General features: G+C 37.1%; 3 protein-coding genes, 1 long non-coding RNA gene and 2 pseudogenes across 4 annotated transcripts; 1 reads left to right on the top strand and 5 right to left on the bottom strand.

Moving 5' to 3' along the window:
- Window positions 1-2,008: 2,008 nt before the first annotated feature.
- On the bottom strand, window positions 2,009-3,067 carry LOC131799863 (somatostatin receptor type 1-like; annotated as a pseudogene).
- Window positions 3,068-15,372: 12,305 nt separating this feature from the next.
- On the bottom strand, window positions 15,373-16,451 carry LOC131774920 (histamine H2 receptor-like). The gene has a single exon (XM_059091014.2). The coding sequence runs from the start codon at window positions 16,449-16,451 to the stop codon at window positions 15,393-15,395; it is 1,059 nt and encodes a 352-aa protein (XP_058946997.2). The 3' UTR covers window positions 15,373-15,392.
- Window positions 16,452-26,426: 9,975 nt separating this feature from the next.
- LOC136281846 (peroxynitrite isomerase THAP4-like) lies at window positions 26,427-27,916 on the top strand. Its single transcript, XM_066168880.1, has 2 exons — window positions 26,427-26,758; window positions 27,508-27,916. Exons 1-2 carry the CDS (start codon window positions 26,427-26,429, stop codon window positions 27,914-27,916), a joined length of 741 nt encoding a protein of 246 aa, XP_066024977.1.
- Window positions 27,917-29,825: 1,909 nt separating this feature from the next.
- Window positions 29,826-30,507, bottom strand: LOC131778573 (uncharacterized). Its single transcript, XM_066169264.1, has 3 exons — window positions 30,279-30,507; window positions 29,947-30,073; window positions 29,826-29,865 (listed from the first exon to the last, which is right to left on the bottom strand). Exons 1-3 carry the CDS (start codon window positions 30,505-30,507, stop codon window positions 29,826-29,828), a joined length of 396 nt encoding a protein of 131 aa, XP_066025361.1.
- A 9,431-nt stretch (window positions 30,508-39,938) lies between these two features.
- LOC136281845 (somatostatin receptor type 1-like) lies at window positions 39,939-45,184 on the bottom strand (annotated as a pseudogene).
- A 2,914-nt stretch (window positions 45,185-48,098) lies between these two features.
- On the bottom strand, window positions 48,099-51,293 carry LOC136281763 (uncharacterized). Its single transcript, XR_010717959.1, has 2 exons — window positions 50,941-51,293; window positions 48,099-49,547 (listed from the first exon to the last, which is right to left on the bottom strand). It is a non-coding gene; the product is annotated as an uncharacterized lncRNA (long non-coding RNA).
- Window positions 51,294-58,097: the final 6,804 nt, after the last annotated feature.

Genomic DNA, 58,097 nt, shown 5'->3' with positions numbered 1-58,097 from the left:
TCCTGCGGGAGTATATTTTTAAGTCGTTTAATAATAACAGTCTATCTGAATCGATATCAAATTGGTTAAAACTATGCATGGTTTTACAAGTCAGATCGGCATACCTAGTTGATACTATTAAAGGTTAGAAGTGTGAATAATGAAGGTTTCTGAGTAATATCCCACAAATTCTGTCCTTAGCGTCTTTATTACTTTATCTCATAACAAAATTATTCATCAGAAAGAGAACGCTTTCTCAAAAACCATTACAGTGAAGCGACGCGTATGCAAACCTGTCTTTTTAAAAAACACTGCTTATTTCACTTCTTCAAACTAAACTAGTTGGCTAATAAGACACCAAAGTCACCAAAACAGACTGGCGAAAACATTTGAAAAAGCCAGAAAGTTTGAAATAATCGTACTTGTAATGAATGTGTTTTATGGAATATCAAAAACTGGAAACCTCCAAAGACTGAAAGTGAACTTAACCTAATCCAAAAGTTTTGGTAGCAACAAAAAACTTTGTCTTATCAATGCTCCCGTATAAAGACATTCGTCTCGTTTTCCCACTAAGATAAGAAAGTTCCTTTTATATATGTAAATATTGCTTTGCCGTTGGCCGAGAAAGTTTCCGCCAGAATCTAAAAGATGAGCTTCTTGCTCAAGCCATTTCAGAAACAAAATGCTATAATATTCATGCTTGTACAAGCTCACAGAAAAAACTGAGTTTCCTTTTTGCAACCTGTGATGTCCATATGCATGGGGAAAAAAAGGAACTGTTACCTAAATTTTTTTTTACAGTACTAATGAAGTATCCAGCAAAAATTGAAAATGAATTGAAAATGAACTGAAAATCTTTAATGTATTTACCAAATCTTTCTTAGTAATCTTAGCATTGATCTCACCTATGTAAATTATTGTACCTGCAATCTTTGGAACCGTAAGTGAAAAGGTAAATTTTCTTATGAACTCTCAAATTTGGAATTCACTTTTTGTATCAATGTGTCGAAAAACTAAAAATGAAGTATTTGTCTTAAACTATCTTTTTTATTTCATTTTAAAATTGAACAAAATACTTACCTATTCAAACCATGGGCATCTTCCATCCTAGATAAAATTGTCGTTGTACCCTGAAAATATGGCTTAGAACTTCCTGTTGCTTTTCCTAGACTTCCGTCAATCAAATATGTTAGCTAGAATTGCTAAAGGTTAAGTTGACACATTTCCCATTGAAAATAAATGGAGACTAACAAACCATCTCGCGCGTGTATTATACATGAAAGTCATGTATAAGTTCAACCACACAACTTCTCTTAATGGCGATAATCAATAAAGCAGCAAATTTGAACGCGACCTCGCTTTGAAGAGCCCTATATAAGAGGAGAGTGTTTCTTAAAAAGTTTTAATTGACCATCGAGGGTAATCCGGAACGGCTTTGGTTTTGTTTTAACGATTTTTTAACGAAAGGGCTCTATAGAGCTTAAAATTTAACCATTATTCGTAGCATACACTTTATATACGTGGTAACGATAAATTACAAATATTCTCATGATTAATTTTAACACGTTCATTTTGACACACGTCGTAAGGTACTTGAATCAGCAAACACCATAGGTATCTGAAGACACAATAGCAGCGTCAATACTTCATCGAATTATTAATCGCTTGATAATGATATTACACAAAATAAATGATGAAAATTTTGTGCTTGCTATTGATGAAGCTTGTTTTCACCGCGACAATTTCATCTCTTCAATGTGATTGGCCTAATAAACTTAAATATATTCAAACGACTCAGTCCAGCTTTTTTATTCGTTTGTGCTGTGTTTCTGGGCGAAAAACCTTTTACAATGCCTCTCTCTACTCTTGAGTATAAATGGAGACTAACAAACCGTCTCGCACGTGTATTATACATGAAGGTCATGCATAAGTTCAACCACACAACTGCTCTTAATGGCGATTCAGCAGTAACCCTTGACTTATAAATGAGGTACCAAGTCTGCGTTCTTCTTTCATTCCCTGTAAGCAGTTAAACACAACTTGTATGGAATGTCTCGTCACTAAAGGTCATGTTCCTATCGCGAATCATTCTTGGTTCTTGTCCTTCTTCTTCGAGAATCGTCAACCTTCTGTTGTTGATGCTTGATCTGGATCTTAATCGGCTCGTGAGATTAAGAGACCCCGTTTGACCTTTTTGAGAAGAAGAACGGACGTTTTCCTTGTTTTGCAACAGATTCTGAAAGGCGGACCAGAAGTCGCGTTTGAAAAAAGTGTAGAGAAGAGGGTTGGCCAAAGATGTGATATATCGAATGACCACAAAAGCTTCAATGACGCTAAGCAAATATTTTAATCCTATTTGGAATAATAGCATGACGATAAAATAAAGGAACCAACAGCAGGCAAATATGATCGCCATGGCTGCGAAAACCAAGATGCACTTCCTGTCACTTTCGCTTTTCTTCTGTTCCCGTGAGTTCTTATTCTGAATCAAAGGTGGTCGCTGCCTTTAAGTAATTGCACTGAACATGGCCATGTATGCATAAATCATAAATATGTACGGGAAAAGGGAAACTGCAACGAAGCAAACTGCAGTATAAGTAACGTCCCAACGCGTAGATACCTCAGCATCATACAGAACAAAAGGAATGATAGCAAAAGCAGTCGAAGTGATCCAAACGCCGAGCACAATTTTCAAAACCAAGCTCTTAGTCACCAAATAGTGTTTCAGTGGACTGACCGTTGCCATGTACTTGAGCCCAGTAATAAAGAGTATGTGATAAGCACCTGATGCAGCTAGTAATGTATGCGAGATGTGTACCCCAATACTTAATTGTAATGGCAAAATGCCAAAATTATAAACAATGAAGTATGGAATAGCGATAACGCCAGCACTGAAGTCACAAATTGCCAGGCCGAGAAGCACACAGTTACAAGAGGTGCGAAGACGACTACATCGGTAAAACAAGACAAACACGAGTCCATTAGCCAGAAATATTGCTATGGCAATTGGAAGAAGTTTGCTCAAGGTCTTGAGTCCATCGTCGGAGTGTTGTTTAGGTAACTTTAAGGTTGCATTGCTGTCGTTCATGATTAATTATGATGAACAACGAGGGTTGATGAAAACACTGAAAGAGAGCAAAAGTATAAAAATGAAACAATGTTAACGGAGGGTAGATGATTTCGCATCATGTGAATAAAAAGGGAATCAGATTGTCTGGAGTGCAAATAAACGCATATCATTACATTACTCAGATTGAGAAAAAACCGGTAGAAGTCCATGAAAATTTGGGTAGGCGAGATCAATGTGATCAATTCATGATTTAACTCAAAATAGCGATTGCTGCGTTTACTGTGAAGCCCTTTTTCGAATGCTGAATACAACAGTACTTTGGTTTTAAAAGATTTTTAACTATTTCAGTCCTTTCTTTTATGATCAAATATGAAAACGATCATGTAAATGTGTATCAAAAAGGCTTTGTTCTTTTTCTCGTACTTCTCATCTGTATTTCTCTTTCTTTGTTCTGTTGGTTTCGTTTTGTTTTTCCAGCGGCAAAATAAATATTTCCCTGAGCAAATGACAGAGTTGTTTTTACAGCACACCTTTGGAACTGATCGGTGAAACAATCCTTTTCTTATGAAAATGAGAACTGTCGCTAGTTCCGAGAAAATATAGCTCTATCAATGTGTTCGGTTCTAAGTACAAGCTCTGGCGAATAACAACTCATTGGATGTTTCCTCGTGTCAGTACCGCTACATCTACTTCATGGCGCTGAAATTCAAATCATTAATGTTTCTTTATTTTATCTCAAATCACTCTTCCCATCTTGACTTTAGTTTTCTTTAAAAACAAAGCACGAAATCGGCATTCAGTGGCAATGAAAGTTGGTTTTGAAGAGAATATTAATTTTTTGGTACTTCTTTCACCAGCTTAGAATAAAGAGAAAATTCTGGGTTCCCATGATGGATCAAAACTCAGATGCTCCACTACTGAGCTTCAAAAAACTCTATGTCGTGCGAGGTTATTGCTGCGTTCATGAATGACTTGGCGTCCCAGCTCATACTTTAAGGATCAGTGCTCTTAAAATCTTTTTGTGGCTATATGGAGTAGGAAAAATTGCAAATTTTGAGCTCAGTAAAAAAGTAAAGGCTTCGATGAAAAGTTTCCGGTTATACAGAATTAGTTTTATATCCGGATTTACAAGGCAAGGATGATAAAGCAAAGATTGAAGAAATATGCAGCGGTTGGACCACCAACTGTGCGTTTTGATTGTATGCATTCTTAACTCGAGAATTTTAATTTAACTTTCATTGTTAATGCTATTTGGGTGGGGTCTTGGGTGAGTGACTCCTTTAACCTCCAATGTCGTTGCTCTGAGGTATTTTGTGATACCTCTTGCAAAGATGTCTTACTTACTCACGAGATTCTGGGCCCTGGTTCATACCGTCCATAGCTTTCGAATAGCTTTCCTTAGTTACATTCTAATTCATTCATGTGACTTCTTTGAAAGAGGCGTGTGCTAGAGATAACGACGAAACACATCCCTGGTCATTTCAAAACCTATTACGTACGTTATTACAAAATGCCGCAACCGTTATTACAAAACCTATCGGTTACTATAAAATGTTTTGTTCTATGCAAAATTTTAATAAACTTCGGATATACCGCGCGTTGTTATTACCTGTTTATTGGGCTTTTTGGTTGTACGCATTACATGCTTCGCATTGCTGCCAATACGGATCAACCGTTCTTTTCATTTTGTAGTTAAAATATCCTTTAAACGTCAATGATGAATGCACCTTTTCGTTCTCTGACTCAAACTCTAAATCGAGATAAAACTGCATCAATGCAGGTATCATCTACATATTTGGCGCGGATCCATACTTCAAAGAGAATAACTTAGGAGGGCTTTTGAGTTTCAATTTTTGGCCAGACCGGAGTGACCCTTACAAAACCTCTTCGGTGTCAGTATCCAAGAACTCCTAAAGTGTTGCCTATGCAAGACAATTGCAGGTGTTTCAAACCTCTCAATATAATTATGTGATACACATATAAACTCTCACCTCTCCTGTCCTACCTATTTCAAGTTCCACACCGCGGAAGAAACAAGCTGAATCATTTATGGGCAAAAACAAGGAAAACTATTTTTGACTGTCTTCGTGTTTAGCGGATATGTGAAGAATACATACCATATTAATAGAACTGTAAAACTCTTTATTCAAACAAATACAGAACTATTTACCTAATTTGGCTATGAGGTGTTCTAATTTGTTTCTAAATTGATCAATTCCAAGAGATATGCATAATAAAATACATGAAATATACAATTTTCAATTATTTTCATTCTGTTGTTCGGTAGAATAAATGTTCGCAGAGCAGAAGCACAAGGCAGAGGTTTTCACCAAGATATACCACTTAAAACAATTAATTCAGGTCAATCAGAGATTAAAATCTGTCTAATGTGAGTGGAAACCGTAGCTAGTTTTGACCAAATACAGCTTCGCCACTTTATTTTATACTGATGGCAAACTAAGCTGAATAACTATTATTGAATTATCGGTTTTGGATATTACATTTCTGGTTTTCTGATCGGTTCAGCCAATTCCGGTTCATCGGTATCAGCCAATAGGCCGAACCAAGTTATATGGAAACTTATCCCCCAGGCGTTGTTGTGTCGATGAAAGCGTTGCGTGAAAATTTAACATAATATACATATATATATATATTTGGCCAAGCCTAAAAGCGGAGCCTTTTTAATTTATTTTCCAGCCCCTCCCTATAATAAAAAATGCAATAAAACTCTTCAGCACTAACTGTCGATGATTTTCTTCAAGGGGATTTAGGGACCAAGATTGATAGCGATCAAAACGCATGCGGTATTTTCGAGTAGCTAAGGACCTTCATTACTGTTCCTGATGTTTTGCGCATACTTTCGAAGATAAGGAATGTTTTCTTCTTCGGATGAAGTTTATGATGTCAGCATCAGTTGAAACTACTTTCAATTGAGCATGACTGATAATTTCTGTTTGGGAAAATGAGCCAAAATTGAAAGAAACGACGGTAAACTACTTCACGTTAAGACATCGCCGGTCGATTGAGGAGTGTGCAGGACCACCTTTTTCTGTAATTAAACTCGGTAACCCCTGTCGTAACTGCGTATAATAAAGGTGTCTTTAAGAACGTCCGTGATCTTTGCTACTTAAATACCAAATCTCTCTTAAAAGCTAATGTCAGCATGCATCAAACAAACAGCGGCAAGTCACCCAAATTTGTTTTCACGCCTACTTTTATATTTTGTAGCCCAATATGTTCTAATAATTGTGGTGTAGTTTTTTTGTAAAAAATTATTTGAGTTTTCGAGAAATAATTTTTTTCGTTCGACCGCTCAAATATGCAAATTTTCACCCTGAAATTACCCGAGTTGTGTGACCTCATGTAACGAATGTACAAGACCTACGGTAATTCTCTGAAAATAATCCTTTGTTTTATCATCTGGACTTAATCCCCTGTCGTTATTGAAGCTGGAAAAGAAATATTTATTTTTTGGTGAATATTTTTGTCCGAGATACTTTTCCTATGTCGAAAAGTAGCATCAAAACAAAGACAGTTTTAACAATGACCGATATGACAAAATTTACTGAGCTTCAGGCTTTTATAAGACAAAAGGATGGTTATAAAGTTTGTAAAAATTCCCTGGTGTATTTGTGTTGTTCTATCTTGAAACGAACTCAAAGTCCGGCAAAACTTACTTGATAGCGACTATGAAATATACATGGTTCGCCTACTTGTCGCCGCCGTTAACTGGCATAAATCACTACAGTTTGCAAAAAACCTAACATAACACTCTTACCTTGTTTATTTTTTAAGGCCCAGGTCGCACTACTGCCCAAACCAAAAATTAGGCAGCCAAAAAATTTTCGAAAAGTTGAAACCGCAACCGGAAGAGCCGATAAATGTGACACAATTTTTGAGTCGCACTACCGAAATACACAAATATGTCAAAATAAACACAGTTGATCAGATTTCATTTCTGGCGCGTATTGTGCGGTAATAAACATAAACCCAAATCGGGCATTTTGGTTTGCTTTTGCCCTTCTACTTCTACAAATTATCGACATGCAACATCTGCAAATGTTTCCCTTTTCATCCTGTATCAGAGATGTACGTAGAATTCGTGTTGCGCCTTACACATGGACCATTTCTCGCCCAGCCGAATTATGGTTTGGTATTCATTACTTGAGCCCTTTGCTCTTCTTGCGGCCATTTGTCGTATTGTTCTTTTTTTCTTTTTGTGGCAAACCTTCAGCTGACCTGAAGCTCCCTTACCACACTTGCTGGACTATCGGACTGATTAAGCAAAATTCCGCTTAGTCCCGCTTGATCTAAGCTCGGTCCAGCCAATGTATGGTGATGAACTGAAATAACGAACATTTTGGCTTGGAAATCCCGGCGCATAACAAAAAGGAAAACGTCCATCCATGCTAAAAGTTGGCAGGTGAATATCAAAAATTCCCGCCGATTGAATAGTTTAACTGCAGGTCATATGACTAGCGTTGACAGTTCCAGAAGGGGTGTCTTTTGTTTTTTTTTTTATCTTTCTCAAAATCTGCCTGTCCCACCCATACACTTCAGTGTCTTTGAAGTTTCTGCGGACTTTCCGAAATTTTAGAAATTTGTGAAACACCGGTCGCATAAGGAAACTCGCTGTGATAATAGACATTAATCCTTTTTTGACGGATTATTGATCAAAACTTCCCTAGTGCGACCCGGGCCTTAGCTAACTGATCTGTTTTATAAGCATCTCATCTTACATGCAAACATTTGCTGTTTAGTTAAATCGTTCGCTGGTGGAACTTGTGGGTTTAGTTATCGAGAAGACCGAGTCGTTCCCTTGCGTGATTGTTAAAAAGACATTTGAAGTCACTTGCGGAGTTGCAAGTCTTCAGATCAAGAAAATGCCGTTGTCCGAACGGATTTGGAGCCTCGGTCCAAATCCGCTAACGGATATGGACCCCCCCGGTCCAAATCCGCTAACGGCCCAATGACCCATAATGAAAAGATGGGCTTCTGTAAAGAGTTTTTGGTCTATTTCTTCATTTGATTTTCTGAGTTCAGCAGTGCATGGTTATTTTGATTCCGTTCTTAATATTTGTAAAATTCTCTCAAATTTGGATTAGTTGCGTTCTTCATGAGGCAGTAGGTAGTCCATCCCGTATAAACGATGTAAAGAAACGGACAACAGTTTCTTGGTGTACATTTATTAGGCCTCAACTAATGAAGGCTAATTCTCTAAGATTAAAATGTTAAAAAAACCTCAAAAGAAATAGAATTCAAAATGCTTTCGTCTAACCTGATGGCATTGTCGTAAGAGGTGCTGGAGCTGTTGTGGGGGTTGGAGGTGGAGTTCTATTTTCCAAAGTTTTAACTCTCTCCAACAGCTCTTCAATCACGGAGCAGGCTACCAAAGGACGGAAAAAACTTTTAAAAACGTCTCAGAGTTAATGTACGAAGTTTTCTTCCTCAACTTTACCCAAACAGCTTAAAAGTGCACAGAGAACATTACATGACCGCCCATGGATACAATTTTTTATCTACTAGTGTTGATACTATCTTTCACGAGTGAGCTTCTCTCACGGGGGACGCGTAAAGATAGACTCGAATCTAGAAGGAAGACATTTACTGTTCTGTTTATTATAAAAATACAATTTTTATCAAAATCAAAGACAAATTTAAAGCACAAATTAAGAGCAAAGAACGCATATAATGTATGCATGTAAACCACACCGGTTACGAAGCTACTTCAACCTCCGACATAAAAATGCAATTTGTAGGTTCTTATCCCAAGAATGTTGCCTCTCTTAGGAAAAGTTGAACTAAACCTTAGCATTGTTCGTCAATTAAAAAAAAACCCTTCGTGGAAACAAGACAATTGTTTAGATAAACTACGTTTCCATGCAAGACGACATTTTTATCTTTACTTATGGACGTGAATACATAAAAGTACGCTCACTGAAAGTACGTTGGCGCCAGTTATCTTTTGAAAAAAGGAGATATTTTTGTATCTTATCAATATCTACATGATAAAGTACTCTGTGATAGGTATTTCATCACCATCACATTGAATATGATAGATCAAGATTTGTTAGTATTATAAACATTCTACAACTTTCTACAAGTTTTAAATGTTAAGTTGGCACTCTTCCAATGCTTTTACCCTGGCTTTCAGCTGTTTCATTTTCTTTCCTCCACCCACGACAGGTTTGTTTAATTCCTTCTCTTAAAATGAATACAAGCAGCGAGGCAACAAAAGTAAATCTCATTTTGGACTGGACTTAAATCTGTGGAGTAGATACAGTAAGTCACAAGAACATTTTTATTCCCATGTCAGCTTCTCTCCTGACTTATTTTCTTTCACATCCTTTCTCGTTGAGGAAAAGAAGAGAAAAAAAAGCAACGAAAACATTTATGGGTACGTAATGACACATTTGGTATTTGCTCCAAAAAAGTTCTCTCATCATCTACCAAAGTTCTGAATTGATAAGGTTCGCACCTCATATACTAAAATCATTTTATTTTTTTGCTCGCTTAAGTTTCCTTCAAAAGCATTTTTCATTACAATTCGAATATGAATTCGCAGAGTATAAACAAGGTAAAGGAGCGATGCTTACGGAAGCAGCGGAAACAATGTGAATTCGCAGCTTGCCAGTAAAAATAAGATCGTCTCCAAGTAAACAAAAATTTATGATGACTTTTGCTTGAGCTTTCTTAAGATTGCAACTAATTTCTAATTTAAAAAAGAAACGAAATTGTTGCATCCCATTATGTTCTTGTTATGAACTGCTGAACGTTTAACCATTTGCACATCTGAATGCTCAAGCAAAGTCATTTGGTGAAACCTTCTCCGTAACATCTTACCATCTAAGAGATCTCCGTTCCTGAGAGGTGTGGTCAAAGTTCCTTAAACCTAATACGACTCTGATAGCAAAATTTGAACCAACTGCAGTTTGTGTAGATTACGTTTAGATGTGTTCTCCCACACTGAAGCACAATGAAACAGAAAACAAAGCTAGTAATAAAAGTGTTTTTATACCTAAAAGGTGTTTAATTCTACTTATCTTTACTAACTACTTCATACAACTAGAGGCTGTTTTAGTGATATTTATCTTTATAGGTAAGATATTGATCAGTGTATACCCCGAGATCCTCAGCAAACGAAACTGGTGAGATGGTTTTGCCTAACAGGGATGAGGAGGATATCCCTATCGTCTCTTTCTCCTACTTCTACTTTTACGATCTAATGGGGGTGGTGGGAAAACAACACCGCCTTTTTAGAAGTAGGGACACTCAGGTGCTAGGTCCAGAAACATAATGTTTGTTAATCCCTTTTCATGGTCACAAAATTTTTTAAGAAAAGCTACCAGAGATCGTCATCGCTGAGAATACCTTCGGTTCTCGAGATGTTTACTAGTAGTAGTTATAGATCTGAGCCCAGTTGTTCAAAGAGTGAATAACGCTATATAACGGATAAATTACTATCCAGTGGATAAATGTTAGAAAAACGTATTACGCTATCCACCAGGTAGCGATTTATCCGGTGGATAGCGTTCTCTAACCCTTGAACAACTGGGGCCTGTAGTACAAGCGGTGGAGCGTGTACTGGTTTTTGGTTTAGTCGAGCCTCAATTTTGTGTCTCTTCCTCCATACGGAATGTTGCTCTGTAGCTTGTTACCTTGTCAGAGCGGAGTTAGGAAACAAAGATATTGCAAGTTATTATTATCGCTAATATAATTATTATTGTTGAAATTTGGAATCAACAAACATTCTATGTCATTGCAAGCCTACTGACATTTTTACACGCCAAATTTTTTTTTCAGCTGAGGATTTGAATATTCAAAGAGCTCACACGCTCGATTTCTTAGAAAATGCCTCAAGCTTCTAGCCCTTAAAAACTCTCCCATCTATCAAATGTTAATCGATGCCACTTTTCCTTTGTGAAATATCTGGGTAAAAGTGAGATACAAAGTTTCGTTGTTCTCGCGAAAAAATTTCCACAAGACTAGTAAACTTACTCTCTTATTGTCACCAGGGTTGGTTTCGTTTTCATTGTAGCTAGGTGAGTGAGATATCAGCAAAATATTTGAAGGCTAAATGGTTCCCGTGCAGGTTCTCATTGTTTGCGTCAAATCTTTTTGGGCTTACAGAGTTCAGTTGATGCAGGAAACGTCAATTGCTTTGAACACTCTTTTGAACTCTGGATTGCCATCGCTTGACTCTTTTTTCGGAAATTATTACAGTAATTGGTTTCAACCCGGGAGTAACATGTAATAGTGTAGTCTGATCGTCCGGGTGTGTGCATTCCTGAGAAGGACTGTTGTTGGTAGTAGTGACTAACGTTTCGACAACCTTGGCCAAAGTCATCATCAGAGTCAATTGAATAGTTGTTGTCAGTCGAACGTTCTAAGTCCGGTTTGTGAAAACCGATTGGTCAGTTTTCCGTCAATGTTAATGGCTATGAGACTCTACTGGTGTTGGTCGGTCGTGATTCGTCGGTCTCAATCCGTCGGTAAAGTTGGGTCGCTCACTGTTCGGTTCGTTTGTTAAGAAATTATTAATCTTCGTTCTTAGATCTTGCTCGTTCGATTTCTCTTGGGAATAAGGGTAGCTTCATTCTTGGAATACAAGATACAATGTCAGCTTTGGTAGGATTTTGTTCGCTCAAGCCGATGTACCGTTTGTTTTGGCCAAAAACAAACAAACAAACAAAAAAAGGAAAAAAATTGCAAAAAGGGGATAAGTTTCTAAAGAAACTGTGGTGCTGCGTCACTGGGGAAGCATATCAAGAAAATTTGGTTATTATCAACTGAATTTATTATGAAAATTAGCCACCGTGAAGAGTTTCAAAGCTGAGGTTTCGAGCGTGAGCCCTTCGTCATTAGCTCTGACTTAGAGCTAACACTCGAAACGTCAGCTTTGAAACTCTTTACGGTGGCCAATGCACAATATCAACTCAGTTGAAACCCACAAGAATAAGGGAGAAATTGTAAAATTGAGATTTTCAACTATTTTGAAACGTTCTTTTACCTAAATATTGGCAAGGAGCTTCCATACGGAAAATTTATGCCCCCTGCACCCTCTTTAGAATCCTGGCTGGCCCAGGAATGGGAAAATTTCAGTAGGAGATATATGAAGGGGTCAATCCACTCTTTACTTTCTTGAAAGAATCCAACCTAGTATAGGTTTGTTCGAGAGTAACGACACGCGACCGTATTATCAACTGGAGTTAACTTGCATGCATGCCCTTGAGCATTGCAAAACAATAAGTGGGGTAAGTTTCTCAAGAAAATGTGGTACTTTATTTGAATCGATTCAAGATTTGAATTTAGATAAAAAATCCGTTGGAATTAAATATAAATTGATTTTCTCTTTGTCAAAAGGCCTTCAGATCAAGTGAAAGATCCTTTGTAGTTTGAGAAAACACATTACTTGTCATCGGACTAACGCTGTTTCTGAATTAAAGTTTGAACGCCAATTTTTTTAGCGATATTTTTCACTGCCATTTTTTCACCTGTAAGACCACCTTTACGCTCTAGGAGAACATGAATATTCCAATGAACAAAAAAAAGAAGGGTTAAAAACAGGGTCCATGTCTCGAAATTATGCGATAAACACGGTGTCCTGAATTAAGGCTTGAAAAGTGGTTGCTATTTCCCTGCTAGAAAGACATGTAAGGATCGGAGCTTATCGTGTGCGGATCATCTGCATCCAAAACCATAAACATCTGAGATAATTTAACTTTGAAATGTGCAAATACGTGTTATCCTTTATGACATATAAAGAATGCTCTCGATTTTCGCCTCAGGAATTAAAAAGTGATGAATTTCAAGTTGTAGACGATCGAATCAAGGACTTCTCACTTCGTGAGTAAGAAGCATTTACTTGTGAGCCAAGTGAAACAACCGAGTGATAAGTGTCTCAATTGGGTTAACTATTTGCCGTGAAAAGGTCAAAAACCTTTTTAACCGTTATTCGTAACGAAAGGTAACCGTAATGTTTCCTTTCTGGAATGTGTAAGTTTGTCTGATTTGGAGTTAACCACGGCTAGTCGTAAAATGGCCAATTTTTTTTCGTGAGCCGTAAAAGCCATCACCCACTGAGATCCTCTGATATTTCTGGAGTAATTACTCTATACGTCATCACAAACTATGGTTAAATTAGATTAAAATCAGACATTTGCAAACTCAGAAAGAAAAGTCTTGTTTTGCCAAAAACAATGGTCTAATTCGGTTATCACATGATATACATGCGATATTGATCAAGTGCGAGGTTGACATGGCTGAATATTGGCTGTAATGGTTTTTTGCATTTTGCCAAAAATTGAAAAGGCCAAAAACTGAAACTTGGCGCGACACGCCTTTTTGGCTATGAACCATCTCATGTTCAACGCACACTCTTCGAATAACTGTCAAATATAATGCTCAACCTTATCCAATAATTGCGTGTTATCAGCATCATCAATTATATTAATTTTATTGATACTACCATTTTACCTATTATTATGATTAAGTCATTAGAAAGGAAAATTAAACAACAGAAAGTGCTTTTTAAACAACTTTGCAGTTCTCTGTGTTAATCATTCCTACAATAAATTCGGTATGCTTTACAAAGGTCCAATTATCCAATACATATAAAGCATGCTACGTAAACTGGTTATAAGTAATTCATACAAATCTCATACAGCTCTGGTATCCCGACTAACTGTCCAGGTACTTTGCTTTCGTTTCAGTAAGATTATTCAAGAATAAATATATATTTTTAGACGTATTTGTGTGTAGTATCGCTAAGTAATTTCACGAGTTGTGCTTTTTTTTTTACTATTCCGCAGGGCGAGTCAAAATACAAAAAACGACTAAAATACTCAGTGATACTGCGCACCAAAACGTGTCATAAGATATTTATTATCCAACTGCTTTAATTTTTATGCAATTCTTATAAGGCGGGAAAAGCGAAACAAACAAAGGAGCGGTTTGTGACAGGTCTTGCCTAATGCTCGCGTCGGATTGGCCCATGAGACGTCAACTTGTCACGTAGGGTTTCAAAACGATTCAAAGTTGAATTTTATTTTCGATCGTTGTTCTCAACTCGTGCACATTTGAAAGTACTGCAAGAAGAAAAGTGTTCGTTTATCGATGAAAAGTGATGAATAATTTACCACAAGTAACAAAGCTTTGAATCTACCAGGAGACAAACTCTCAAAGACATGTATGAGCTCTAAGCCTACAAAAAGAGAATTTCCAAAACTACATCTCATTTTTATCGTCCGACTCAATCACATGCCGACGACGCTTCGCAACAATCACTGCCTTTACTTGAGGAGCTGAGGGCTATGAACCAAGAAAAATGGTACAGCTGTTAAATACGGCACCAGAGAAGGCAAGTCTACCAAACTTATCAAACAGTTTTTTTTTTTAAACAGTACAAAATAACTAATTGTCCAAGTAACCGTATAATATCGCGGAATATTTGTAATCTAATCGCGCGTTATATGTACTCTACTTTATGCAGTTGGAAAATAAAATTATTAGTTGCACACTACTCATCATAAAAAAAGGAGCAAAAAAAAGGTGAATTGGAAAGACCGTATTTTTCCGCTCCTTTTGTAAACAGTGGAAAAATTTACCACTCACCGCGTATTAGGTTTCTAAAGAAAAACTTGAGCTTTGGAAAAGAATTGTGCGCTCAAAAATGCCTAAAACTCGACGCCGCTATTTTTAAAAAAATTGGCCGAAAAAGAAAAACCAAAACGTCAGCTCACACATATACCCTGCTCTAGTTATCGTCAAAAACCATTCTTTGTATTGAGTTTCCATTTCCTAATTATTCAAACAAATCGCTAAGAGACGGGAAAATGCAGGGTCGGACTCATTTCCTCACAGTAAAGGGGGTAAGTTGTTAAACACGATTCAAAATGGCGCTGTCAATCGTCAAATTCTTTACCACCCATGAAAACAGTTCAAAACTTACCAGCATAAGAATACCTTTTTTAAATCTAATTTCAAACGATTACTATAACTTTTCACAAAACATGTAAAAGACTAAAATTAGCGAACCTATACCTATTAATAAAATGCTTTTGAGTTGTGGTGCAATACTTCATTAAATTCTGTATCACTTAAAGAAAATAATAATATACCAAACAAAAAAAGTAATGTTAAAAGAATGCTCTATCACTGGTAAATAAATTGTACGTGCTTTTGAGGTGCTACACCGGTCCTATTTTTGCAATGTGATTGGTTTAATGAGCTAAACTTAATCAAATACCCGCGGAGTGTTCAGCCCAACTTATCTATGACTTTGTGCTGTTTTCTTAGGCAAAAAAAAACCTTTCCCAGTGGAGTGTCCATCACCTGCAAGCAGTTAAACACGGCTTGTAAGAAATGTCTCTTCCCCAAAGGTCACGTTGCTATTGGGAATCATTCTCGGTTCTTGTCCTTCTCCTTCGAGCGTCGTTAACCTTCTGCTGTTGACGCTTGATCTGGATCTTAGTCGGCTCGTGAGACTAAGAGACCCTGTTTGACTTTTTTGAGAAGTAGAACTGACCTTTCCCTTGTTTTGCAACAGATTTTGAAAAGCGGACCAGAAGTCGCGTTTGAAAAACGTGTAGAGAAGAGGATTGGCCAAAGATGTGATATATCGAATGACGATAACAGCTTCAAAGACACTAAACAGAACTTTTAGTCTTATATTGACTAATAGCATGACGATAAAATAAGGGAACCAACAGCAGGCAAATATGGACGCCATGGCTGCGAAAACCAAGATACACTTCCTGTCACTTTTTTTTTTCTTCTGCTCCCGCGAGTTTTTATTCAGAATCAACGATGGTCGCTGCCTTTTAGTAATTGCACTGAACATGGCTATGTATGCATAAATCATAAATATGTACGGGAAAAGGAAAACCATAACAAGGCAAACTGCAGTATGAATAACGTCCCAACGTGCAGATGCTTCGGCAATATGCAAAACGACAGGAATGATGGCAAAAACAGTAGAAGTGATCCAAACGCCGAGCACAATTTTCAAAACCAAGCTCTTGGTCACCACGTGGTGTTTTAATGGACTGACAGTTGCCATGTACTTGAGCCCAGTAATAAAGAGTATGTGAAAAGCACCTGAAATAGATAGTAATGTATGCGAGGCGTAAACCCCATAATACATTTGTGGCGGAAAAATGCCAAAACTATAAACAATGAAGTATGGAATAGCGATAGCGCCAGTACTGAAGTCACAAATTGCCAAACTGAGAAGCACGTAGTTAGAAGAGGTGCGAAGTCGACGACATCGGTAAAACAAGACAAACACGAGTCCATTAGCCAGAACCATTACTATGGCAACTGGAAGAAGTTTGCTCAAGGTCTTGAGTCCAAAGCCGGAGTGTTGTTGAGGAAACTTTGAGGTTGCATTGCTGTCATTCATGATTAATTACGATGAATAGCATGGGATGACGAAAACACTGAAAGAGAACAAAAGTGTAAAAATGAAACGATGCTAACGAAAGGTATATGATTGCGCATTATGCAAGTATCGAGTGACTCAGATTATTTGGAATACAAAAACTGAGATTGAAAGAAAATTTCAGTAAATGTCGGTGGGAATTTAGTAAGTGAGATCAATAAAAGATTTCAAATTGATTTGGTAAATTGAAATATCGATATTGAGGTCAAAATGCTCATGCTTTTACGGTTTTCAGGAGGTAGAGAAACCTGCTATATTTGTCATGTTTGAAGGCTTCTATAGAGAGGCCAGCGAAAGGTGATTGATTTCTTTTGTACGATAACACCCACAAGCGATAGTTTTCTCCGGTATATTTTTCATAAGACAGCAATCTATCGCACTCGTTTACATATCTCTTTTTAAACTTCTTTGCTAGAAAAACGAAATGTAAACAAAATACGAAATAATTGATTGTCAGGGGTTTTTTAAGGGTTTGTTAATTGTTCTCACGATAAACTTCAACTTGCCTGCTAAGATGTTATACATATTTAGCAACTATGATGATTAGCACTAATAACGAGCTTAGTTTCAGTTTTAAAATCAATACCGTTTTAGACAAATTCAGAAAAAGGTTTGACCACAAAATGGCCGAGTCCAAACCTTTGAAAATTAAGGATTACTGTGTTTACATTAGCTAGGGCAAAATGAATGCATAAGAGCAAAGAAATTTGATATAAATATAAATGCTAAGAGGCTTAATTGCTAAGTTACGAATTATCTCCGTCAAATCTTTAATCGTTAAATATGAAAAACAAACATGTACATGCGTATTTAAAACAAACAGTTGCAACAGAAGTTTTTTTCTTGTTCTCGATTTCTCTTCTTTATTTCTTGTCTCTTTATTTTGTTATGGTGCATGGCGATGCGTTATTAATTATTGATTTCTCTTTGCCGTATCTCAAGTCATACTGTCAATCCTTAATTTTTTCTTCTATGAAAACAAAGCACGAAATTGGCTTTTAAATACAAATTAAAACAAACTTCGAATCAAGGAAATATATTTTTCGATCTGTCGCGAGGCTAGGAAAAACAAAAAGTTATGAGTGCTTATGGTGAATCGAACCTAAAACTATCGGCAAATTATGCGCACCGATGCTCTACCATTAAGCATCCAAAAAACACATATGAATGGTAGGCCACACTAGCTTCATATGGCAGGTGTGCCAGCTACAAGCTGTTCGAAGCTTTGTGCGTTTGTATAAAATATGAAAAAATGGTAAATTTTGAGCTCAGTAAATAAGGATACGTTTGGAATATTTGAAAATTGAAAGTTAACTTACGTTTTGCCGAGTTGTTGCCTGCTAAAGCACTTTTTGAGTTCTTGATGTCAAGGCACAAGTGGAGCTCAAATACGTCTACACACATACAATAATATACCAGTAATGATAAAGGTTCCTGTTGAAAGCTTCAATAACGTATAATCGATTTTATATCCCAATATACCGGGCAATATTTTAGAATGATAACGCGAAGACTGACTGGATGTGTAGCGAGTCACTTTCGTGGGATTGCTGCGTTTTTGGTTCTCTCTCAGTGAGTCTTCATTATTCAGTCGTCAGTGGTTCGAATCTGTCGTAAACCACCGCTGTACTCAAAGATTGTGTGTATTTTTCCCACGAGAGTTTCATTTTGACCTTCATTGTTTTAAAATCTTATTTGGATGAAGTCTTAAATGTGATACCGTGTCGTTGCTCTGCGGGATCTTGTAATAATGAAACATTTTGTAACTACCTCCCCGTTTTATATCATAATAAATTTCGAATATAACTCGCGCTATCATCGGTGTAACGAGCGCGTTATCAGGTTGCAAAACACAGAGCTAGGCTAAAGCTGTCACGTCATCTGCCGATTTGCACAATGTCTGACCATTTTCCGAATTCCTCTCTAGTTTTTTTTTTCCAAGAGGGCTGCCAAGTAGCAATGGAAGAACCAAGCAAAGGTTTGTGAACATGCCAAGCGCCTTGACAGACGTTATCATAGCTTGAGCAAAGACGAAAATCACCAAAGAGAAAAAGAAATGGACTGTCCGAGTTTTGAAAGTTTTCGCGCTCAATTAGATCAATAAGTATACGTACGGTAGTAAAACACAAATACAGCTAACATACCTATAGTAGATATAGTTTGGTGATAAACAGAAACAAAACATGAATGATGAAAAATATAGTCAAACTCATTATTATAGTATAACTGTTTAAAATTCATTAAATTACGAAGGAGTCAGAGCGACGCTGGTCATACTATGGTCGATCGTGGTTTGCTCATCACAGCAATCTCCCGTCATCGCAGTGAAACAAGCCTCAGAAGAAACATCGCCGCCCTTTATATAAACAACAAGAGCTTGCTCTGGTATCCAATGCGTCGAGTGTTGGGCCACATCATTCACAGCACCTGAGTTTTACGGCGCTGTCATCCTGAGCAATCACCATGTTCCCGAGTATTTGGCTGTCGTTCATTCCGGCATAAAACTAACGCCTTGAGCAGTTTGTTTACTAATAGTCATATGAGATAACTTGCGCGCTTTATTAGCCACAATTCGGTCGGATTTTACTTAACATTTCACTTTCGGATTCTGTATTAAGGATAAAACAACTAAAGGCAAAAATGTTGAATTCGACCAGCCTTACTATTTTAGTAAGCTAATGCAAATTGCGAACTTTGACGTCTCCTGGTATGCATATACTTTGATGGAAAAGAGTTACGAAGTATTTTCTGGTCCATAGTTCGTTCCTTCAGCTTTTAGTTGTAGTACTTTGCTTTCTTCCTGACGCTGTTGACGCTCGCGTGTTCCCGAGATAAGTCTTTCCCCCTTAATTTACATTGTAGCACTACTGTCAATGCCATAGCCTTCATTCGATCGTTGCCCAAAATAACCTTCAATGCGCCTTGAACAGCCACAGTGTAAGTTCCTCTTGTCTTCCTCATTATGGATTCCATAGTACCTTGGAATGTTTTTTTATTTTTTCAGCTGACTCCTTTATCTTCCATGGTAAGTAGATCGGATCACTTTGTCGCGCAATCACCGGTTTGAAAGTTCAAACTTACCTCCTTGAGATTTAAGGAGGCTAAAATCTATTTCGAATTCTTCCCATTTTTCACCTCCTGCAGAAATTCTCTGAGTGCCCGTGAAATTCTAGGTCACTCTGGATACGATCCGGCTTTCCATGGCTTCCGTGTAATTTGCTTAGTTCTCTGGCTAGGTGTCACCGACTCAAGACTTCTTTGACAAAGGTATTATAAGCCAGAGATAACGTCTAAACACACCGCCTCGATACTTATAACGAAATCCATAAGTTGATGAAAAATGCTGCAACCAAAATGCCTCAATACAGTTAAAACTTTAACTAGCTCCAAATATATCTTCAAATACAAAAAGAAGCAGGAGAATTTGTCTTCTGTCGAGCAGGTCTGGAAGATATTGAATTCGTTATGTCGCAAGCATGGGACAAATTAAAGACCTGGGTTCCCTAAAAGAAATCAAACCTCAAATCGAGGTCGAAATCGAAACCACACACACATAATTGTTCTTTTTCTTCTTCTTGTTCTTCTTTTTTCTACTTTCGTCCTTTTTACTTAATTACCAGCTCATGTATCAACTTGCTTCCTTTGACGGAAGCGCGAGCTAGAGATGACGAACAAACACATCTATGGTCGTTCGTTAAAAAAATAAAGATGTTAAATGATGATGAAAGATGTCATTTGACAAGAGCATGGGTCATTACAAAAGATCCCAGTACCTCGCGCCTTTACAAAGTTCGTATGTGACAAGCTTAGCATCCTGCCTCTCCGCTATCATATTCCCTGGCCGACCACTCTGTGACCATGTTGGCATTTGAAAAATGCGGTCAAAAATACAGAATCCGCTTGAAAAACTTCCAACGTATCGTGTCTTGTACATCTCAATTAAATCTCATTAGATGTTAATAAACTGAAGAACAGTGGTCATCTGCCTCTGAGAACCTTTTTAACTGAATCATTCTCGACCACAGGCTAGGTAAGAGGAAGAGAATATAGTCATCTTTTCAAGATGGAATTAAATTAAAACTACCCAAAATCCCACCTTAATGACGCTGGTTCCTCATCGTTTAGAAACTGCTTCGTCTGCTTGATCTATTTAACCCTCGATCCTTCCATATTTCCCAAGTAATCGCTACTAAAATCTAGCAAACCACTTTCTGACTGTGATCAGTGCAAAACTGGCAACCTTTTCTTTAAATTAAATACATATGCATTTACCTACGATTATAACAATTATTCAAATTAGCTTTTTAAATGATCACTATGAAGAACAAATATTTTGAAAGGGGCTTGTGAAAGAAAGCGGCTCAGTTTATCTCCCTCAGCTTTTTACGCTTTCGTTTTGTTTTCGAGTTGCTCGCCTTTTTCTTGATTGCTTACTTTTTTCTTATTTTTTCTGTTCCGAGCGGTAAAATAAATATTCGCAGAGCAAAAGGAAATTATATCTAATGATAGATCACCTTTAAATTTACTTGTTTAAATTCCAACTAAAGATATTACACCTGTCTGCTAAAATTGAAAGAAGAATCACTATTATCGTCAAAACGAAGCCTTGTCGTTCTACTTCCTTCCAAGCGCAAACTTAGCCGAATGATAATCATAAGCTGTTTCTCATATTTTGTGCCTCTACGTCTCTTTGATAATGACGAGAAAATTTGTAATATACTGAGTTTTCTGTGCCGTGTTTCAAATCAAACTGTGTACCTGGAGTTTTTAAAAGCTTCTTTACTAACATAACAAGTTATGGCTTTTAAATGTGAACACATGCTGGTGTGAATTCTTTCAAATTTGAATTTGTTTTCTTACCTTTCAGGTGCCAAACTGTGGCCTTCTAAAGTGTGTCTTTAGCTACTGATATGTTTTAGGACAATTCTAATGGAAATTAGTTATTCCCATTTTTACAACGGAAAAGACAAAGATCTTCTTTGCGAGAGATGGTAGGAGAAATAAGATCCAATTGTAAACCCGGACGATGATAGATCAGTCAAGCGATGCCGTAAATCGATAACGCACACCGTGAATTATTAGCAGCTGGCTCACTCACTGTTATTGGCTCATTTTATATCGCTGTCTTTTCCATGTCGATCCTCATTGGTAATATCCCTCAGATCAGCATTGTGTTTTTTTATTGTACGCACTCTGCCTAAGAGAATTATCCATCATTTTTATCACTACACATTTGGCTCGGATCCATTTCTTCAAAGAGAACAACCTTAATAGGCTTCCCAGTTCCAACTTCTGGCCAGAAAGAGTGACCCCTACAAAGTTTATCGATTTCAGTATCCAATAATTCTTAAAGAGAAAAGAACATATAAATAATGTTTCTGGTGTCTCTGATGACACCACCGGCTTCATGACTACCGCTTGAGGTGCGTAAAATATCTAATCGCGTGTTGCCTGCGCAAAAGGCTTGAAAATGGTTCATATATACACCTGTCCTTTCCATGTCAGATTTCTCTCCGCAGATAACTAAAACTGAGCTTTTCCCCATGAAGAAACAGACTAAAGGAACAAAAACAAAACAAAAACAAACGTGAAATTTTCTTTTGACTGCCTTCGTCTGCAGCGGATATTTGTCGGATAATATCTGTTTCCTACTCCTATTCCTCATGGGGACTTAGAATTTTTTCTTTGTCCCACGCTCGTGACAAGACGAAAAACATCTTTCTTAATATTTAATAAAATGATTCGGCTCAATTTTCGACCCTTTAATTTGTAATCTTTTTGCTTTGTCTTACTTTTTGCTCGATAAACGAAGGCTGAGTTGCTCATAACGTTAAATAACTTATATAAATTAATTCAAATCAATCAGAGGCTTAAAACCTATCGAATAGAAATGGAAATTGTCCCTAATTCTGACCAAATAAAGCTTTGCCGCTGTATTTAATTTTAAGAGCAAACTGAGCTAGATAATAAATTATACCTAAATTTCACTGACATCGACGTCGTATAGTCTTAAAAAGGTAAAAACACAAGAGAATTCACAGCCGGTTATCTTCATTTCGAAAATTTGACAATAACTTGCAAATTCTGCATCGACATTTCTACCCTCTGACTCAACCCTGAGTTTCAAAATCTCATCTATAAATTACGTTCGGGCTGCCATAACGCTGGGTTTCTTCATTCCTTTCCATACAACAACGCTTCCGAACTGATAAAAGCAATACGGCTACTTATGATCAGTTGTAAATGAATTTGGAGAGTACCCTTACCTATTAGATAACGAAGTGTAAATTTATGTGGTACTACTTACACTGTTTATGTCCGGGGATAAGTGCAGTTGAAAGCAGGAATGAACACGTCTATTCACATACCACAATCGATGATATTTTCTACAGAAGGGAACGTTTAAAGAAATTAAGAACGATTTTCATTAGAACGATAACGCAATTATTGATGAAGCAGGTTGGCTAGCTGCTATTGTTGCGGTTTAGTTCGCTATCAATGTGTCATTATTATTCAGTTGTCAAAAGCTTTCAGTAGTTATGACCACCAATTTGGCTTACGAGGCTCTGATTGTTTCATTAATGAATTGCCGAATTTACACTTTTTAGAGTTCATATAATACCGAGTTAGACCGTCGACGATAACTCCTCCTTATGGTTTTCTAAATAGGTTATTGCTCCACATCGAGACAAAAGTGCATCGATGCAGACATCATCATAGTAGGCTCAAATAATTTAACTTGTGTACGATTTTAAGTCCCAAAATTTACCTGGGGATAATGACTACCCACAGAATTTCTCAGTGTTGATATCCAGGAAATTTCAAAATAAGAAAAATATGCATTTAATATGGGATCACCTGGCCGTTACTTACGCACTGCCTTCTTTGCAAGTATTTTTCACAGGTTTCATTCTCTCCAAACTCCCCATCTGCAATTTTGCTTTACACTAAAAGCTTTCGTGCATCGTTTTAAACAACTTGAAGCGGTCCCATTTTTGGCGCATGTTTTGTCACCGGGGGAAATGCGAGAACAGCATAAATTGATCTAAAACCGCCTCCATATAAACAGAAGAAAAAAAACTTTTACTTTAAAAGAATTCCATGATATTAATCTTTAAGCTCGTCCTATTGGTTTTTATGGCCACGATATGAATACGCTTTAGCCACACCCCAGGAAATGAAATGCTTAATGCAAATCCAACCTTTGAGGAAGATATTCAATAGATTTTAACGCCCTTGAGTGATCTCAGTTTCTGCTATATTAAGCATCTCGACGAGATATCCATCACTGCGAAGATCACTTTCATATTCAAGATATCCATGAATGGTACAACATTTTTTTCCACTGTTCTTCTGTCTCTACGTAAAGTTCCCGTTTATGTAAAAAACGGGAAGTTTCGTCTTTATTCAACAAATTCAGGAGATATGCAGATTTCATGGTAAGATATCTCCCTTCACCACAACCTGATTTTATATTTTTAGATAACATTTTTAGAGCTGATTCGCAAAAATAGGCCACAAAACTTACGGCTCAACACAATTCAGAATAATGTGTTTGGACTCAACACTGCCATTGATTTTCAAATTTATTGCACCAGACGCCAGTTGCTTTCAAAGGTAGACGTCAAATTTGTCCCGATCATTCACCACTTTTCAAAAAAATATGTCTCATGATCCTACCGATAACACATATTTTTTGCCCTCTTGCATATTTTAACGAAATTAAGGTTGAAAAAATAAGATCAAATCACAAACTGTTAATACTTATTTTGTAAATATTGATGAAACACCGGAATTTCGCCTGTTTCGAAAACAATGTATGGAGGTAAAGAAAGAAAAACAATTTTTCGATGCGATCTCGTTTAAATTGAAACCTTTAAGTAACTTTCTACCGCTTCAGTTTAGATGCGGGTGATTTCTGAACTCGTTCTTCCTCAAATGGGTTTCAAATTGTCTAACCTAAGTTTAGATATGTACACAACAACACGAATAATCACACTTCTGGTGACAAATTCTTTTATGACCACTCATATCTTGATTTTCTACCTTCAAAGCCTTGGACATTTTCTCACCCACACTTTTCAAGTATTCCCTCTATTCAATAGATCTTTTTCCCTTGAAATGTCACGTTTCTTGAGCTTTTTCAACAATATGACTGTTCAGAAGAAAGGCTTTTTACTCTTAGTGGTCTTTTTCACCGTCATTTCAGTGTCTTGTCATCATTTGTTCTGCTGATTTTCGACCACCGGAGATCCTATTTGTTTACCAAATTAAGGGAATCAATCGAATATTGTCCAAAACCCGTAATGCCTCAGTGTCCTCGCTAATCAAAACTTGTATATCATATCGCTCGATTGATTTGTCTTCTCTGTTCATTTGCCACAAAAGCAGAAAAAGTCTTTTAAAAAGTTGGTCATCATCTCCACTTGATGAGACCAAATGGCGCGGCATGGCGTGGTCAGAGACAAGGTATCAACGTGTACAGTTCTAAAGTAGTTACTAAAAATTTTCCACCAGCCATCAACACTCAAACAAATCTCAAATCAGGTAAGTGCACAGCACGATCGAGGTTGATTTGAAATTACGGGTAGAATATCGAATAAAATGTCTAAATTTCTCAGACATGTTTTGCGCAAGATTTGATGTTAAACAGATCGAATTTCTATTTAAGTAACGTTCAAAGAGGATCTCTATGAGCTAAACCACTAAACTAAAAACGGGCTTAAATTCAACATCAGCTGCCGAAAAAAGCGGCTAGTAGTAGCGATAGTCAGCGTTTTCAAGGTCTTTCAGAACTCACCAATTAAGCTGCCCCTCACAGGAGGCTCTCGATCTTTAAATATCTTTAAAATTGTAAACAAGTTTTCAAATATCAATATTCTTTTTACAGTCATTTCTCCCAGTTTTCGCAGTAACTGAGAGTTTGAAAATATGCCTCACCTCATTGATTACCTGTTTCTGAGCACACCACCCAAAACCGACTGACAGAAAGAAAATTTGGAGATAAGCACATCTAGTGATATCAATATCTAAAAATAGAATTCATTACCTTGCCTTAAAGGAGAACTGAAGTCCAAATTCATGTAATTTTTTTCACCATGTATCGTACATTTATGTATGATGGAACAAATTTCCGTCATTTTTTTTCCCTCGAACGACAGTTTTCATCCAGAAAACGAAAGGTTTTTAGTGATAATTGGCTCGATATTTGACTGTGGTACGTCGGCTCAGAACACGAATGTCAGCGGTTCTCTTTGTAGCGTGTGACGTAGGTTATGGGGATGAAGGTAAACACGGCAAGACAGGTAAACAGGCAAGTTGAATTCAGGACTGCGGCTTGCTCGCGGGAAAGAATTTGTGGTTTTCCAGGAGTAAAGATTGTGCAAGGTGAAGCAAAAAATGATTCAAGCGCCTCTCATATTAGAAAATTGGTCTTCTATCCAGGCATTGTGTAAGAGAAAAATATTGTGGCTTTCGTAACCCTGTGTCTCTGACGTAGTTACGTGTCCAGATCATGTGCGGCGCATCTTTTATACTTGGATTGACCTCGATGTTTTCGGAATAGGGTCTCCACTTTAATTTTTCTTATATACTGGTAATTTAAGATATTTCATCTTCCATTCTGTTTCCCATATTTTGTTATTTACCTTTTTTACCATTAGTTTGCAACGCGTTTGAAGTCTGGATTTTGCAACGGCATGGACGATAACGCACGCTGTTAACAATGTCGCAAGAAGTCCAAAAGGAAATAAAATTTTGAAATTCGTGTTGAACTTTGGTTTATAGGTTCTCTATAATGGGTTAAATTCTTGGCTTACGCAAGAAAGGATGTACAAATACGGAAGCCCGAGTTGTTTGAGTTTATTCTTCTATCTGTTCTTGGCGGTTGAGTAGCCCCCGTTGCAATATTTACTTCGATTACTTTCGAGCTTAAAAATGGTATTCTGCGCGGCGTTCGATTGTAACAACGACTCGAGGTACACAACTGGTATATCCTACCATTGCTTTCCGAGGGATGAAGCTCTACGATCACAGTGGCTGGCAAAGATCTCACGAGCGGATCTGGTCGTTTCGAAAAACTCCAGGCTGTGCTCAGAACATTTTACACCTGACTGCTACGAACGAGACTTGAAAGCAGAAATTCTTGGTTTGAAACCCAGATCTACGCTAAAACCAGGTGCAATACCCAAGGTTTTTTCGCATCGGAGACCATCAAAAAGACCTCGACTTTCATCGGAGAAACGTTCAGAAGAGAAGTCAGGAAAGAAGTAAGTGAATCGCGAATTACTCTATTGTAACTGGGTTGGGTTGTTGCAAAGCTTGGGTTGTTGCAAACTCTTGAAGCTGCTCGTCATTTATGCATGATTGATAAAAAAAAAATTGAAAGGTGAATGCAGTTTGGGGGCAATAACAATTTATATCTTAAGGGATATCACCCGAATAGGTTCCATTGAGAAACATTAAATTTTCACAGAAAAGTATTTCTTCTCCTTAAGCAAAACAATATCCTGCCATGGAATTCCTTCTAGTTTGATGTTTTTTTAACTCTGAGTCATCTTTGTACTTCGTCTCTCCTGAACATGTTTGACCAGTAGGTAAACAAAATTAAATTGTTTCAGAATAAAGTGATTATTCTCTAATTCTAGGAACATTATACCCGTCCCTTGTTAACTAGCAGGTGAACAAAATTAGTACAATTAGACTATAGATATAAGTTGTGGATATTATTCTTTAAATAATGAATTCTTTTAACCTTCTTTCCTTCTATGTGAATAAAAAGTTAATACAACTGGAAATTCTAAGTTGAAACCAGTGCAGGCTTTCAACCAAAGGAGGGCAGGGTCAGGTGTTATATTTTCCAAGAAAACCCCATTGAATCATTGTGTAACCATATAGTAGCATAGTTTATCCCCCATACCTACATTTTTCATTCTCTCAAAGGGTCACTAACCCATACCATAACAGAGTTAATATTTTTTCTGTTATAGTATATAGCCTCTGTAACTGCACAATCTAGTTGTAGAATCGAAGAACATGCAGCTTCAGCTTTAGAACAGCCTACACCTGTTGATGTAGTGAATTGTGGAGCAAGTACATCAACCTCAGACAGCCCATCATATCCATTCCCACATTATTTAGGGCCTAAAAGCACGTTGGTTGAGTCACAAGCAGTGCAGGTGAATTTGCCAAACAAGGGTGTGGATTTTGGGATCCAAGTCAATCGTGGTCTCCATTTAATGATGAAATCTACTGACACCCAAGTCGAGGTTGATGTTTCAGAAAGCAGCACCCAGACTGAAGAGGTATTCCTTCCTGAAATTGAAGATAACAAGGAAGAAGCAACTGAAGCTGCTGCTTCCCCAGAAGTCTCTCCAAGAAAAGATGACATCTGCCTTCCCACAAAACAGGAAGATTCAGATGATTAAAACTTGTCAGGATCAGACAACGAACACCAAGGAGAAACAAAATGCGAAAAGCCACAGGATGATACCAAATACATTGTATTTAAACAAGAGCTATTTAAATTGTTTAAGTACTGTCCTGAGTGTGGTGCAGTTGTGATTAAGAGGAACCAATCCACACAAGGAAGCCAATTATTTGTCACCCTAGAATGTATGAATAATCATAAGTACTCCTGGCAAAGCCAGCCAATGCTTGAGGGGATGGCAGCTGGAAATTTGTTGCTGTCATCATGTATTTAGCTCAGTGGCTCTACCTTTACAAAAGAAGCATCTTTGGCAGATATCTTAAACTTGAAAATTTTCAGTGCGAAAACATTTTATAATATTCAAAACAAGTACTTATTACTTGTAATCAATGAGTTCTGGCTTAAAGAACAAAATTCCACTTTTTCTGAGCTAGGGGGGCCAGATCTGTGGCTTTCAGGGGATGGGCGTTGTGACAGTCCTGGCCATAATGCAAAATATGGGACATATACCATGATTGATCAGAAAACTGATAAGATTGTTGACTTAAAGGTTGTTCAGGTCAGTGAAGTAAATAATAGCAATGCCATGGAAAGAGAGGGTTTTAAACGCAGTATGGAAAACATCTATGAAAAAGGGGGGAAAATTATGGTCGTTGCAACTGACCGTCATGTGGGCATTAGGGCTGACATGAAAAGAAATTTCCCTGAAGTTGATCATTAATTTGATGTGTGGCACCTTTCCAAGAGTATAACTAAAAAGTTAACTGAAAAAGCAAAGAAGAAAGAATGTGCTGATCTCTCTCTCTGGATCAGATCCATCTTGGTGGTGTGCCAAAACATGTGGGGGAGACAAGGAGATGTTGAGAGAGAAGTGGATATCCATTGTCTATCACACTGCCAATATCCACTCCTGGGATTCAGCTGACCTGTATGAGGAATGTGCCCGCCAACCAATCCCTCCAGCTATCGCAAGAACTAAAAGGTGGCTTAGGCCTGGCTCCTCTGCTCATAATGCATTGAAGGAGGTTGTATTCGATAAAAATCTGTTGCAGGACATTCAGCAACTAACACTAAGTTGTCATACTGGGAATTTAGAGATGTACCATAGTGTGCAGACCAAATATGCACCCAAACGGCAGCACTTCTCTTGTAATGGCATGGTTGCTCGAACTCAGTTGGCAGCCATAGACCATAATGCCAACACTGGTAGACAACAAGCCACTGTATCCAGGGGTGCCAACCAAGGGGAGCTGCAATACCAGGTAGTGTTTCCGAAAAATACAAAAGAATGGGTGGCAAAGCCCATATTTGAGAAGACAACCAATTATCATCTCAAGCCAATCCTTAATGCCATTGTAGAGGGAAAATGCTTAAAACCACAAGAGAGGAGTGCAATAGTCACAGCACCACACATTCCTGAAAACATTGCCAGCAAACCCCGGCCTCCTAAAGCAGATGTCATTGCTAATCATACTTCGAGATTTTCGAACAATTAAATACAACAACTTTGTCAATAACACAATCAAATGAAAATAAAAGCAATCATCGTAGCAAAAAGCAATCAAAGTTAGGTTTGAGGTTTATTTCATTCAGGCCACGCAGCTATCCCTGGCAATGTGGATGCAGAAATGTGTTAGTAATTCATATCCTCGATAAGTAATTGTATATTTCACGCAAATTTTAGAAATAAACCGTAACATTAGGAAAGAAGAGCGTCTGATGTTATACACGCAAAGAATATGTTACTAATCATTATTAAAGGGCATTACGGATAAAGTTCAAAGTTCCAGATCTGCTTCTCGAAACCCCACGTAATTACCACTCTCTTCAGGAAATGTTTTACGTATGGCCGTGACGACGCATGCAGGCACGATTCTCCGCCGGTTTTTTCCTAATACCCCATGTGCCTACCAAGTAAATTGTCTGTAGGCTGCCAAACGCCAAGTTCTAAAGAACAAGAGGATATAAAGTCACAAAAGCGATTGACTTAATTACGCGTACAAAATAAGAAAGAAAAAGACAGTTTACCTGTTGACGATAGGGTCGGGAATTGGATTGAGCCGCGCATTGTGGATTGCAACCAATGCCGTGCTCAAAACATCCCTGTCCAAGCATACAATGCCAAATTTCGGATGTTCTGTTATACATCTAACACCTATCAATACCCCAAAAAAAGAAAAAAGTCTTAACATTTTCTTTCCCTCACTGTTTCAATAATTTTCATCCATCAGACCTTGTAATTGTAATTACAATTACAACTAAGATCGAGTTTGCAATTGTCCACCTTTTGTCACTCTTAGCAAAGAAGCGGCCGCTTCAAACAAAATACTCGTGAGAATAATCACATAATAAGTACAAACCTGAATTGTCGAACTTTTGATTAAGCTCCTCTAGTTCTTGGCAGCAGTAACATTCATTTGCCACCGGCATAAGCGCACAAGCGCCGCACAAACACCATTCGGTGTTTCCCATCCTCGAAGTATTGTCTTCTTCGTGGGCTTCTACCTCCTGTTCTACACTCTCTTCCTGAGGTGGTTCTTCTCCAGGCTGATATACTGGTTCGAACTGAAATGGTTCTATTCCGCTCATGACGAAGGGTCGACGAAGAAGCAATTTGTATTATAATTTAGCCGAACGATAACACGTTCTAAAGTGATCCCCATAACATACGTCACAGGCTCATTTGGAAGACCGCTGATTTAAAATTGGTGCCCACGGATTGAAAGCCGAAACAGTGCGAAAATACAAAATTTAAAGAAATATTTCTCCAAGGCAAGACACATTTAGCACAAATAACGCCTGAAATCGAGAATTTCGTCACTTTGGCTATCGAAAGAAATTAACTCAATTTTTGGCTTCAGTTCTCCTTTAAGAACTGATCAAGACCTTTCTGCCTGCGGAAAGTTTGTGTTACAGTCAGTTATTTTTCATAAAATTTGAGTTACAAATTCGACTTGAGGAGGCTCCATAGTGTTTTTTACCACGCGACATCTGAGTGCGAACATACCGCGAGCTTTACAAGTGTCAACATGTAATACAAACATGGCGGCTCCATACGATCGCATGATTGTTATCTGAAAAGCTGTGTTAAAGCAGTTTAGCACAACACAGTTTTAATGTCATGGAATCAAGGATTTCCAGCAACTGCACCCGTAATATTCATAGGCCTTCTACGGTTGAAAAAGAGGTCAACCGAAACGAAAACACTGAAGGAAAGATTGCCAAAAGGCGACAGCTTCGAAAGTTTACGCATGCTCAGATATAGATCTTAGCGAACTTCTATTCCATTATGTAATGTTTTTCGACAAAGAAAATAAGGATCTTTAGAGCAAGAAGAAGATTTGAACATATTTCTGTCCTTCCTTCTGCCTGTTTTCAAAAAATTCATAGGACCAAATTTGAGATAGGGGAGAAAACACAAAATTGTAAATAGCGAGGAAACTGCCTCTGCAACCCAATTTTTTTTGGCTTTTAAATGATCGGCAGGACAAATTGCACAAATTGTGAAAATTTTGAGAGATCTTACTCAAGAAAATTGAAGAATATCAAAAGCAAAGCCAAATTAACACTAGCAAGCACGAAAATCATTTTGATAATATTTACTACAGCAAACGAAAGTTCGAACCTCGCTCATTGCCTTTTGATGGCTTTTAGTGACCTTGAAATGAAAAAAAAAAACACCTAAAAAGCTACGGGAGAAACATTACGCTGATGCTCGCGCCAACATTGAGCAAAAACTCTCATCTTCATGAGATTTCATCGAACATTACGTGTTATGTGTAATACCAATTCCGTTGAATCTATTTTAGGTGCAGAATCATTTGGAGCAAGTTAAATTTAAAGCTTTTCGTCGTAACCATTGGCTAAATTACTTTCCTCATTGTTGTGATAATGTTTTTCACCAAAACACGAACGGAGCTCTTGATAGAAATGAAATCTCAGAACTTTCTCATAATTGCTTTGAAATAATGTCAATTTTGAAGCTTCAAGAGAAAAGCTGTAGAATCAACTAACCTTGCTACTTACCATGTAGTAAAGAACTTAGATGCACAGTAAAAACAAAACAAAACAAAATAGCTTCGACTTCAAATCTGAGTAAGAAGTACGGTAAGATAACTTATCATTCAGACGACTAATCGTACAAAAGATACTTCAATTACTGACCGACTAAAAATTCAACAGAAAATTACTTAGCCATTTGAGAGGGAAGACAAGGAAATGCAACGAGTGTCATCACTTGAATATAAAATGTAACGTCTGTCAATCCTAGAGGTAAGTTATCCTGTTGTGGAAAGCAAGATAGCTTTTTTTGCAACGTTTTTTTTTCTCGTCACGTGGTTTGTGTTTGAAAAATCAAAAGGGAACGGGAACAGTTTTAATTTGTTTAAACTGCTCGGAAAATAAATGGTGGAAAGGTCTGAATGTAGCAGAAGGTTAAATGAATATAAAAATTTCCCTATATCATTAGAGATTAATTTTCACTTAAAGAACATTGTCTCATTTGATCATAAGGAACAGTTTGCCAGAATTGATAGCTTTCTTGTTATTAAAAATTCATATATGTTTGTGTTTTTACTGTTCAGAGTGACATACGTGATTGATGTTATCAAGACTTTTAAACGAAAAATATTGAACAATGTCTCCTTGACCGTGCTATACATGGGGGACATAAAGTGAGAAAGGATTTTTTTGTTCACCTGCGTCGACTGAAATCCATGAAATCAGTCAAATTTAGAGGCAAAACTAATTATCAAATTGTCTTAGGTCGACAGACATTAAGTCAATACCATTTTCCTTCGATCATGGAGGTAAATTTCCTGTGGGAGTACATTTCCTTACCTCGGTTTATGATAAGAGTTTGTCAGAATCGATTCATATTGGTCGGAATATGAAAACTATATATGACTACTAATCAGATCGGCATGCCTAGCTATAACTATCAAAGCTTAGAGGTTTGAATAGCGCAGGTTCTAATAAATATCCCCCAAATTACGTTCTCGGGGTCTTTATTTACTTTATCTCAATTCAAAATTAGTGATCACAAAGAGAAAGCTGTCTCAAAAACCATTACAGCAAAGCGACACTTATGCAAACCTGTCTTTTAAAAAAACCAGTGCTTATTTCACTTCTTCAAACGTATTGGCTAAGAGAACACGAAAGTCACCAAAAACACTGGAGCAAACAGTTGAAAAAGACTGAAAGTTTGAAATAATCGCACATGTGTTCTATTAAACATCAAAAATTGCAAACCTCCAAAGACTGAAAGTGAAGTTTACTTAATACAAACATTTTAGTAGCAACAAGAACTTTGTCTTATTAATGCTCCCGGAGAAAGACATTACTCTCGTTTTCCCACCATGATAAGAAAGTTCCTCTTGTATATGTCAATATTGTTTTGCTGTTGGCCGAAAAAAGTGTCCACCAGAATGCAAAAGATGAGCTTCTTGCTCAAGCCATGCTTGTACAAGCTCACATAAACGAAACTCTTATTTTGCATCATACGATGTCCATATACATGGGAGAAAAAAGGGAACTGTAACCCAAATCGTTAATTTACAGAACTACTGTAGCATACAGCAAAAATTGAAAATGAACTCAAATCTTTAATGTATTTACCAAATCTTTCTCAATAATTTTGGCGTTGATCTCACCAACGTAAATTATTTGTACATGCCAACTTTGGAACCGTAAGTGAAAAGGGAAATTCACTTTTGAATTCAAATTTCCAATTTACCTTTAGTATCAAAGTGTCGACCAACATGTCTTAAACTGCCTTCTTGATTTCATCTTAGAATTGGAAAAATTACTAACCTATAATTCAAACCGTGGGCATCTTCCATCCTGGATTAGATTGTTGTTATACCCCAAAAAATACGGCTTACAGCTTCTGTTGCATTTTCTAGACTTCCGTTAATCAAATATGTTGGCTAGAACTGTTAAAGGTTAAGTCGACTCATTCTCAGCTGACGGCATTGATCGCCTCGCATTTTAAAACAAAACAAAAAGAAATATTAAAATGGCACGTATAAATTAAAATTTCTACCTAAACTGAAGAATACATAAATATATTGACTACGGAAATATTTGTCTTGTTTTCAATAAAGTTTCATTTATACTTTGACAGCTTTTCATCCTTCTGGGCCTATTGAAAAGGTCATAGACAGGCCTACACAGACTCCCCTCTGTGGTTTTACGTTTGCGACGCAAAAGTCTTTAATTAAAGCTTCGCTCTGACGAGTATGTCTTTGAGCGATTTACCTCTTTTGTATGATATAATCGGAGGCGTTTTGTAAATTGTTTTCAGCAGTGGCTGATTTTGGATGAGGTTCCATTCTTGCATCAGTATTTGTTTTAAATTTTTAACCCCTGGGTGGTATGCTGTCACAAAAGGCAATATTTTGCCTGTAGTTTTTTTCGTTTCTTTTTTAAGTGTCGACTGCCTTGCGGCAAACGAGACCTCAGTTAACGTTTTTTCAATTAGGCTTTTTGGGTAACCACGTGCTTCAAGTCGTGTTTTGAAGTTACACATGGCCTCCTGGAAATTTCTTTCCGAGGAGTTTATTCTTAGAAGTCTGATAGCTTCTCCTTTAATAAAGCCTTTTTTAACACCTGGCGGGTGGCAAGATGAATAGTGTGTATATTGGAAGGTCTCGGTCGGTTTGTAGTGAGTTTTGACGTCGAGGATAGCTTCGTTTTGGAATCTTTTGGACTAATTTTTCAGAGATGACAATGTTGTACTTTTCAACATGTTTATTATCACTCTGAAAGCGTGTACATATAAGATCTTTCAGCTCTGAAAGCTGATTTTCTTTTTTGTCTATCCTGTCGGCATCAGTATTTAAAGTGTTCTTCAAGGGCAAACGTGATCTTTCACGTGTATTTACATTGTATTGTGATCGAGACTTGGCAATATTAGCCTTTTCAAGTTTGTTCTTGTGACTAACAAGTCTACGCTGATGGAAGCGCACTAGGGCGCTAACGTATTGTTCTTCGGCGTGACTTTTAATAGCGCTTATTTCCTGTCGAAAGGTTTCGTCAGGCGTGACGTTTGCCTTCGCCTTGTATTGAAGTGACTTAGGGCAAGTCTTTTGTTGTAAGTGTCTCTCCAGTTTTAAAATGGAGGTTTCAGTTTTTTGCTTCTTGAACTGGATAGCGCTGATGGTGTCTTCATGTTTCCTCTTCCTTGGCTGCCGCGTGGATCGGCTATTCCTCGGAAGGTTTTCTTTTTGACGGCTTTCTTTTTGAAGGTGTAGACCTTCGTTGCTGCGTTGCTTGGCGAATTCAGCTTTATGCCTTGGCTCGAGTTGTGATGCTGGAGGGCTATCCTCTGGGTCCGATTCTAGGTTCGGATCAGTGTACGTTAATTCCATCTCCTCGTCCAGATTTGGACGGTAGTCTGACGTTTTTGGTGGCCGCAATGTTCATTATTCTGTACTCTGTAGTACATACTATAAAAAAAGATATTTACGAAAATTTGCTGCGGGGTGCAATTTGGGATTCTGGTTTGAAAATTTTCTACTAATCTCCGAATAATTTATCATTTCGATAACAATTGGAAAAGAGGAGCAAAGCTTAGCTTTGTCACTCGCAAACAGCAAATTTTGACAGATTTCAACACAATTTTGGTATGATTAGCTTACTCTTTTAAATCTCAGTGTCAAAATTCTTTTCAATCGCGGATATGACGTGGTTTCGGTGTACACATGCTGCTTTGAAATAAATTAACTTCATGTTTTTCTTTCCCAATATTCGTTACGAGATAATATGGTCTTAATCATTGTTGGGTTGTACCGGTTGAAACTTTCAAATCATGATCAATGTTCAAAAGTGTGCTTAAACAGTTTAACACGATACAGTTTTTATGTCATGGAATCTATGTGTTCCAGCAACTACACCTGTAATATTCATAGGCCTTCTACGCGTGAAAAAGAAGTCAGCCAAACAGCAAACACGATGGGAAAGATTGCCAAAAGGCGACAGCTTCGAAAGTGTACGCACGCTCAGATACAGATCTTCGCGAACTTCTATTCCATTACGCAATATTTTGCAACAAAGAAAGTAAGGATCTTTAGAGCAATATTTATTGCGTTTCCTCCGGTGGAATATCCTTAGATTTGCTAGGTCGTTGAACATATTTCTTTCCTTCCTACTGCCTGTTTTCAAAAAATTCGTAGGACCAAAATTTGAGATAGAGGAAAAAACGCAAAATTGCAAATAGTGAGGATACTGCCTCTGCAACCCCAATTTTTTTGGCTTTCAAATGATCGGCAGGACAAATTGCACAAATTGTGAACATTTTGAGAGATCTCACCCGAGCAAATTGAAGAAAATCAAAAGCAAAGCCAAATTAACACTGGCAAGCATCTTCCTTCATGGAGCCTCAGCCTAGTAACGAAAATCATTTTGATAATATTTACTACAGCAAACGAAAGTCCGAACCTTTTGATGGCTTTAAGTGACCGTGAAATGAAAAAAATAACCTAAAAAGTTACGAGAGAAACATTACCCTGATGCGCGCGCAAACATTGAGCAAAAACCCTATTGAGCCTCCTCAAGTTCTCCATGACGGAGATAGTTTCATCTTTATGAGATTTCATTGGACATAACGTGTTCCGTTGAATCGATTTTAGGTGCATAGCCATTTCTAACAATGAAAAAACAATGTAGCTATTGGAGCAAGTAACATTTAAAGCTTTTCGCCGCAACCATGGCTAAATAACTTTCCTCTTTGCTGTGACATTGTTTTCCACCAAAACAATAACGGAGCTCTTGATAGAAATGAAATTTCGGAACTTTCTCATAATTGCTTTGAAATAATGTCAATTTTGAGGCTTCAAAAGAAAAGCTATAGAATCAACTTACCTTGCTACTACTTACCATGTTGTAAAGAGCTGAGTGAGATGCACAGAAAAAAAAAAAAAGCAAAATAGCCTCGACTTCCTCAATTTCAAGGAAATGTCAATATTCGATCTGAGTGAGAAGTATGGTAAGATGACTTATCATTCGGACGACCAATCGTAGAGAAGATACTTAAATTACTAACAGACTAAAATTCAATAGAAAATTACTCAGCCATTTGAGAGGGCAGACAAGGAAATGCAACGTGTGACATCACTTGAACATAAACCAATAAAATTATAACGTCTGTCAATCCTCGAGATAAGTTATCCTGTCGTAGAAAGCAAGATAGCTTTTTTCGAAACCTTTTTTTTGTTCTCGTAACGTGGTTTTTGTTTGAACAATCAGAAGAAGGGGACAGGAACAGTTTTAATTTATTTAAACTGCTCGGAAAATAAATGGTGGAAAGGTCTGAATATAGCAGATGGTTAAATGAATATAATAATTTCCCTGCATCATTAGAGATAAATTTTTAACTCAAAGTACATTGCCCCATTTGATCATAAGGAACAGTTTACCGTTTGCACTTCGATAAATTCCTTGATAATAAAAAATGGAAATAGATACATGCATGTGTGTTTTTACTGTTCAGAGTGATATACCTGGTTGACGTTATCAAGACTTTTAAACAAAAATTTTGAATAATGTCTCTTTGATCGTGCTATACAGGGGGGACACAAAGTGAGAAAGGATCTTTTTATTCACTTGCGTCGTCTATGTTTGAACAGTCGACTGAAGTCGATGAAATAAGTAAAATTTAGAGGCAAAACTAATAATTAAATTGCCTTAGGATGACATAAATTAAGTCAATACCATTTTCCATCATGGTGGTAAATTTTCCTGTAGGAAAACATTTCTTTACCTCGGTTTATAATAACAGTTTGTCAGAATCGAAATCATATTAGTCGGAATATAAAAACTATGTATGACTACTAATCAGATCGGCATACTTAGCTGATACTATCAAAGCTTAGAAGTGTGAATAATACAGATTTCTAGGTAATATCCCACAGATTCTGCTCCCAGGGTCTTTATTTACTTTATCTGATTGCAAAATTATTTATCAGAAAGAGAAAACTTTTAGAAACCATTAAAGCGAAGCGACACTTATGCAAACCTGTCTTTTAAAAAACTAGTGTTTAAACCAAAACTTACTGGCCAAGAGAACACCAAAGTCACCAAAAATACTGGAAGAAACATTTGAAAAAACTGAAAGTCTGAAATAATCGCGCATGTAATGAATTTGTTCTTTGGACCATCATAAAGTGCAAACCTCCGGAGACTGAAAGTGAAGTTTACCTAATCCAAACATTTTGGTGGCAACAAGAACTTTGTCTTATTAATGCTCCCGGATAAAGACATTAGCCTCGTTTTCCCACCATGATAAGAAAGTTCCTCATCTTTTGTATTCTGGCGGGAATATAAAAGATGAGCTTCTTGCTCAAGCCATTTCAGGAAAAAAAAGCTACAATCTTCATACTTGTACAAGCTCACGGAAAAAAACTCCTTTTTTGCATCCTACGCTGTCCATTTACATAGGAAAAAAAGGAACTGTTACCCAAAAATTTGAAAATGAACTCAAACCTTTAATGCATTTACCAAATTTTTTTCATAAAATTTTGGCTTTGATCTCACCTATGTAAATCATTTGTACATACAATCTTTGGAACCGTGAGTGAAAAGGGAAATTAACTTTTGACCTCTCAAATTTCTAATTTACTTTTTGTACCAAAGTGTCGACCAACTGAAAATGAATACGTCTTAAACTATCTCTGATTTCATCTTGAAATTGAGAAAATTATTTACCTATAATTCAAACCATGGGCATCTTCCATCCTGGATTAGATTGTCGTTGTACCCTAAAAAATATGGCTTTCAGCTTCCTGTTGCATTTTCTAGACCTCCGTTAATCAAATATGTCGGCTAGAATTATTAAAGGTTAAGTCGACTCCTTCTCAGTTGACGGCAATGATCGCCTCGCATTTTAAAACAAAACAAAAAGAAATATTAAAATGACACGTATAAAAATTAAAATTTATACCTTAACTGAAGAATACATAAATATATATACTACGGATATATTTGTCTTGTTTTCAATAAAGTTTTGTTTATTCTTTGACAGCTCTTCATCCTTGTGGGCCTATTTTAATGAAAAAAACTGCTAAGAACTTGAGACTCAAAAATTGACTAAAATCCAGAGTTTTTCAATACCTTCTCATTTTCATTAAGTTCTTTTATGTACCTTTGCTTTTGTTGATATGCTCTTTCCAGAAAAAAAAAAATCAGTACTTTACTTATCGTGAAAAATAGTTAAGAAAGGAGAATTAGAAAGACAAAGCCTTTTCTCTCTGCTTTTAGAAAGTGCTCCTGAAGATTTACCGCGCACCGTGAGTCAAGTTTCTGAAGAGAAACTAGAGTCCAGTTTCGATCTCTAAATTATTCAAACAGAGAAAAAATTCGGAGCGAGACTCAGTTACGTCACGATAAAAAAGCTAGGCTGCACAGCACGATTCAAAATGGCGGCGTTCATCGTCGAATTCTTGAGCACATACAATGTACGAAGACAGCTGTCCAAAGACCAGGTTACTCTTTGGAATCTCAAACCTCAATCAGTGTAATAATGACATAAGTGGATTCTAATTTGCAGAGATACGGAAAAGGTTTCTGCAGCACACTTCCTCTTTGACTTGATAGCCACCACTTCATGTGCTAGACACGTTTTTTTGACTTCCGTGAATGATATCTAACATTATCTCTTGATACCTAACGATTGCTACTCCCCTTAATAATCCACAAGCGCAAAAGTACTACTTATCATTTCAAAACTACTACAACAATCCAAGAAATAATTACGCAAAAATACATATTACTACATCGGACAGAACGCGTGGATGTCATTAATTATTTGTTTGTGCTGTGTCTCTGGGCGAAAAACCTTTTACAATGCCTCTCTCTGTCCTTGAGTATAAATGGAGACTGACAAACCACCTCGCGCGTTTGTAATAAGTGAAAGTTATGTTTCAGTTCAATCACACAACTGCTCTTAATGGCGATTCAGCGGGATCCTTTGACTCGTAAATGTGGCACCAAGTCTGTGTTCTTCTTTTATTCCCCGCAAGCCGTTAAATACTAATTGTATGGAACGTCTCGTTACAAAAGGTTAGGTTGACTCTTGTCCTTCTTCTTCTGCTGTTGACGCTTGATCTTGATCTTAATCGGATCGTGAGATTAAGAGACCCCATTTGACCTTTTTGAGAAGAAGGACGGACGTCTTCCTTGTTTGCAACAGATTCTGGAGGACGGAACAGAAGTCGCGTTTGAAAAACGTGTGAAGAAAATCTCAAATTGCCCAACGAAGTTAAAGAAATACGCTCTAAAAACCATATAGTGATCATCTCCACTGTTTCACAATCATTTACCGAGGTGGAGGTGAGTAGATGCAGATATTTACCGAGCTGTAAAGCGGCGAGATGAATATCCTACACTTTTATCGATGTTGAAGTAGGTTATTTTTTTTTTAGTTTATACCATTTAGAAAACAAAAAAATTGTTTATTTCTGTCAATATACCGAAGAGTGGTATATTAAAAAAAATAAACTCTTGATGCGCAATTTTGTCTCTTCGGCTGCTGAGAAGTGAATAGATCTTAATAATGCCGCGGCGTGTAATATGGGATTTTGGTTTGAAAATTTTCTCCTAATTTCCTAATTATTTACCGTTTCGATATCAGTTAGAAAAGAGGAGCAAAGCATAGCTTTGTCACTGGCAAACTGCAAATTTTGACCAATTTCAACACAGTTTTGGAATGATTAGCTTACTCTTTGAAATCTCAGTGTCAAAATTCGACATGAACTTTTCAATCGCACATATGAAAATCACGGTTTCGGCGTATAAATGCTGCTCTGAAATAAATTAACTTCATGTTTTTCTTCCCTAAGATTCGCCACCTTCTAGATTACGAGATAATATTATTTAATCATTGTTGGGTTGTAACAGTTGAAACTGTCAAGTCATGATCAAAACTGAGAACGAAAAATAAAGTTCATTACCTTGCCTTAAGAACTGTTCAAGACCTTTCTGCCTTCGGGAAGTTTGTATTATAGTCAGTTAATATTCATGGACTTTAAAAATGAGTTGTTCTGGAAATAAATGTCCGATAGAGAAGAAATAACTGGCGCCTGAGAGTTGGAAATTCAACTTAAGAAGGCTCCAAAGGGTTTTTGTACCGCGCGACATCTGGGTGCGAACATAGCGCAAGTATAAAAGTGTCAACGTGCAAAACAAACGGGGCAGCTCCATACGATCGCACGATTATTATCTAAAGGGGTGTGTTAAGGCAGTGTAACACAATACAGTTTTTATGTTATGGAATCTAGGGTTTTCAGCAACTGTATCCGTAATATTCATAGGTCTTCTACGCCTGAAAAAGAGGTCAACCGAAAGAAAACACTGCGGGAAAGATTTCCAAAAGGCGACAGAATTGAAAGTTAACGCATGCTCAGATACAGATTCTTGGCAAAGTCCTATTCCATAACGTAATGTTTCGCAACAAACAAATACGGATCTTTCGGGCAATATTTATCGCGTCTCCTTTATGAGGAATTTCCTAAAATTTGCTAGATTGTTAAACATACTTGTGCCATTCATACTGTCTGTTTTCAAAAAATTCCTAAGACCAAATTTAAGATAGAGGGATAGAACACGAAATTGCAAATGGCGAGGAAACTGCCTCTGCAACCCCAACTGTTTTCGGCTTTTAAATGATCGGCAAGACAAATTTCACAAATTGTGAAAATTTTTAGAGATTTTAACGGAGCAAATTGAAGAAAATCAAGGCAAAGCTAAATTATCACTGGCGAGCGCCTCCCATCGTGGAGCCTCAGCTCAGTAACAAAAATTCTATTGATAATATTTACTACAAAAAATGATGGTCCGAACCTTGCTTATCGCCAATAATGTAATACCAATTCCGTTGAATCAATTTTATGTGCAAAAACGATTTCAAAAAAAGAAAAAAATGTAGCTATTGGAGCAAGTTATATTTGAAGCTTTTCGTCGCAAACATGTCTAAATCACTTTCTTCATTGCTTTGACGTTGTTTTTCACCAAAACACGAGCGGAGCTCTTGATAGAAATGAAATCTCGGAACTTTCTCATAATTGCTTTAAATTTATGTCAATTTGACGCTTCGAAAGAAATTTTATAGAATCAACTTACCTTGCGATTTACCGTGTGATAAAGAATTTAGATGAAGGGTAAAAAAAGGGGCTTCGACTTCCTCAATTTAAAGGAAGTGTCAATATTTGATCTGAATGAGAAATATGGTAAGACGACTTATCATGCCGACGACCAATCGTAAGGAAGATACTTAATTTACTACCCGAGTAAAAATTTGAAAATTGAGCCATTTGAGGGGGCAGATAAGGAAATGCAACGAGTGTCATCACTTGAACATAAACCAGTAAAAATGCACGAAATGTCTATCAATCCTAGAGGTAGGTTATCCTGTCTTACAAATAAAGGTAGGTTTTTTCGCAACGTTTTTTTTCTCGTCGCGTCGTTTTTGTATGAACAATCGGGTGAAGTGGACGGGAACACTTTTAATTTGTTTAAACTGCTCGGGAAATAAATGGTGGAAAGGTCTGAATGTAGCAGATGGTCAAATGCATACTTTGTCTCATTTGATCATAAGGAACAGTTTGCCAGAATTGATAACTTCCTTGTTAATAAAAAAATTAAATAAATACATTCATGCGTGTGATTTTTACTGTTCAGAGTGAAATACGTGGTTGATGTTATCAAAATTTTTAAATAAGAATTTTGAATGTCTCTTTGATCTTTCTTTGTAGTGGAACATAAAATGAGACAGGTTTTTTCTTTTTCACCTACATTGTTTATGGTTGAACAGTCGACTGAAATCGATGAAATCAGTTGAATTTGAAGACCAAACTAATTATTTAATTGTCTTAGGACGACAGACATTAAGTCAATACCCTTTTCCTTCAGTCATGGTGGTGAATTTCCTGCGGGAGTATATTTTTAAGTCGTTTAATAGTTACAGTCTATCTGAATCGATATCATATTGGTTAAAACTATGTATGGTTTTACAAGTCAGATCGGTATACCTACTTGATACTATTAAAGGTTAGAAGTGTGAATAATGAAGGTTTCTGAGTAATATCACACAAATTCTGTCCTTAGCGTCTTTATTACTTTATCTCATAACAAAATTATTCATCAGAAAGAGAACGCTTTCTCAAAAACCATTACAGTGAAGCGACGCGTATGCAAACCTGTCTTTTTAAAAAACACTGCTTATTTCACTTCTTCAAACTAAACTAGTTGGCTAATAAGAGACCAAAGTCACCAAAAAGACTAGTGAAAACATTTGAAAAAGCCAGGAAGTTTGAAATAATCGTACTTGTAATGAATGTGTTTTATGGAATATCAAAAACTGGAAACCTCCAAAGACTGAAAGTGAACTTAACCTAATCCAAAAGTTTTGGTAGCAACAAGAAACTTTGTCTTATCGATGCTCCCGTATAAAGACATTCGTCTCGTTTTCCCACTAAGATAAGAAAGTTCCTTTTATATATGTAAATATTGCTTTGCCGTTGGCCGAGAAAGTTTCCTCCAGAATCTAAAAGATGAGCTTCTTGCTCAAGCCATTTCAGAAACAAAATGCTATAATATTCATGCTTGTACAAGCTCACAGAAAAAACTGAGTTTCCTTTTTGCAACCTGTGATGTCCATATGCATGGGGAAAAAAAGGAACTGTTACCTAAATTTTTTTTTACAATACTAATGAAGTATCCAGCAAAAATTGGAAATAAATTGAAAATGAATTGAAAATGAACTGAAAATCTCTAATGTATTTACCAAATCTTTCTTAGTAATCTTAGCATTGATCTCACCTATGTAAATTATTGTACCTGCAATCTTTGGAACCGTAAGTGAAAAGGTAAATTTTCTTATGAACTCTCAAATTTGGAATTCACTTTTTGTATCAATGTGTCGAAAAACTAAAAATGAATTATATGTCTTAAACTATCTTTTTTACTTCATTTTAAAATTGAACAAATTACTTACCTATTCAAACCATGGGCATCTTCCATCCTAGATAAAATTGTCGTTGTACCCTGAAAATATGGCTTAGAACTTCCTGTTGCATTTCTTAGACTTCCCTCAATCAAATATGTTGGCTAGAATTGCTAAAGGTTAAGTTGACACATTTCCCATTGAGTATAAATGGAGACTAACAAACCATCTCGCGCGTGTATTATGCATGAAAGTCATGTATAAATTCAACCACACTTCAACTGCTCTTAATGGCGATAATCAATAAAGCAGCAAATTTGAACGCGACCTCGCTTTGAAGAGCCCTATATAAGAGGAGAGTGTTTCTTAAAAAGTTTTAATTGACCATCGAGGGTAATCCGGAACGGCTTTGGTTTTGTTTTAACGATTTTTTTATCGAAAGGGCTCTATAGAGCTTAAAATTTAACCATTTTTCATAGCATACACTTCATATACGTAAATGATTAATTTTTGAGAAGAAGAACGGACGTTTTCCTTGTTTTGCAACAGATTCTGAAAGGCGGACAAGAAGTCGCGTTTGAAAAACGTGTAGAGAAGAGGGTTGGCCAATATCGAATGACCACAAAAGCTTCAATGACGCTATGCAAATCTTTTAATCCTATTTGGAATAATAGCATGACGATAAAATAAGGGAACCAACAGCAGGCAAATATGATCGCCATGCCTGCGAAAACCAAGATACACTTCCTGTCACTTTCGCTTTTCTTCTGTTCCCGTGAGTTCTTATTCTGAATCAAAGGTGGTCGCTGCCATGTACGGGAAAAGGGAAACTGCAACGAAGCAAACTGCAGTATAAATAACGTCCCAAAGCGTAGATACCTCAGCATCATACAGAACAAAAGGAATGATAGCAAAAGCAGTCGAAGTGATCCAAACACCGAGCACAATTTTCAAAACCAAGCTCTTAGTCACCAAATAGTGTTTTAGTGGACTGACCGTTGCCATGTACTTGAGCCCAGTAATAAAGAGTATGTGATAAGCACCTGATGTAGCTAGTAATGTATGCGAGATGTGTACCCCAATACTTAATTGTGACGGCAAAATGCCAAAATTATAAACAATGAAGTATGGAAGAGCGATAACGCCAGTACTGAAGTCACAAATTGCCAGGCTGAGAAGCACATAGTTAGAAGAGGTGTGAAGACGACTACATCGGTAAAACAAGACAAGCACGAGTCCATTAGCCAGAAATATTGCTATGCTCAAGGTCTTGAGTCCATCGTCGGAGTGTTGTTTGGGAAACTTTGAGGTTGCATTGCTGTCGTTCATGATTAATTATGATGAACAACGAGGGTTGACGAAAACACTGAAAGAGATGTTAACGGAGGGTAGATGATTTCGCATCACGTGAATAAATAGGGAATCAGATTGTCTGGAGTGCAAATAAACGCATATCATTACATTACTCAGATTGAGAAAAAACCGGTAGAAGTCCATGGAAATTTGGGTAGGCGAGATCAATGTGATCAATTCATGATTTAACTCAAAATAGCGATTACTGCGTTTACTGTGAAGCCCTTTTTCGAAGGCTGAATACAACAGTACTTTGATTTTAAAAGATTTTTAACTATTTCAGTCCTTTCTTTTATGATCAAATATGTATCATAAACATGTTTATGCATATCAAAAAGGCTTTTTTCTTTTTCTCGTACTTCTCATCTGTATTTCTCTTTCTTTGTTCTGTTTGGTTTCGTTTTGTTTTTCCAGCGGTAAAATAAATATTTCGCTGAGCAAATGACAGAGTTGTTTTTACAGCACACCTTTGGAACTGATCAGTGAAACAATCCTTTTCTTATGAAAATGAGAACTGTCGTTACTTCCGAGAAAATATAGCTCTATCAATGTGTTCGGTTCTAAGTGCAAGCTCTGGCGAACAATAACTCATTGGATGTTTCCTCGTGTCAGTACCGCTACATCTACTTCATGGCGCTGAAATTCAAATCATTAATGTTTCTTTGTTTTATCTCAAATCACTCTTCCCATCTTGACTTTAGTCTTCTTTAAAAACAAAACACGAAATCGGCATTCAGTGGCAATGAAAGTTGGTTTTGAAGAGAATATTAATTTTTGGTACTTCTTTCACGAGCTTAGAATAAAGAGAAAATTCTGGGTTCCCATGATGGATCAAAACTCAGATGCTCCACTACTGAGCTTCAAAAAACTTTATGTTGTATACTTTAAGGATCAGTGCTCTTAAAATCTTTTTGTGGCTATATGGAGTAGGAAAAATGGCAAATTTTGAGCTCAGTAAAAAAGTAAAGGCTTCGATGAAAAGTTTCCGGTTATACAGAATTAGTTTTATATCCGGATTTACAGGGCAAGGATGATAAAGCAAAGATTGAAGAAATATGCAGCGGTTGGACCACCAACTGTGCGTTTTGATTGTATGCATTCTTAACTCCAGAATTTTAATTTAACTTTCATTGTTAATGCTATTTGGGTGGGGTCTTAGGTGAGTGACTCCTTTAACCTCCAATGTCGTTGCTCTGAGGTATTTTGTGATACCTCTTGCAAAGATGTCTTACTTACTCACGAGATTCTGGGCCCTGGTTCATACCGTCCATAGCTTTGGAATAGCTTTCCTTAGTTACATTCTTATTCATTCATGTGACTTCTTTGAAAGAGGCGTGTGTTAGAGATAACGACGAAACACATCCCTGATCATTTCAAAACCTATTACGTACGTTATTACGAAATGCCTCAACCGTTATTACAAAACTTATCGGTTACTATAAAATGTTTTGTTATATGCAAAATTTTAATAAACTTCGGATATAACGCGCGTTGTTATTACCTGTTTATTGGGCTTTTTGGTTGTACGCATTATATGCTTCGCGTTGCTGCCAATACGGATCAACCATTCTTTTCATTTTGCAGTTAAAACATCCTTTAAACGTCAATGATGAATGCACCTTTTCGTTCTCTGACTCAAACTCTAAATCGAGATAAAACTGCATCAATGCAGGTATCATCTACATATTTGGCGCGGATCCATACTTCAAAGAGAATAACTTAAGAAGGCTTTTGAGTTTCAATTTTTGGCCAGACCGGAGTGACCCCTACAAAACCTCTTCGGTGTCAGTATCCAAGAACTCCTAAAGTGTTGCCTATGCAAGAGAATTGCAGGTGATTCAAACCTCTCAATAAAATTATGTGATACACATATAAACTCTCACCTCTCCTGTCCTACCTATTTCAAGTTCCACACCGCGGAAGAAACAAGCTGAATGATTTATGGGCAAAAACAAAGAAAACTATTTTTGACTGTCTTCGTTTTTAGCGGATATGTGAAGAATATTTACCATATTAATAGAACTGTAAGACTCTTTATTCAAACAAATACAGAACTATTTACCTAATTTGGCTATGAGGTGTTGTTATTTGTTTCTAAATTGATCAATTCCAAGAGATATGCATAATAAAATCCATGAAATATACAATTTTCAATTATTTTCATTCTGTTGTTCGGTAAAATAAATGTTCGCAGAGCAGAAGCACAAGGCAGAGGTTTTCACCAAGATAAACCACTTAAAACAATTAATTCAGGTCAATCAGAGATTAAAATCTGTCTAATGTGAGTGGAAACCGTAGCTAGTTTTGACCAAATACAGCTTCGCCACTTTATTTTATACTGATGGCAAGCCAAGCTGAATAACTATTATTGAATTATCGGTTTTGGATATTACATTTCTGGTTGTCTGATCGGTTCAGCCAATTCCGGTTCATCGGTATCAGCCAATAGGCCGAACCAACTTATTTGGAAACTTATCCCCCAGGCGTTGTTGTGTTGATGAAAGCGTTGCGTGAAAATTTAACAAATTATACATATATATATATTTGGCCAAGCCTAAAAGCGGAGCCTTTTTAATTTATTTTCCAGCCCCTCGCTAGAATAAAAAATAGGTACCCAATGGGTACTTGTGTCTGCTGCAGTGGAATGGAATCTGCTGTAGGCGCCTATTTTTTTGAATACTGTTAAACTGGCTAGAAACATCTCCCGAAAGGCAGTGCTATGGAATGCTCAAGGCATCACAAAGATGGGGAACTGAAGTGGTGAATGTCCAATGCTCCAGTTGGAGGTAAGGGATCATCAATATCAATCATCAATATAATGATTGTGATTACATCTTCATCACTGTTTAAATAACTTTTATTGTGTTATGGTACTGCAAAGAATCTAACATTAAAGTGAACGTTTCTTTTATTTTGTAGCAGAATATTTAAATCAAAGAATTGAAATACAACAGCCAATAGTTTTTAACAAAATTGAATAGTATCAGAAGTCTTTGTAACACAAGACAACTGTAATGCAAACGCAGTAGCAGTTTTGCAAAGCAAGAAAAAGTCTCTGGTTGTAATAATTCCTAAGAAATCATTATGTTTTTCATTTAATGGTAATATGCAATCAATTTGGAACAAAACATAGGTAAAACAAAGTTAGTATATTTACATTGTTGTGTTCAAGTAACTAATAGGTGAATATACTTTTAAAAGTATTTTGAAGTGTTTGTCTTTTAATTGAAATTAAATGTATCAGAAATGTAACGCAACAGAAATATTATCCCAAAAAAAGCAGCACGTGTACTTGTAAATAATGTTTATCAGTCAGAGAAACAATCATTTCACTTAAAACCAGTGTCTACAAAATGTTTGTTGCAAACTGTAACAAAACAGGTATTATTAACGTTTGGTATTCAGTAGTAATTTCCACTGATGTGTGACAGGAAATTGTTCATTTTATTCAGATTTGCACTGACTCCACTATTTTTGTTTGTTGTTGAATGTTATGCTGGTTATAGTTGGTAACTCTAGAAGAAAGGTAGTTATGGTTTCCTCAGTGATCGGAAGAGTTCTCTTTCCTTGTGACGCTAGCATATCATGCAGGATGTCGTTGAACAGGGTCACTGTGATCTTCGATTCTTTAATTTGTACCAGTAGTTGTCCATAACATTGTTGAATGGTGGACTTCATATTCTGCTTGAGCCCACAAGTTGAACAGGTTAGTATGGGAGACGTCTCTATTACCAGCTTTTTGTTACAGTTGCAGCAGGCTTGATATGCCGTGACACTTCGCACTCCAAGTATTTCTGCTGCTGCTGTTGTATTGGTAAAGTTCTGAGGTAGCTCAGCAGGATTAATGAGATCCACAGAATTGTTCCCAAAGTGTCACCTTAATGGCTCCATGTGGGTCCACAAGATAGGCAAACAACTTTTTTTTTTCACCATACTCTGTCTTCACTTTTTTTGTTGATGACATCTGAATAAGTTTGGCTTTGATGGTGATACTTTGATTTGTGTTTGCAGCTGAAATTGATTGGATATTGTTGGCACTTGGCAACTCAATTCTTGAAAAAGGTATTTCTTTTGTAGGCTCTAACAGTACATTGTTATTCATCAGTACTGTGGTTGCATCTCCTGCTCTTTCAATTCTAAAATTTCGAAGTTTTATTGGAGATTTCTTTTTGCTCATTTGATCAAAGTGTTCCTGTTTACTTCCGGAGACGCAGACTCCTCTTACTAGGCCATCGGTGGTTTGTATGGACATGTCAAAGTAAGATGTCTTGCTACTTTTTTTAGTTGGAGACACATTGTGTAAGAAACCAACAATCTCTTCTTTTTGTTCTTCCATTGACTGCAAGTGAAAAAGAACCTTTTGAGTTTGTTTCATAGCAATATAATGTATTTCAAAATTTCTAATAACATAGGGAGCACTGCATCAAAAAGACGACGACGACTACGACTACTACTACAAAATTTAACTATAACAACAAAATGCCAAAAAAAAAAACTAACCTAGGTGAATTATAATTTTTTATCTGTTTACTTATTCATTATAAATCAATCCACGACAGCAGCCTCTACAGACAGGAAGGAATAACACTAAATGAAGGTTGGGGAGTGCAGTATACTGCAAACTGTTTATTAGATGATACTAATACTGAAAATCAAAGTGAACAAGAAATAGAAAAGAGCAGTGGTTCCAATAAGCAAGATGGAAATGACAGTAATGATAATGTTGATCAGTGGACTGAAGATGAAGCAGAAACACCTGCTGGTGTTACTGACACCATGTTGACCAACACACATTATTTTGAAGACAGTCTGCCTCAACGTATTTTAAATGTTGCACCAGGAGAGGGAAACAAACCCTTAAGTATATTCAGAGATCAATATTCTGAAGAGTTAGCATATCCTGGTATATTCCTTGGTCAAAGTCGACCAGAAAATAAAGATAGACTAGCTAATGTTCATTATAGCGACATTTGTAAATCTGAACTAAGACGATCAGATAGGAGAGCTGCTATGTGTGTTGAAAATATATTCTTCAAAACAAAAAAGCTTCAAATGAAAATTCTCTTAGGAAAATCACAAGTTGCACTTAGGAAGTGCAAAGGAAATAGCAAATCTTCAAATGCTGGACAGTTGAAATGTGAAGGAGCAATTGAGCGCTTGATTCATCTTGATGAAGGATTCCAATTTTTGAAAGCATTGATACCTTACAACTGTATGCAAAGATCTGTTCATAGCGATGCTTAGATAATAATTATCATGAAGAACACTAGTTCTAGGTTTCTCTCCTCTGTAAAATCGCCACAGCTTTCGCACATGTTTGTCTAGTGATAGATGTTTTCATGTGTGTAGTGAAATACATGTATCTTCGGCAAAATCCATTTCGTAAACAGGGCATCTTATATCCCCCATTGGGCTTTGTAATCCCCAAGTGAGACTTAATAATTCCCTTAACGGGCTTTTCATTCCCCAAATGGAGCTCAATTGTTCCCCGAAGGGATTTTGCATTCCCCAAATGGGGCTCATAAAGCTTATTTTGCGTCCTGAGCACTTGCAAAATGGCGGGGCGGTGATCGTGTTGGCGCCGAGAAAGCTTCAGTCGATTTACAAATTCAAAGCATCTTTCAAAACCTTTCACTCGGCCGGAATGACACCCAGTGCGAATGCTGTGGCAAAATGAGAAAACACCTTTTAAGAAATCCATTACAAATATGAAAAGCGAAAAGATCACTCACCTTGCAAGCAATAATACACCCTGGCTTGACGAACGAAATCAGGACGATACGACGCAACCCAAACGTTTTTCGAAAGCACATAGTTTGACGGATTTGACTTTGTCCTTTTCTCAGATTTGATTGGTTCCGAGTCTTCCCGGAAATCGGTAGTTTGCCACGACCTCTTTCCTTTGTCCTTTCCTCGTATCCGATTGGATAGATTATTCCCCTGAGGAACGAAGTTTGCACCCGAAAGTATTACAGGCCGAAAGTATTACAGGCCGAAAGTATTACCCCTCCGTGCATACTTCATGTATCCTATCACCAAATGGAATCCGCACTGAAACGTCAAGAGTAAATCCGAGATCTTGTCGTATATGAAGTAGCTGGTCGCGCGTTTTACAGCTTATCTAAGTGTCTGCATGCATTATAAATGCAGCAGACACAAAAATGCAATAAAACTCTTCAGCACTAACTGTCGATGATTTTCTTCAAGGGGATTTAGGGACCAAGATTGATAGCGATCAAAACGCATGCGGTATTTTCGAGTAGCTAAGGACCTTCATTACTGTTCCTAGTGTTTTGAGCATACTTTCGAAGATAAGGAATGTTTTCTTCTTCGGATGAAGTTTATGATGTCAGCATCAGTTGAAACTACTTTCAATTGAGCATGACTGATAATTTCTGTTTGGGAAAATGAGCCAAAATTGAAAGAAACGACGGTAAACTACTTCACGTTAACATATCGCCGGTCGATTGAGGAGTGTGCAGGACCAACTGATCTCACGTGTACGTCAGAATGGTAGGAGCTTCTCTGATAGCTTCTTTTGGAGTTTCCAGGTATGACTGCCTGCCTTACCGTTTTTCCCTAACGTTTCAAACTCCTCTGATAAGCGTAGAAAATTAAAAAGAGAAGTCATTTTCAACTCGTGTTTAAGCCTGTTCTATTCTCTAGTTTTTCTCTTCTGGCTACTCTTGTTCCACGATTATCCTCTTGCTGAAAATGTTTTTTCTGTAATTAAACTCGGTAACCCCTGTCGTAACTGCATATAATAAAGGTGTCTTTAAGAAAGTCTGTGATCTTTGCTACTTAAATACGAAATCTCTCTTAAGAGCTAATGTCAGCATGCATCAAACAAACAGCGGCAAGTCACCCAAACTTGTTTTCACTCCTACTTTCATATTTTGTAGCCCAATATGTTCTAATAATTGTGGTGTAGTTTTTTTTGTAAAACATTATTTTAGTTTTCGAGCAATAGTTTTTTTCGTTCGACCGCTCAAATATGCAAATTTTCACCGTGAGTTGTGTGACCTCATGTAACGAATGTACAAGACCTACGGTAATTCTCCGAAAATAATCCTTTGTTTTATCATCTGAACTTAATCCCCTGTCCTTATTGAAGCTGGAAAAGAAATGTTTATTTTTTGGTGAATATTTTTGTCCGAGATACTTTTCCTATGTCGAAAAGTAGCATCAAAACAAAGACAGTTTTAACAATGACCGATATGACAAAATCTACTGAGCTTCAGACTTTTATAAGACAAAAGGATGGTTATAAAGTTTGTAAAAATCTCCTTGTGTATTTGTGTTGTTCTATCTTGAAACGAACTCAAAGTCCAGCAAAACTTACTTGATAGCGACTATGAAATATACATGGTTCGCCTACTTGTCGCCACCGTTAACTGGCATAAATCACTACAGTTTGCAAAAAAAACCTTACAAAACACTCTTACCTTGTTTATTTATTAAGGCCAAGGTCGCACTACTGCCCAAACCAAAAATTAGGCTGCCAAAAAATTTTCGAAAAGTTGAAACTGCAACTGGAAGAGCCGAAAAATGTGACACAATTTTTGAGTCGCACTACCGAAATACACAAATATGTCAAAATAAACACAATTGATCAGATTTCATTTCTGGCGCGTATTGTGCGGTAATAAACATAAACCCAAATCGGGCATTTTGGTTTGCTTTTGCCCTTCTACTTCTACAAATTATCGACATGCAACATCTGGCTTTTCATCCTGTATCAGAGATGTACGTAGAATTCGTGTTGAGCCTTACACATGGACCATTTCTCGCACAGCCGAATTATGGTTTGGTATTCATTACTTGAGCCCTTTGCTCTTCTTGCGGCCATTTGTCGTATTGTTTTTTTTTCTTTTTGTGCCAAACCTTCAGCTGACCTGAAGCTCCCTTACCACACTTGCTGGACTATCGGACTGATTAAGCAAAATTCCGCTTAGTCCCGCTTGATCTAAGCTCGGTCCAGCCAATGTATGGTCAAATGACTAGCGTTGACAGTTCCGGAAGCGGTGTCTTTTGTTTTTTTTATTGTTTCAAATCTGCCTGCCCCACCCATACACTTCAGTGTCTTTGAAGTTTCTGCGGACTTTCCGAAATTTTAGAAATTTGTGAAACACCGGTCGCATAAGGAAACTCGCTGTGATAATAGTCATTAATCCTTTTTTGACGCATTATTAATCAAAAAATTCCCTACTGCGACACGGGCCTTAGCTAACTGATCTGTTTTATAAGCGTCTCATCTTACATGCAAACATGGAGATTCGCTGTTTAGTTAAATCGTTCGCTGGTGGAACTTGTGGGTTTAGTTATCGAGAAGACCAAGTCGTTTCCTTCCGTGATTGTTAAAAAGACATTTCAAGTCACTTGCGGAGTTGCAAGTCTTCAGATCAAGAAAATGCCGTTGTCCGAGCGGATTTGGACCCCCCTAGATTTGGAGCCCCGGTCCAAATCCGCTAACGGATATGCCCCCCCCCCCCCCCCGGTCCAAATCCGCTAGCAGCCTAATGACCCATAATGAAAAGATGGGCTTCTGTAAAGAGTTTTTGGTCTATTTCTGAGTTCAGCAGTTCATGGTTATTTTGATTCCGTTCTTAATATTTGTAAAATTCTCTCAAATTTGGATTAGTTGCGTTCTTCATGAGGCAGTAGGTAGTCCATCCCGTATAAACGATGTAAAGAAACGGACAACAGTTTCTTGGAGTACATTTATTAGGCCTCAACTAATGAAGGCTAATTCTCTAAGATTAAAATGTTAAAAAAACCTTAAAAGAAATAAAATTCAAAATACTTTCGTCTAACGTGATGGCATTGTCGTAGGAGGTGCTGGAGCTGTTGTGGGGGTTGGAGGTTGAGTTCTATTTTCCAGTTTTAACTCTCTCCAACAGCTCTTCAATCACGGAGCAGACTACCAAAGGACGGGAAAAACTTTTAAAAACGTCTAAGAGTTACGAAATTTTCTTCCTCAACTTTACCCAAACAGCTTAAAAGTGCACAGAGAACATTACATGACCGCCCATGGATACAATTTTTTATCTACTAGTGTTGATACTATCATTCACGAGTGAGCTTCTCTCACGGGGGACACGTAAAGATAGACTCGAATCTAAAAGGAAGACATATACTGTTCTGTTTATTATAAAAATATAATTTTCATCAAAATCAAAGACAAATTTAAAGCACATATTAAGAGCAAAGAACGCATATAATGTATGCATGTAAACCACACCGGCTATGAAGCTACTTCAACCTCAGCCATAAAAATGCGATTTATAGGTTCTTATCCCAAGAATGTTGCCTCTCATAGAAAAAGTTGAACTAAACCCTAGCATTGTTCGTCAATTAAAAAAAAACCCTTCGTGGAAACAAGACAATTATTTAGATAAACTAGGTTTCCATGCAAGACGACATTTTTATCTTTACTTATGGACGTGAATACATAAAAGTACGCGCACTGAAAGTACGTTGGCGGTAGTTATCTTTTAGAAAAAGGAGATATTTTTGTATCTCATCAATATCTACATGATTAAGTACTCTGTGATAGGTATTTCCTCACCATCACATTGAATATGATAAATCAAGATTTGTTAGTATTATAAACATTCTACAACTTTCTACAAGTTTTAAATGTTAAGTTGGCACTCTTCCAATGCTTTTACCCTGGCTTTCAGCTGTTTCATTTTCTTTCCTCCACCCACGACAGGTTTGTTTACTTCCTTCTCTTAAAATGAATACAAGCAGCGAGGCAACAAAAGTAAATCTCATTTTGGACTGGACTTAAATCTGTGGAGTAGATACAGTAAGTCACAAGAACATTTTTATTCGCATGTCAGCCTCTCTCCTGACTTATTTTTTTTCACATCCTTTCTCGTTGAGGAAAATAAGAGAAAAAAAAGCAACGAAAACATTTATGGGTACGTAATGACACATTTGGTATTTGCTCCAAAAACGTTCTCTCATCATCGACCAAAGTTCTGAATTGATAAGGTTCGCACCTCATATAATAAAATCATTTTATTTTTGGCTCGCTTAAGTTTCCTTCAAGAGCATTTTTCATTAAAATTCGAATATGAATTCGCAGAGTATAAACAAGGTAAAGGAGCGATGCTTACTGAAGCAGCGGAAACAATGTGAATTCGCAACTTGCCAGTAAAAATAAGATCGTCTCCAAGTAAACAAAAATTTATGATGACTTTTGCTTGAGCTTTCTTAAGATTGCAACTAATTACTAATTTAAAAAGAAACGAAATTGTTGCATCCCATTATGTTCTTGTTGTGAACTGCTGAACGTTTAACCATTTACACATCTGAATGCTCAAACAAGGTCATTTGGTAAAACCTTCTCTGTAACATCTTAACATCTAAGGATCTCCGTTCCTGAGAGGTGTGGTCAAAGTTCCCTAAACCTAATACGACTCTGATAGCAAAATTTTGAACCAACTGCAGTTTGTGTAGATTACGTTTAGATGTGTTCTCCCACACTGAAGCACAATGAAACAGAAAACAAAGCTAGTAATATAAGTGTTTTATGTCTAAAAGGTGTTTAATTCTACTTATCTTTACTGACTATTTCATACAACTAAGGGCTGTTTTAGTGATATGTATCTCATAGGTAAGATATTGATCAGTGTATACCCCGAGATCCTTAGCAAACGAAACTGGTGAGATCGTTTTGCCTAACAGGGATGAGGAGGATATCCCTATCGTCTCTTTCTCCTATTTCTACTTTTACGATCTAATGGGGGTGGTGGGAAAACAACACCGCCTTTTTAGAAGTAGGGACACTCAGGTACTAGGTCCAGAAACATAATGTTTGTTAATCACTTTTCATGGTCACAAAATTTTTTAAGAAAAGCTACCAGAGATCGTCATCGTTGAGAATACCTTCGGTTCTCGAGATGTTTACTAGTAGTAGTTATAGATCTGAGCCCAGTTGTTCAAAGAGTGAATAACGCTATATAACGGATAAATTACTATCCAGTGGATAAATGTTAGAAAAACGTATTACGCTATCCACCAGGTAGCGATTTATCCGGTGGATAGCGTTCTCTAACCCTTGAACAACTGGGGCCTGTAGTACAAGCGGTGAAGCGTGTACTGGTTTTTGGTTTAGTCGAGCCTCAGTTTTGTGTCTCTTCCTCCATACGGAATGTTGCTCTGTAGCTTGTTACCTTGTCAGAGCGGAGTTAGGAAACAAAGACATTGCAAGTTATTATTATCGCTAATATAATTATTATTGTTGAAATTTGGAATCAACAAACATTCTATGTCATTGCAAGCCTACTGACATTTTTACACGCCAAATTTTTTTTTTCAGCTCAGGATTTGAATATTCAAAGAGCTCACACGCTCGATTTCTTAGAAAATGCCTCAAGCTTCTAGCCCTTAAAAACTCTCTCATCTATCAAATGTTAATCGATGCCATTTTTCCTTTGTGAAATATCTGGGGTAAAAGTGAGATACAAAGTTTCGTTGTTCTCGCGAAAAAATTCCACAAGACTATTAAACTTACTCTCTTATTGTCACCAGAGTTGGTTTCGTTTTCATTGTAGCTAGGTGAGTGAGATATCAGCAAAATATTTGAAGGCTAAATGGTTCCCGTGCAGGTTCTCATTGTTTGCGTCAAATCTTTTTGGGCTTACAGAATTCAGTTGATGCAGGAAACGTCAATTGCTTTGAACACTCTTTTGAACTCTGGATTGCCATCGCCTGACTCTTTTTTCGGAAATTATTACAGTAAATGGTTTCAACCCGGGAGTAACATGTAATAGTGTAGTTTGATCGTCCGGGTGTGTGCATTCCTGTGAAGGACTGTTGTTGGTAGTAGTGACTAACGTTTCGACAACCTTGGCCAAAGTCATCATCAGAGTCAATTGAATAGTTGTTGTCAGTCGAACGTTCTAAGTCCGGTTTGTGAAAACCGATTGGTCAGTTTTCCGTCAATGTTATTGGCTATGAGACTCTACTGGTGTTGGTCGGTCGTGATTGGTCGGTCTCAATCCGCCGGTAAAGTTGGGTTGCTCACTGTTCGGTTCGTTTGTTAAGAAATTATTAATCTTCGTTCTTAGATCTTGCTCGTTCGATTTCTCTTGGGAATAAGGGTAGCTTCATTCTTGGAATACAAGATACAATGTCAGCTTTGGTAGGATTTTGTTCGCTCAAGCCGATGTACCGTTTGTTTTGGCCAAAAACAAACAAACAAACAAAAAAAGGAAAAAAATTGCAAAAAGGGGATAAGTTTCTAAAGAAACTGTGGTGCTGCGTCACTGGGGGAGCAAATCAAGAAAATTTGGTTATTATCAACTCAATTTATCATGAAAATTAGCCACCGTGAAGAGTTTCAAAGCTGAGGTTTCAAGCGTGAGCCCTTCGTCATTAGCTCTGACTTAGAGCTAACGCTCGAAACGTCAGCTTTGAAACTCTTTACGGTGGCCAATGCACAATATCAACTCAGTTGAAACCCACAAAAATCAGGGGGAGATTGTAAAATTGAGATTTTCAACTATTTTGAAACGTTCTTTTACCTAAATATTGGCAAGGAGCTTCCATACGGAAAATTTATGCCACCTGCACCCTCTTTAGAATCCTGGCTGGCCCAGGAATGGGAAAATTTCAGTAGGAGATATATGAAGGGGGTCAATCCACTCTTTACTTTCTTGAAAGAATCCAACCTAGTATGGGTTTGTTCGAGAGTAACGACACGCGACCGTATTAACAACTGGAGTTAACTTGCATGCATGCCCTTGAGCATTGCAAAACAATAAGTGGGGTAAGTTTCTCAAGAAAATGTGGTACTTTATTTGAATCGATTCAAGATTTGAATTTAGATATAAAATCCGTTGGAATTAAATATAAATTAATTTTCTCTTTGTCAAAA

Source organism: Pocillopora verrucosa, chromosome 6, assembly GCF_036669915.1.
Source record: "Pocillopora verrucosa isolate sample1 chromosome 6, ASM3666991v2, whole genome shotgun sequence".
NCBI classification, from domain to species: Eukaryota; Metazoa; Cnidaria; class Anthozoa; order Scleractinia; family Pocilloporidae; genus Pocillopora; species Pocillopora verrucosa.
This window is presented reverse-complemented; position numbering and strand designations above follow the sequence as displayed.

What these genes read in the sequence shown, in the direction of transcription:
- LOC131774920 (XM_059091014.2), bottom strand. Translation starts at nt 16,451, where the DNA reads ATGAATGACAGCAATGCAACCTCAAAGTTTCCTCAACAACACTCCGGC.
- LOC136281846 (XM_066168880.1), top strand. Translation starts at nt 26,427, where the DNA reads ATGGTATTCTGCGCGGCGTTCGATTGTAACAACGACTCGAGGTACACA. An exon ending in GAAGAGAAGTCAGGAAAGAA is followed by an intron (nt 26,759 to 27,507) that starts GTAAGTGAATCG and finishes TGCACAATCTAG; the next exon opens with TTGTAGAATCGAAGAACATG.
- LOC131778573 (XM_066169264.1), bottom strand. Translation starts at nt 30,507, where the DNA reads ATGAGCGGAATAGAACCATTTCAGTTCGAACCAGTATATCAGCCTGGA. An exon ending in TCAAAAGTTCGACAATTCAG is followed by an intron (nt 30,074 to 30,278) that starts GTTTGTACTTAT and finishes GGGTATTGATAG; the next exon opens with GTGTTAGATGTATAACAGAA. An exon ending in CCCGACCCTATCGTCAACAG is followed by an intron (nt 29,866 to 29,946) that starts GTAAACTGTCTT and finishes CTTGTTCTTTAG; the next exon opens with AACTTGGCGTTTGGCAGCCT.